The sequence below is a fragment of the Orcinus orca genome, chromosome 2, assembly GCF_937001465.1.
Source record: "Orcinus orca chromosome 2, mOrcOrc1.1, whole genome shotgun sequence".
In the NCBI taxonomy this organism is placed as follows: domain Eukaryota; kingdom Metazoa; phylum Chordata; class Mammalia; order Artiodactyla; family Delphinidae; genus Orcinus; species Orcinus orca.
The window spans coordinates 148,004,947-148,077,035 of NC_064560.1; the positions used below are offsets into that span (position 1 = coordinate 148,004,947).

Genomic DNA, 72,089 nt, shown 5'->3' on the forward strand with positions numbered 1-72,089 from the left:
TCTGGATATGTGCCCAGGAGTGGGATTGCTGGATCATATGGTAGCTCTATTTTTAGTTTTCTGAGGAACCTCCATACTGTTTTCCACAGTGGCTGCAACAACTTACATTCCCACTAACAGTGTAGGAGGGTTCCCTTTTCTCCACACCCTCTCCAGCATTTGTTATTTGTAGAATTTTTCATGATGGCCATTCTAACCAGTATGAGGTGGTACCTCATTGTAGTTTTGGTTTGCATTTCTCTAATAATTAGTGATGGTGAGCATCTTTTCATGTGTCTATTGGCCATCTATATGTCTTCTTTGGAGAAATGTCTATTTAGGTCTTCTGCCCATTTTTGGATTGGGTAGTTTGTTTTTTTGTTTTTGAGTTGTATAAGCTGTTTGTAAATATATTTTGGAAATTAAGCCCTTGTTGGTCACATCATTTGCAAATATTTTCTCCCATTCTGTAGGCTGCCTTTTTGTTTTGTTTATGGTTTCCTTTGCTGTTCAAAAGCTTGTAAGTTTGATTAGGTCCCATTTGCTTATTTTTGTTTTTATTTCTATTGCCTTGGGAGACTGACCTAAGAAAACATTGGTATGATTTATGTCAGAGAATGTTTTGCCTGTGATGTCTTCTAGGAGTTTTATGGTGTCATGTCTTATGTTTAAATGTTTAAGCCATTTTGAGTTTATTTTTGTGTATGGTGTGAGAATGTGTTCTAACTTCATTGATTCACATGCAGCTGTCCAACTTTCCCAACACCACTGTTGAAGAGACTGTCTATTTCCCATTGTATGTCCTTGCCTCCTCTGCCAAAGATTAATTGTTTGGGTTTATATTTGGGCTGCCTATTCTGTTCCATTAATCCATATATCTGTTTTTGTGCCAGTACCACACTGTTATGATTACTGTAGCTTTGTAGTATTGTCTGACATCTGGGAGTTATGCCTCTGCTTTGTTCTTTTTCTTCAGGATTGCTTTGGAAATTCTGGGTATTTTTTGGTTCCATATAAATTTTAGGATTGTTTGTTCTAGTTCTGTGAAAAATGTCATGGGTAATTTGATGGGAATCACATTAAATCTGCAGATTGCTTTGGGTAGTATGGCCATGTTAACAATATTAATTCTTCTAATCCAAGAACGTGAGATATCTTTCCATTTCTTTGAATCACCTTCAGTTTTGTTTATTAGTGTTTTATAGTTCTCAGCATATAAGTCTTTCACCTTGTTGGTCAGGTTTATTTCTAAGTATTTTAATTTTGGGGGTGCAATTTTGAAAGTTATTTTTTTTTTTTTACATTCCCTTTCTGATATTTCATTGTTAGTGTAAAGAAATACAACTGATTTCTCTATGTTAATCTTTTTTCCTGCTACCTTGCTGAATTCATTTATCAGTTCTAGTAGTTTATGTGTAGAGTCTTTAAGGTTTTCTGTATATAGTATCATGTCACCTGCATGTAAAGACAATTTTACCTCTTCCCTTCCAATTTGGATACGTTTTATTTCTTTTTCTTGTCTGATTGCTGTGGCTAGGACTTCCAATACTATGTTGAATAGAAGAGGTGAGAGTGGACATCCTTGTCTTGTTCCAGATTTTAGCAGGAAAAGCTTAGAGCTTTTCACTGTTGAGTATTATATTGGCTGTGGGTTTGTTATAAATAGCTTTTATTATGTTGAGATGTGTGCCTTCCATACCCACTTTGGTAAGAGTTTTTATCATGAATGGATAATGAATTTTGTCAAATGCTTTTATTGCATCTATTTAGATGATCATGTGGTTATTGTCTTTTCTTTCATTTATGTGGTGTATCACATTGATTGATTTGCATATGTTGAACCATCCATGTGAAATTGAGATGAATCCCACTTGGTCATGGTGTATGATCTTTGTTATGTGTTGTCGGATTCGGTTTGCTAATTTTTTTTAAATTTTTATTTATTTATTTTTTGCGGTATGCGGGCCTCTCACTGTTGTGGCCTCTCCCGTTGCAGAGCACAGGCTCCAGATGCGCAGGCTCAGCAGCCATGGCTCACGGGCCCAGCCACTCCGTGGCATGTGCGATCCTCCTGGACTGGGGCATGAACCCGCGTCCCCTACATCAGCAGGTGGACTCTCAACCACTGCACCACCAGGGAAGACCAGTTTGCTAATATTTTGTTGAGAATTTTTAAATCTTTATTCATCAAAGATATTGGCCAGGGGCTTCCCTGGTGGTGCAGTGGTTGAGCGTCCACCTGCCGATGCAGGAGATGCGGGTTCGTGCCCCAGTCTGGGAGGATCCCACGTGCTGTGGAGCGGCTGGGCCCGTGAACCATGGCCACTGAGCCTGCAAGTTGGAGCCTGTGCTCCGCGACGGGAGAGGCCACCGCAGTGAGAGGCCCGCGTACCGCAAAAAAAAAAGAAAAAAGATATTGGCCTGTAATTCTCCTTTTAGGTGGTGTCTTTACCTGGTTTTGGTAACAGGGTGATGGTGGATGTATAGAATGTCTGGGAGTGTTCCTGCCTCTTCAGTCTTTTGGAAGAGTTTGAGAAGGATCAGTATAAATTCTTTGTATGTTTGGTAGAATTCTCCTGTGAGGCCATCTGGTCCTGGTCCTGGGCTTTTGTTTGTAGGGAGTTTTTGGTTTTTTTTTTTGGTTTTGTTTGTTTGCTTTATTATGGATTATATTTAATTCTAATGATTGGTTAATTTAGCTTATCTATTTCTTCTTGATTCAGTTTTGGTGGGCTGCATGTTTCTAGAAACTTGTTTATATCTTCTAGGTTGTCAAATTCATTGGCATATAATTGTTTGTAGTGTTCCCTTGTGGTTTTTTGTATTTCTGCAGTATTGGCTGTCATGTCCCCTTTTTCATTTCTTATTTTGCTTATTTGGGTTCTCTCACCTTTATTCTTGGTGAGCCTGGCCAGAGGATGGTCAATTTTGTTTACCCTTTCAAAGAACGAGCTCCTGGTTTCATTGATTTTTTTCTATTGTTTTTTAATCTCTATTTTATTTATTTCCTCTCTGATCTTTATTATTTCCTTCCTTCTGCTGACTTTAGGTTTGATTTGTTCTTTTTCTAATTCTTTTAAGTGGTAGGTTATGTTGTTTATTTGAAATTTTTCTTATTTTTTTGAGGAAGGCCTATATCACTATGAACTTCCCTCTAAGAACTGCTTTTGCAGCATGCCATAGATTTTTGTATGGTTGTGTTTTCATTGTCATTTGTCTCAAGGTACTTTTAATTTCTTCTTTGATTTCATCATTGACCCATTGATTTTTTAGTAGCATGTTGTTTAGTCTCAATGTAATCATTTTTTTTCTCATTTCTTTTTCTGTGGTTGATTTTTAGTTTTATGTTGTGATCAGAAAAGATGCTTGAGATTATTTCTATACTCTTAAATTTGTTCAGGCTTGGTTTGTGCCCTACTATGTGGTCAATCCTAGAAAATGTTCTATGTGCACTTGAGAAGAATGTGTATTCTGGTTTTTTTGGATGTTATGTCTGAAAATTTCAGTTAAGTCTAGCTGTTCTGTTGTATCATTTAGTATCTCTGTTGCCTTATTGATTTTCTGTCTAGAAGATCTGTCCGTTGATGTGAGTACGTTGTAAAAGGAATACTATTACTGTATTCCTGTCAATTTCTCCCTTTATATCTGGTAGTATTTGTTTTATGTAATTGGGTGCTCCTATATTAGGTGCATATATGTTGATGAGTGTAAAATCCTCTCCTTGATTGATCCTTTTATCATTATACAATGTCCTTCTTTATTTTTCTTTATGGTCTTTGCTTTAAAGTCTATTTTCTCTGTTATGAGTATTGTGACCCCCACTTTCTTATCATTTCCATTTACATGGAATATCTTTTTCCATCCCCTCACTTTTCATCTATGTGTGTCCTTTGCTCTAAAGTGGGTCTCTTATAGGCAGCATATTGTAGGCTCTTGTTTTTTTATCCAATCTGCCACTCTATATCTTTTGATTGGAGCATTTAGTCCATTGTCATTTAAGGTAATTATTGGTAGGTATGTATTTATTGCCATTTTAAACCTTGTTTTCCAGTTGATTCTGTTTCTTCTTTGTTTCTTTTTGTTTTTATTTTTGTGGTTTGATGATTACTTTTTATCTTATGCTTGTGTTTTCTTTTTTGGTTTTTATGAATCTGTTGTATGTTTTTGAATTGTGCTTATCCTGTTTTTCAAGTATGTTAACCCCTTCCTATACCTAATTGCTTTATACTGATAGTCATATAGGCTCAAACACATTCTAAAAAAACCAGAATCTACGTTTTCTTACTCTCCTCCCCCACATTTTATGATTTTGATGTCCTCTTTTACATCTTCATGTTTATCTTTTTGCTGTTCATTGTAGTTATCATTGTTTTCACAAAAATGTTTCATATGTTTTTTTAAAATCTGTATACTTATTTAAGTGATTTACTTCCCAATTGTGTTTTTCTCTTTCCTGTAGATTCTTGCTTCTTTTCTGTTTAAAGAAAACTTTTCAATATTTCTTTTAGGACAGGTTTAGTATTGATGTATTCTTTTAGTTTTTGCTTGTCTGAGAAATTATTTTTCTCCTTCTATTCTACATGATAATCTTGCTAGGTAGAGTATTATAGGTTGTGTATTTTTCCCTTTTAGGATTTTGAATATATCTTGCCACTCCCTTCTGGCCTGCAATATTTCTGTAGAAAAAAAAGCTGATAGCCTTATGGGGGTTCCCTTATAATTAACTTTGTTTTTCTCTTGCTGCCTTTAGAATACTCTCTTTAACTTTTGCAATTTTTATTATAATATGTCTTAGTGTAGGTCTGTTTGGGTTTATCTTGTCTGGGAGCCTCTGTGCTTCCTGTACCTCAATTTCTGTTTCCTTCTTTAGTTTTGGGAAGTTTTCAGCCATAATTTCTTCAAATACATTTTCAATCCCCTTTTCTCCTTCTTCCCCTTCTGGGAGCCCTAATATGTGAAAACTGGCACATTTATATTATCCCATAGGTTTCTTTATATTATCCCATAGGTCTCTTATATTGCTTTCATTTTTTTCCATTTGACTTTCTATCTGATGTTCTAATTGGGTGATTTCCTTTATTCTGTCTTCCATATCACTTATTTGTTCTTCTGCAATATTCATTCCATTATTCTTTGCCTTTAGCTCAGCTTTTGTCTCAGCAAATGAGTTTTCTAATTTTTCTTGGCTCAGCTTGGTAGTTTCTAGTTTCTTTTTATAGTACTCTGCATTTCTGTTGATAGCCTTTCTTAATTCTTTCAGTATTTTCATTATCTCCTTTTTGAAATCGGTGTCTTTCATTATTTGTTCTTTCAGGGGAATTCTCTTGGCCATTTAACTGGGAGCAGTTCCTCTGCTTCTTCATTTTACTTGTATTTTTCTTACTCTGTGAGTTTAGGAGAAACAGTTGTCTACTGTGGTCTTAGAGGGCTGTATGCATTTTGGAGCTTCCCTGTGTAGCTTGTGTGGGTTTAATATTTTTGGTGTAAGGGCTGTTTTTTAGGAAGGATGCCTGCCATCTCTTTCCTCAGTGTGTGCTAGCTGTTATCCCTTTGATAGGGTGTGTGCAGACTTGGCAGGTGTTCCCTGTTCCTGGGGCTCTAGGTTGTGGTGGCAGCTCTTGTGCCCCCGGAAACTGTGATGGCAGTGGAGGTGGCTTGCAACTGCTCCTGGAACCTGGGAGGGTGGTGGTGGCTGCTTGCATGTGCTCCCACAGCCCACAACAATGACAGCTCGCGACAGCTCCTGGAGCTCCTGTAGGTCATGTCCTGTTGCCTGAGAGCATGTGCAGGGAAAAAAGCTGCAATGGCGGGTCCCTCCTCTTGTCCACCCCCCAAAACAATGATGTCTGACCTCTAAGCTGGGCCAGGGCTTCCTCCACATACAACCTCAGTTGTGGTCACACCAGACTCCAACCAACTTCGGGCTGTTTCCATGCAGCCAACCCCAGTTCTCTCCCCAGGTCTGATCTCTGAAGCCCAAGCTCAGCACCCAGCCCCTGCCCACACCAGTGAACGTGCCTCTCATGCTGGGGAGTGCAGGGCAGTGGCACTGACTGTCTGTGCAGGTTTCTCTCTGTTCTGGCTGCCACAAACCGGTTGCTGTGCTCTCCTCCGAGGCTCCAAATCTCCTCCTCTGTCGTGGCTGATCTCCCTGCTGGTGAGGGCACTTCCCCAAGTGCGGGAACCTTTCCTCTTTCACAGCTCCCTTTCAGTGATGCAGGTTCCATCTCAATTCTTTTCTCTTTCTTTTTTTCATTATTCTTTTGTCCTACCCAATTATGTGGAATTTTTCTTACCCTTTTAGAAATCTGAGGTCTTCTGCCAGCGTTCGGTAGGTATTCTGTGAGAATCATTCCACATGTAGATGTATTTTTGATGTATTTGTGGGAAGATGTAAACTGCACGTCCTACTACTTCACCATCTTCATCTCTTCCCCTCAGTGTTGTATTTAAAAATTATCTCCTAACCCAAGGTCATAAAGCTTTTTTATCATAGTTTTTTCTAGATGGTTGATAATTTTATGGTTTACATTTAAGGACACAACACATTGTAAGTTAATTTTTGCATAAAGTGTAAGATATGAATTGAGGTACATGATTATGTATATGGATGTCAAAATTTTCAAGCAGCATTTCTTGAAAAAGACCATTCTTTATCCATTGACTTCCCTTTATTCTTAAAAAAAAAAATCATTTGACAGTATGGGTCTGTTCTGGGCTCTCCACTGATTGATGTGTTTATCGTTTGCATAATGCCGTACTGCCTTGGGTTCTGATCTTATCTTTACTATCTGATCTTATTGCTTGATTTTAGTTTAGTTTGCTCTTGTTTATCTAATTTCTTACTGTGGAAGCATAAATTACTATTTGACTCTTTATTGTTTTTTCTAATATAGGCATGCAGTGCCAAACATTTTCCTATAAGTGTTACTTTGGCTGCACCCCAGAAAATTTGATATGTTGTATTTTCATTTTCACTCAATTCAAAATTGAGTGTATATTAATATTTCATCTTTGATGCATGGGTTATTTAGAAGGGTGCTGTTTAACTTCCAAGTATTCATGGGATTTTTCCAAATAGGTTTTTGTAATTGATAATTAGTCTAATTATATTATTGAAAACACATTTTGTATTCTTTCTATTCTCTTAAACTTGTGTAAATTTGTCTTATGGTCCCGAATATAATCTACTTTGGTAACTGTTTCATGTGTATTTGAAAGAATATGTATTTGCTGTTGTTGGGTAAAATGTTCTTTCAGTGTCAATTAGGTCAACTTAGTAGATAAAAAAAGTTTAGTGGTTGCCCCATGGTCTACAATATACATCTTTAATTAATCATTCTACCCTCAAATAATATACCACTTCACATATAGTGTAAGGAATTTATAACAGTAAATTCCGAATTCCTTCCTCCCATCCTTTGTATTATGATTGGTATACATTTTATTCTTTTTTGAAATATTTATTTATTTATTTATTTATTTATTTATTTATTTATTTATGGCTGTGTGGGGTCTTCGTTGCGTGCGGGCTTTCTCTAGTTGTGGCGAGCAGGGGCTACTCTTCATTGCGGTGTGTGGGCTTCTCGTTGCGGTGGCTTCTCTTGTTGTAGAGCATGGGCTCTAGGCACGCAGACTTCAATAGTTGTGGTGTGCGGGCTCAGTAGTTGTGGCTCACGGGATCTAGAGTGCAGGCTCAGTACTTGTAGCGTGCAGGCTTAGTTGCTCTGCGGCATGTGGGATCTTCCCAGACTAGGGCTCAAACCAGTGTCCCCTGCATTGGCAGGTGGATTCTTAACCACTGCACCACCAGAGAAGTCTGACATTTTATTCTTACACATACTATAGACATACAACTCTTTCATACTATTTTTAATCACACAGTTATGTTTTAGAGCAATTAAGAATAAGAAAAAATAAAGTAAAATTTATTTTATTTTCATTTATTCCAGTGTTTTTTCTTCTACTGTGCAGATGCATATCTTGCTGTCTGGTGTCATAGTCCTTCGGCCTAAAGAGCCTCCTTTAACATTTCTTTTAGTGTAGATGTGATGGAAATGCATCCTTTCCAGTTTTGTTTATCTGCAAAAGTCTTTATTTGTCCTTTGCTTTTTTGAAAGACATTTTTACTAATTACAGTGAGGTGGGTATAACTTTCCTTTTGCTCGGCTTTTAGTGTAGGTGTTTGAATTAATGTAGTCAGGGCTTGGGCAGGGTTTGAGATTTGTTGTTGCTGTAGTTACCCACAGTGCACCACAGGCTTCAGATTCCTCCAGCAGTACCTTTAGGGTGGGGGGCCCAGTTTGCTTGAGGGTTGTTTAGGGTGGAGACCCATTTATCATTTCTCAGTGTCAGCTGCACCTTCAGCTTTCAGTGTGAATTTTGCCTGTTTGAAATTTGCCTCTTGCTTTTGTCCCAGGAGGCCCAACCATTACTTGTAATTTGCACTTGTTATCCTAGTCGCACATGGCATGGTGGCGAGTGTTTTCTGATAGTCTGATTATGTCTTAATCCTGGCCATCCCAGTACCTGAATAATGGAATTATGGCCTTTACAGTTGCTCTTGACCCGCTTTAACTGTAGTTTTAGGCACAGGATAATTTCCTGCACCTTAAGTGTCACTGGTTTTCTGTTTCTTTCTCCCTTTTGCAGTTGTTTTTTCCCAGTACTTTAAAGTTGACAGTTTTTGTTGTCTTTCCTCCTACAAATGAAAGATTTTGTTCCTCTTTGGAACAAAATCTGTTTATAATATTCTAAAGCTAATGATATCCTGTTATGGTTTCCCAGTCTGCAGCTTTTGTTCACTCCCCAGGGTCTTCAAGGAGCTGCCTTTTGCATTATGTGCAGGATTTATAGCTGTTTCTTTGGGGGCTGGGGGAGCCCCCATTACAATCTTATTCCTACATTGCCCCCTCGCATATATTTTTCTACATGTTTTTGCTGCTCTTGTCAATCTGATCACATGTCTCTCAGGAATTATTTATAATTTCTAGAGCCACAATTTCAGCATTTTTTATTTACCTTAAATATGGATATAAATACAAACACAGAAACAAATACAAACACAAATGTGTAATTATAACTGAATATATTACAACAAATTTAAAAATAATAGCTCATTAAATATAAGTACCTATTTCCTGTAGGAGCTGAAGTATCACTCTATTTAATATACCTTGATCCAGTCTTTCTCAATCCTTTTCCTAAACAAGTTCCTCATTTAAAATTGAAAATGACCTTACATCTTGTTCTATAATCTAGGAAGATGTTTACAATTTATTGCCCATTTCCCCAAAGCCTTGTAATCTCTCCAAACAGCTTTTAATTTCCAGGAAAGATTCCTAGATGTAAAATGCCATTTTATGAATAATTCCTCTATTCCCCTTTTGGGCAAGCTGCTACTTATCTGGCAAGATTTAAAAGCTATTTTCAGAAAGACTTCCAAGGGACTGGTAATTAGCTTCTTTTAACTTTCAAAAACATTCTATTTGGATTTTGTTCCATATTAAGAATATTTTATAAGATATTTCAGAGGACATTTATTCCTCTTTTTAAATGGACTAAAGGGAATATGATACAATATCTATGAATGAGTGTAATTAAACTCTTTGCACTCAGATTGTATATTCAGAAACCTTTAAGATAACCATGACACATGACTATATTTAATAATCATGCTAATTATTATAAATTAAATTCTCTAGGATGTTAATATTGAAGGTACGATGTTAGATGTTTCTAAACAACCAGCTATTCACTTTTAAACAAAGTTTATTTTTATTCTGTCTTAATACTAACATATCCTTGTTTACATATCTTAAATATTTTAATAATTCATTTTACTAGTACTATAAAAATTAGTGATATTAATCCTCAGAGTCCACTTGAAGCTATACCATCCTTGTATGCCATTCATATAGCCCTGCTCCTGTTATAATGCCTTATCTGTACATGAAATAGTGAATGATCAATTGCTGGTAGGGTGTAGCAATACATCATAAAGTTGCACTGGCTCCATACTCAGAAAAAAAGCAAAAAAAAAATGAAGAATCATTCAGACTTACCTCACCTTATGTAGAGCAGATTATCTATTATGTGTCTCCTCAAACACAGATAAATGCTCTGCTTATTGGTGATCCAAACCCAATGGATGAATTTTTACTAATTAATTCCAATGATACCTTGAAGATATCTCTCTGGATGAATTATGATGGGAAGTATTATAAATGGTAATACATTTTAACATATTTAAGCTTAACATTATCTGGCTTCTGTTAGAGATAATGTTTAAAGGACTTATGGTTCTTGCATAAATTTTCTGCTGATGCTTCACATGGTTTTCAAATATTTGGAAGAAACCAGTTAGACTTAAGGTTATTAGGTAGTCTTTAATATCTACTGTATTATTGACAGGTATTGAACTGGATTGCATAGATAATAAAACCACACTTCTATTATAATGACATAAAAATGAAAAGAACCAAACAATTGACTCAAGTAGCCATGGGGTAGACAGCACTGTATGACAGTCCTTTGTGTGCTCATTGATATGATCTACCTTATCTTAAAATTTAAAAATAATGTAGTTAAATTGTATGTATTTAAACATACCTTTGAATAAAATAACATTTTCTATGTAAAAGTACTTAAAAAAAGTAAAGATAATGGCACTGCATTTTGAAACTAATACAATGCAGCCCAAATATTATTCATAGGAAGTTTCTTGCTTTTAAAATTGTTTTAATAAAAGATGAGATTATTAAAATAACTATTCAAAGCTTTAAAAAAGATTAAACCTTATAAAAACTTAAGGAATTGGATAAAATTTAAAGTTACACATTGATTAGAAAAGAAAAAGCAGAATAGAGGAATGACTAATAACTGGTCTATTGAGTGAATAATTAAAAGAATAAAAAGAATAAAGCCAGCACATCTCTGGAAAATTTGACCATAGGAGATAAAACACACAAAAAGGAAAAGAAAAAGAACAACCAAGATTGGAAATGAGGAAAAATCCTGCCAAAATTTTTAAAGGAAATTGTAAGTTTTTATAAAAATAGGATATAAAGTTATATGTACACATATATTGAAACATTCAGCTATTCTCACCTCTAATAAACTTATATAGCTTGGAGCTTGATAGTCTATGGTTTATGCGCTAGAGATATACCAGTGAAGTTTACCTCCTGCTGACCTCTCCAGGTGCCAATGGAAATACACTACTTGCATAGTGCTCTGATGGCTTTGGCAGGTGAGAGAGAGAATAATTGCATCCATCTTCTGCCTTTTGTTAGAGATACTGTTTAGGGGTCTAAGGTATTACAGAATTTAAGTAATTCAGCTTCTTAAATTTATACATATGCCTCTTTTTTGCCCCAGTGTACATCACACCACCAAATGGTTAGAAAAGGATACTTCAGTACAGCCTCAATATTGCACCTCAGACCACCATTCCCTCCCTCACCTCTGGCATGTGGTGTTTTTTTGCCAGTCGGCTTCCTCATAATGATTTTTTTTCTTAATCTGCTCATTAATCCCCCATGAGATCTAACTCCTCCACATCAACATACACATTCCTTAATGTGCCATAAGCCCAATTAATGATAAAAATAGTTTGTTTCCTTGTTTGTTGATTGGTTGGTTGGTTATTATTATTTCTAAAATTAAAGCATCTCTTGGAAGGATAAAATGAAATTGTCGTTGTTGTCCTGTTGATATCCATATGTTGAAGTCTTGATATTCCACAAAAGAAATAGAAGTGATAGATACACAGTAATATAGCAGTTGCTGTGGCACCGCAGTTTCTTACACAATATAGTTCATGAAACAATATATATAGGGGAACTTGGGCATGTTGTTCTGTATAAAATATATATGGAAGTCTAACTTCCCCATTAACAGACCCCAATTCTTTTGGCTGGCAATAATTTTAGGATCTCAGTTGATCATGGGTCTCTCTAAAACCAGAAGTTATTTTCTTTTTTTTTTTTTTTTTTTTTTTTTTTGCGGTACGCGGGCCTCTCACTGTTGTGGCCTCTCCCGTTGTAGAGCACAGGCTCCGGACACGCAAGCTCAGAGGCCATGGCTCGCGCGCCTAGCCGCTCCGCAGCATGTGGGATCCTCCCTGACCAGGGCACAAACCCGCGTCCCCTGCATCAGCAGGCGGACTCTCAACCACTGTGCCACCAGGGAAGCCCAGAAGTTATTTTCATTGCATGTTCTGCTAGTGTAGATTTGGCCTATTTTTCACTTCTGAGTGATTGATTCTGGTGACAATGAGTTGCCTTTTCATTGCAGCAAAAGAGAACGATTTCAAATCATTGTGTGTAATCAGTCCAAGGGAGAGAAGCCAACCAAGCCTCTAACTTGAAGATATTTCCTGTTTCAGTTTTCATTTTATCTCTCTGATTCATCTTTTAATCACAGCAATGCTATTGTCTGATGGAAATGCAATGTTGGAAATTTAAACATGGCATAATTTAGTATATGTCGCTGAACCTCAGAAGAGAAAAATCTCTTTCCTTTCTCAGGCACCCAGCTACTTTTTAAAAAAATGACTACTTATGAGTTGAAATATCATTACTACAAAAAAAGAATGTGTAAGGTCATTCCAAAATGCACAGATATTCTTACCAGCTTTTCAAAGTAATTTCAAATGTGGTACATTTTCAGTTCTGTACTGATATTTGTTTTCCAAAGATGATTATTTGGATACAAATATAAACATGTTTGTATGTATCTTCATAATATTTAACGATATGTCTGCATGAAATAGATACATATAGAGACATACAGCAATATTAAAGCAAATTAAAGATGTACAGTAATATAAGCTTCCTTAGAATGGTTTATCTAGTATTTTTTTTTACTTAAATAATTGCTTAATGAACAGAAAAAAAAAGGAAAAGATCCATTTGAAAGCAAAAAACTGACAAATCTAAACTTTAATCTTCATAAATATCAATAAAAAATTCCCTGAGCTCATTGTTTCTGAAGCTTGTCTACACATTAGAATCAACTGGGGATCTTTTAAAACTTCAAAGCCCAGGACACATCCCATCCAAATTAGATCATAAAGACATTCTTATAGAGTATCTTCTAAAAGGATTAGAGCTTTGCCTTTCACATTTAGGTTTTTAATTTCCCTAAGAAAAGTTGGAGTTCTAATTAACTTTTGGGACAACATCAGCACTCATTGAACCCATTTCTTGTTTTTGAGTTTCATTTCTTGAGTGCTTCTAACTATATATAAGGATTGATACTTTAGGAACTTTATTCTTTATTAAAAGTCTGTCAGAGGAAAAAAGGAGTATTTTTAATAAACAAAACATTCTATCTGCAGTTACCATATGATACGTGGAACCCTTTTATAAAGTAAAGTTACATCACAGGATCTCAGTGATCTTATTTTTCTGTATTTTGAAACACCTGGCTATTTTATCATAGTGGGGATTGTCATTACTCATCAATTATTATCAATGATGCTTTAAAAAAGACTGAAATAATAAGAAAGTAGAAGATTAATGGATTTTTTTCTACAAGGCTCATGCTGAAATGAAAACAAACAAACCTTTGTCATTGAATCACTCTTATTTTTCTTATTGCCTTATCCAAAATATTGTAGCCATTTCTCAAAAAGTAAAGAAGATGATTCGAAACATCATCTCTGTAGTATTGTCTTACCTTTCTTGAACACAGTTGAGAATTTTCTGCTTATAATGGTGAAGAGAAGAAAATTTATGAAAGAAGAGTTTTCACAAATATGATATGAATCAGGAGATAAATCAGGTGGTGAGACAGCACCACAGTGAACCCTAGACTCTTAATAATGATGATGAAATAGATTTTATAAGCACAGTCTCAGCTATGAGTCTTCAGATTATGATGTCTGAGATGAACTTTCTCAAATTCAAGAATCAACAAGTGAACAATATATTTCTAAGGATAAATGGAAAATATGATATTCTCATTCAGTTAGTCATTCAGCTGGAATGACATCGTCGCACAAAATTTTGCAACAAGAATCCGGACATTTTTAGGATGGACCTAGAGGATATTATGCTAAGTGAAATAAGTCAGACAAGGAAAGGCAAATACTGTATGATTTCACTTACATGTAGAATTTATAAAACAAAACAAATGAACAAACAAAACAGAAACAGACTCATAGATACAGAAAACAAACTGTTGGTTGCCAGAGGAAAGGGAGATGGGAGGGTTAGGCAAACAGGTGAAGGGGATTAAGAGGTACAAACTTCCAGTTATAAAGTAAGTCATAAGGATGTAATTATTACAGCATAGGGAATATAGACAGTAATATTACAACAACTTTGTATAGTGACAGGTAGTTACTAGACTTATTGTGGTGATCAATTCATAATGTATATATATGTCAAATCACTCTGTTGTACACCTAAAATCAATATAATGTATTCAACTATATTTCAATTAAAAAAGAATCTGAAATTTTTTTTGAAAGGATGTGTGACAGTATTCTTTCATCTTTTATTATGTTTATTTACCAAAATGTTCTTGATATGCTCATAAGTGGACAAATGCTAAGAGTAAGATTGAAAAAAGACATTGGAAGGAAATAGATGGTGTAGACATGAAACAAAATCCACTGGTTTCATCAATCTAGTTCGTATTTATAAACCTAAAACTGAGACTACTTTCCAATTTTGGAGCAGAAGAAAAGCACCGTGAGCTGTCAAAGTTTCAAAAAACTTTTTCATTGTGTATTGATTATATAAGTGCTAAAAGAAGAACAAGAAGTAATGACGAATTTGAAATTATTAGAGATGTATTTGCAATCTGGAACCAATATTTATAAGCTGGATATGTTCATCATTCATACATTGCAATAATGAAAAGTTGGTTTTATTCAGAAGATATTGTCCATTTTAGGTATATATCTTCAAAAATAGGAAAATATAGAATAAAATTTGGACTAGCCATGTTTAAATTCTTATTTAAATTTCTAATAAAATAGCCTCTAAATATCCCTTTATTCTTAGTTCTAAAATTATCCATGACATAAAAATCTAAAAAATTAAGATCTCTTTGGAACAAGATATTATATGGTGATGACTGTTTTTTTGTTTTGTTGGGTTTTTTTTGGCATACTGAATTTTTTTCCACAGTTGACACACTATTTTCCTAACACAACTGATTAAAAAAAACATGCTTCCCACTGTCCTTCAGCGTCACCACTGCCATATATCTGCATTGTGGACATTATGTCTGTTTCTGGGACCTCTATTCTATTTATTTATTATAAATTTATTTATTTATTTTTGGCTGTGTTGGGTCTTTGTTGCTGCGCATGGGCTTTCTCTAGTTGCGGCGAGGGGGGGCTACTCTTTGTTGCAGTGCGCAGGCTTCTCATTCTGGTGGCTTCTCTTGTTGCGGAGCACAGGCTCTAGGCGCACGGGCTTCAGTAGTTGTGGCCCACGGGCTCAGTAGTTGTGACTCACAGGCTCTAGAGTGCAGGCTCAGTAGTTGTGGCACATGGGGTTAGTTGTTCCACAGCATGTGGGATCTTCCCGGACCAGGGCTTGAACCCGTGTCCCCTGAGTTGGCAGGTAGATTCTTAACCACTGCGCCACCAGGGAAGTCCCTCTATTCTATTTAATTGGTCTGACTTCTATGCTGCCATAAAATCTCACTGTCTTAATAACTTTGCTTTATAGGAAATCTTGATATTTGGAAAACCAGTCCTCCCTCCACCTTCTTCCTCAGCAGTAACTTATTTATTTTTAGTCCTTTGAGAAATTAAATACATTTTAGAATCTGCTTATATTTCATCAAACATAGAATTTTAATGATAACTGCATTGAATTAATAAATCACTTTGGGTAGCTTGACATCTTTATACTATTGAGTCTTTAAATCTACATACCTATTATTCTATCTGACCAGTCGTATTACTTTTCTGGAACTACCTTCCATCCATCCTTGTAATCACTCTGAAAAAACTATAACCTATTTAGCAAAAGTTAGTAGTCCAGAGATAGGTTTTTGATAAAAGGTAAGAAAAGAGATCTATCCTCTAAGAATTTTGGAATTGGGATAGAGACAGATATCTTAAACTCAGTTGTTTTCTGAAGAGTAGAGGGATTTGCCTAAAAAGCAGAGGAACTGGTCTGCAGCATGAGAAAAAAACTGAAGGAAGTTACAGAAGGAAAGAATGTGAAAACAAAGAGAGACTGAGGACAGTCAACCCGCACATTTCAATTTGTTCATGAGATACAGCTGCATTTTTGTCCTTCTATTCTGTGAAATACATATGCTTATTAATAAAATTTTCTCTTTTCTGAAGCCAAATTAAGTTCAGCTTTTGTTTGCTGTTGAAACATTCATAATTATCACAGTTCTTTCTTATAGGCTATTTATCAATAATGATTATTTTTTAGGCATTACTTTTCCTTCAGATTCATAATTCATAGTCAATTTAGAAATTATAGATTTAAGGACAATTTCATCATACTTCATAGAAAAGTTCTTAAGTGTGCTTATGAATGATTGGTAATAAAGTCATACAACATGACTTAGGAATTCTGGTAAAAATGATGGGAAGGGTTTGAAATTGTTAATTTGAAATAGCCTTGATTTTTGGAAAATATTTGTCTTTGAAAAGGACATCAAAAAATCTATGTCAAAAACTGATAATAGATTTTCCATTTATTGATGTTTCTTACTTTTTAAGAATAAAGGCCTAATCTAATAACTTCTGACTGGTAATCATATACTGCTACTTTGGGTTAATAATACTTTTACAAAATGAAATCTAGGTTTTAGTGTCTAATTATTATACCAACATTCATGGACAAAGTTGAAATAAATTTTGGTTAGAACACTGAAAACTTTTTTTTTTTTGACACTGTTTTATTTTATTCAATAGCAGTCTGCTCACACATGGTCCAAGAACTCCCAAATAATAAGGCAAAGATTGGTCTTCAAACATCATAGCCAGTGATGCCATGCTTGCCTATGATCTCGTCAACATAAAGCCACATCCACACCTCAGTGGCCACCAAACCATTCAGTAGAGCTTCCTTAACTGTGAGCTGTTTGAAGCTACCAGTTTGAGCACTATTGATAATGTTTTTCAAGCTCTGAATAGCTGAAGGAACTCAGCAGGGGTTGGAGGAACCACTTAACCTTAGCACAGTGCCAAAATGTGGCCAGTCGAGGCTTCGAGTAAGTCACGGCAGCGTTGACCAGCACCGGGGCCTTCTCCATGAGGTTACAGACAAACTGGGCCATGGTTCTAGGACGGAAAGCCTGTCACCCCAAGTGGCCGACTTGAAAACTTTTAATTCTGAGCCAACATATGGATTTTTTAAGGAATATAAATGAGCTCTGTACAAATACATAAATTATGCTTATCTTCTGTTTACAGGAATAATAAATACAAATGCACTTAAAGCTGCCTTATAGTGAAATTCACAGCTTATAATATGGAATTAAGTATTGGTGAAACTTTAAACAGTGTTTGGAAAGCTGAGCGTTATTGAAGTAGACTTCTGGAAATGTTAGCTTTTTTTTTTTTAAACAAAATTCACATTTTATTTAGGTGGAAATAAACTATACAAAATTGATTTTCTTCACCAAAAATAACAGCATTATTTTCTGTATTATTCCTTATAAGTGTTTCATAAAGGCAAACGTATAAATAATCCTATATGCAAATATCCCAGCTCAAAATACCCCCCTAACTGAAATGATCACTTGAGTATGAAAGACTTTGAACAATGTTAGAAAAGCTACTTAGCAGGATATTGCAATAGACCAATGAGAGTTAATGGATCCTTGTGTTACTTATATATCTATTGGAGCAACAGAAATAATGAGTGGATGGATAAAGAATATATATTTGAGGTAGAACTACATAGGACTTGCTGATGAATTTGATGTCAAGGTTTAGAGAGGAAATAATGATTACTCCTAGGTTTTTGGCTGAGCATTTGGTGTGTACAGTGGTAGCATTTCCTGACACAGAGAACATTGGAATAGAAATAGGCTTTCATGGGAGTGAAACCGTGCAACTCAGATTGGACTTGAACCCACGTGCCAGTACTCGAACCCAGCCTAAACCCAGATTGGGACTTGAACCACTTTTAATTAAGATCACACACCTTGTCTCAGGACTTAATGAAACTCAGGTTCTTTATGTCTCATCACAGAAAGAATTCACTGAGAGACAAAATGATAGCTAAGTGGATTTATTTAGAGAAATACACATTCCATAGACAAGAATGCAGTCCATCTCAAAAGTCAAGAACAGCCTTGGGAGAAACACAGTCCACAGACAGAGTGTGGGCCATCTCAGAAGGCAAGAGGCCCTGAAATATGGCATGGTTAGTTTTTATGGGCTGGGTAATTTCATAGGCTAATGAGTGGGAGGATTATTCCAACTATTTCAGGGAAGAGGTGGGAATTTCCAGGAATTGGGCCACCGCCCACTTTTTGGTCTTTTATGGTTGGCCTTGGAACTGTCATGGCACTGGTGGGTGTGTCATTTAGCATGCTAATGTATTACAATGAGAATATAATGAGGTTCAAGGTCTACAGGAAGTTAGATCTTCTGCCATCTTGGACCTAATACCAGTTTTTGTCATGTCCTGTGGCTATGTCATTCTTTAAAGGTTTTGCCCTACACCCTTCCCTCCTGCTTCAGGAGTAGTACTGTTGGGGAAGCGACTTACTACTAGACTGTTAAATATTAATATGTGTGTGTGTGTGTGTGTGTGTGTGTGTGTGAGAGAGAGACAGAGACAGAGAGAGAGAAGGAGTTTGGTTGACTGATTCAGGGGAGAATCAAAGTTAGAAAGGATAAATGGGAGGCAGTTGACCAAGATGGCCTTAAAATTTCTCTCAGGTTGACTAAACTTTAGTCAGCCTTCTGACTCTTAAGCTCCTGATCTCCCTTTTCCTAGAGCATTTACTTTAGAACACTTGTAAATTCCCCTTAAGATATAAATCTTTTTAAAAGCCTTTTGCCAGTTTTATAACCCATGAATGACTTTCTCAAGGACCTGAGGGCCATCCCTTTGAAATGTAATCATCAAGGAAGGTAAAGTCCTTATCTCTTAGTTTCTAGAGGAAAGCAGGAACCTAACTTCAAATGGGCTCTAAATAGCAAACACAAATAGCCTAATAAGAGTTACACATTTGCAAACTCAGACATAACTCACTATACTCAACATCTCCCATTGATTAACCTTCCCTGTAACTTCTCTTAAATTAATGGAACATGACATTTGGGCCCTTGCTACTGTTATCTGAGGACCAGCAACAGCAGCCTTCCTGGGTGCTGGTTGGAAATGAAGAGTTCAAATCCCATCCCAGGTCTACTAAATCATAATCTGCGTTTTTAGTTAGATCCTCAGGGGATTCATATACACACTAAAGTTTGAGAAACACTGCATTAGGTTACCTAGGGAGGGAAACTAGACTTCAAAGGCAGTGGGGGTGGGTAATGAAGAATGAAACAGTGGACTGGTTGTGTAGTTAAAGTTGAAATATTATTAGAGTGTGGGCTGCAGAATAAATTAGATGGAAGGATGGGCTAGCCTGGCCAAAGAGAGGGATGTGAATATAAGGTGAGTTAGTGAGGTTGTTGATAATAGCATGGTCAAATGTACAATCACAGTAGGGTTGGCTGGCAGTAATCTGGGGGCTAGATTTGTCTGTGAGAGGTCTTTAAAGGTTATGGCTGTCTAAGTAAGTATGTTGGGCAATGGCATGAGTATCAAATATTTTGTGTTTTTAAAAGTCAAGAGAAGGAAGCATGGTTTAGAAGTATCAATAACACCCTTGTGTTATCTTCCAGTTGTGAGGTACATATGAAAGGGAAATAAAAAAGTAGCCTTGTCTTGAGTGGGCTAGGTGGAGGCTGTGATCTCAGGAAAGAGCCAGGATTTAGATGAGACAGGAGTTGGCAAACTTTCTGTACAGGTCCACCTAGCAAATATTTTAGGCTTTGTAGGCCACCTGGTCTCTGCCACAACTACTCAGCTCTGCTCTTATAGTGGGAAAGCAGCCATAGACCTTATGTAAGTGAATGAGTGATTCATTAAAACTTTATTTACAAAAAATAGGCATCAGGCAGAATTTGACCTGGCTGTAATTTGCAGAGTCCCGAGTTAAGGTATCAAGGTAAAGAAAGTGATGATGATGATAGTATGGGGATATTTAATCCTGGATTTCAGAGGAATCTAGAAAACACTGGGATGCTGAAGAGCTGTGGTAGATTTGTGTCAGGTTAGGAGATATATACAGCAGTGTGGCACAAAGTGTGAGTGAGCTGGGATTTCTGCTGGTAATGTAAATAAAAAGCAACATGAGGCATGGAAAACTAGTCCTGATATTCTTTAAAAATTTTAAATTAACCACATATTTCACAATATTTTATACATACACAATAATATATTATAAACTATATAGAAGCTATATAAAACAAGATGAAACTCATGTGTCCAGGTTAAGGGACAGGATGTTAGGAATATTTTGAAGCCCCTGTGCGTCCCCTCATATTCTTATTCATCTCCTCTTTCCAAAGGCGAGCTCTGCTCTAAATTTTGTGTTTATCCTTTCCCAGTTTTTCTGTACCTGGAACTCAGTTAAAGGACAAATCTAGAATTTAGAAGACTGAATAGAGACCTCTGGAGAGATTGAGAAATTTCTCTCCCAGAGGTGTGTATTTACATTACAAAGGCAGATAAAATCTGATGTCAGTCATTCATTTACATTCCAAAGGGTTAAAAATTGGGAAACTTCCTCTTCACTTCCCAGAGAAGATTTGTTTATCCCAGGAAGATAAAGTTTATTTCTCTCTCTCTGGAGGAGAGGGAGGCAGCTGGGCAGTGTGTAATCCCTATTTGCTCCCAGAATTATAATTTTGGGGTTTTTCTCCTTTGGGGCAAGAAACCTCCTTTGTGCACTTGCAGGCCCAACCATATGGCTCGCATTGCATCACCTGGAAGGGGGAAAATGCGGTATGGGGAACAGATGTGCTTACTGTCGTATTAATAATCTTCCCTGATCCAGAAACCTCGTGTTTGTTTTCAGGACAAAGTAAATGAATATAGATATCAAACACCTGCCATCATCAACAGCAAATACATATTCTTGTCAAGTGTGCCCTGGGTTCTGAGGGTTTAGAAGTCCTATTTCTCCAAGGTATACAACAGGTTCACCATGGACACAGCAAGAGCTTTATTGAATTATAAGCTGTGTCATCTGCCTGGAACTTTGGGCTTCCCCTGTTCAGGGGCTAGCAGATGAGAAGATTCATCACAGGGGCAATCGACTTGCTTTATCAGAAGGTAGGGCTGCTGTTACACAATAGGGACAGGGAAGAATATGTTCGTGTACTTGGGCACTGCTTGATAATTCCTTATACAATTTTAATGGTCAGTGGACAGGTGTAACAGCCACAACCTGAGAACATAATGTCCAAGGCTCAGACCCCTCAAGGACGAGGGACTATGTCACACTACCCAGTAAGAAGTGCTAGTCTAGGAGAGAAGAATCTACAATGGGTGGTAGAAGACAGAGATGATGTCAGTTATAATCCTGACAGCAGCTGCAGTGGTGATGACTGTCATTTGTCCCAGTGACCATCCTTTTATAAGTTTCCACTAGGAAAAGAAGCCTGTAATCCTCTATGAGCCACTCCCAGAATTTATAAGGATATTCAAGAAGCACAAGGAGTAGACTTTAGTGGACTCTATGCTGCACTGCCAAGATCCTTCTTTAAGATTGAAGGACTTATTCGCTCAGCCTCTGGGGGCACTCCTGTCAGACAGCCCTCAGTTGTCATCTCGCCCAAAGTCATATTCCCATCTTGGGGCAGCCCACATCCAGTGACTGTTCAGTGCAGGAGTATAAAGGCCTGCTCCTACTGGCCACCTTCTCCCTCTGCCCCTCCTCCTTTCTTCCGTTTCCACAGCTGTTGATTCCAAGAGTAGCCTCTTATCACTCCCCACATGCTAATTTCAGTCACTTGGTCTGCTTTGTTGGGAACCCCAGCAATAACACATAGCAGTTAATGAATTATTTTTAAAATATGTGTCTGAATGATGTGTTACTTTGAGGGATAAATATTGAAAGGGTCAGTTTATAGAAGTTAAAAAGAAATATTCTTAAAGTTAGAGTTAAGGGGAAAATACAAAACCTGCTGGCAACATTGACTGGAGCTTAAGCACCTGATACAGCACCTTCCCTCCAGGAGGAATGAAAATTCACAGAGTATGGGACTTTTGCTTCTCAACTGTGTGGCAATAACGGTAGCAGTGACTTTACCCAGGAGCATGTTAGGCTATCAGGTTCCACCCCAGAGCTACTGAATCAGAGTTTGCATTTTACAAGATCCCAAGGTAATTCCTATCCAGTGATTTAGACCAATGATTCTCAACCCTGACTGCAAAATAGAATCACCTATGAGCTTTGAAACAAATGCTTATGCCTATGCCTCATTCTAAATAAGTTCCATTAGAATCTCTGGGATATGGTGTCCAAGCATTAGTATATTATAAAAGTTCCCAAGGCCTTTTATAATGCATAGCCAGATTTAGTACTCATTGATACAAAGGGTCTTTAAGATTTCTTTTCCCCTTTAATGTCTTAGGTTAGTTACAAATGCCTATGAAATCCCTTTGGATTCCCATCACTAAGTCTCCATTTTTCTCTTAGAATTTTTAAGCTGTTTATCTCATTTCCATTCTTCCAACCTCAGAAAATCAAAATCTGAAACTGTATACTGATCAGTTTGTTTATTGTCTGATTCTAGCCTCTAGAAATTGCAGCTTTCTATCCTTTCTTCTCAATGGACTATGGATAAGGTGAAACTAATAAATGGCCATAAAGCTTAGCTTCCAGGTACAAAATCAGTGCTCATACTCACTCCTTTCACAATGCTGTTTCAGTTTGGTTAGAAGGATTTTTAATTTCAATGTATTTTTTGGGTCAGTCAATGAAGTTTGGCCCCAAGACAAATCATTCAATCTTTTGTTCCTTCCCGGTGCTTTGAGACATAGGACCAAAGAAAGGGATGAAAGTAGATAAATAGCGACAATGGTATGCAATTCCCAGACCACTGATTCTTGCTAAAGCAAACAAGTACAGAAGACAAGTGGAAAAAAAAAGCCCATCACTTCATTCTACATAAAATAGGAGATAATTCAAATAGATTGAATTATGTAGACCTGAATAAAATAACATTATTTTAATAATAAAACACACGTATTACATAGCAATTTTAAATATGCTTGGTGTGTAGGTCTTTTTCCACATGTTCTAGAAACCTTTCATTGACTAAAATAAACCAGTGAAATATAGGAAAAGGACATAATAGTTTAATATTTCGAAGTTATTTAATGATAAATGAAGAAAGTATATCAGTATGTCTAAATAGAAGTTTATTTGCATGAATATTCCTTGTACACTAAAGCCCATGTGAAAACAAATATATATTTAAAACATACGTTAGATCTAGGAATATTTTATCGCTGTCAAGGTGAGAGAACAGAAGAAGAAAATTTTGCTTATGTAAGTGGAAAATTTATCAAACTGCTATTAAAATTTGGAATTTGGCAGTTTTGTCATTATTATTATTATTTTTTGAATTATTTTAAAAATAAATTTATTTATTTATTTTTGGCTGTGTTGGGTGTTGGTTGCTGCACACGGGGCTTTCTCTAGTTGCGGTGAGCGGGGGCTACTCTTCGTTGCGGTGCATGGGCTTCTCACTGCGGTGGCTTCTCTCGTTGTGGAGCACAGGCTCTAGGCACGCGGGCTCAGTAGTTGTGGTGCACGGTCTTAGTTGCTCCACGGCATGTGGGATCTTCCCGGACCAGGGCTCGAACCCGTGTCCCCTGCACTGGCAGGCGGATTCTCAACCACTGCACCACCAGGGAAGCCCCTGTCATTATTATTTTTTACTTAGGAAATAATTTTTTTTTTTTTTTCTGAAGAGAGAATACATTAAGATTCTCATATGGGAGAGAATCAACCAAAGGTCAAGAAAAGAAACTTCTTCACAAATTATAACGTGTGGTAACTTACTTAAACATTTAGTGACTTCAGGTAACTATGCATATGCAACCAGATGTTAACACTGGACCTGATGTTACTGTCGGTTGCCTTTATACATGAGTGATCAAATCCTACGCTTGAGATGGTGAAAGGGAAACCTGCAGGAATGGCCACTGCACATTCACATGGAATTCTGCATTCTTTGGCTTTTTATACAAACTCTTTTAAAGATCATGATATCTCAACATGTATTCAGGACTATTTCCACTTTTAAGGAGTGGTAGATTATCACTCATCTTTTTAGACCTTCAATTGGCTAAAAAATACTGACTGGCTTTATTATATATTTTCTTTCTTTCATTTCCCTCTCCTCCCCAATTTAGATAATTCCTTCCATTGGCCTTAGCCGTCTAAAATTTCTCATAATTTTACATTCATATACAGGTATCCTGCAGGCAGTTATTTCCTTAGTGTGTTTGTGTTTTCCCCTATCTTACAGTTGCCTTGACCAAAAGAAATGAGAGACCTAGAGATAATTTTTTTGAAATAGTTTGAAAATAATTTTGAACTGGAATACTTTATATCTTGTTTTCAAATTCTAGCAAAATGATACTGTCATTTTTCTGACTATATACATGCCTAAGGAGGAAAATTCAGAGCTTATTGTAAGTGTCACACTGGTCTTGTAGCAGCATAGACATATTAACTTTGAAGACTTGAAATTATATCACTATAAGTTAACTACCAAGATGAAAACTTGTTAATTTGATTTTACAGGTAATGGAAGATTGAATACATTTTATGAATACTTGTGAAAATTCAACATGTAGAAAAAAATTCATTTATAGTCCTCTAAAAACTCACGAATGGAGTTGTTTCACCTTGCGAATAACGTCAGGCCCAACTCTTTTCAGAGTAAGAAGTAATATTTACCATTTAGCTCAAAGGAAGGAGAAGGAATCTCATTTGTGTTTATGATTGAGAAATTAAGTATTTGTTAGCTTGTTGAATAAACTTTTGTCATTAGGTAACCTTTTAAAATGTGTTTCCTTCAGAAAATTGAAATCACTAAATATCTGAAATATAAAAGGGATTTATAAGAAGGGAGGCTTTATATCAACAGGGTATGAAACTTCAAGTATTTTGATAATATGCACAATTTAATTATTACAGCCTTTTAAAGACCATGTCAAAACTTCAGTTATTTCTAGCTGTGGCTTCTGCCCTCAAGTAGCATGTTAATTAATTAAACATTTTGCCTACGTGGGTTTTTGCCCATAGATATTAAAGAGTATTGTTTGGGCAGTTTTCAAGGCTACTGTTAAAAATTATAGAATCACAGCATCATTGGCAGAGTCCAGTCGTGTCATGATGTGATGACAGGTTCTCTGACAGCAGAGCTTAGGGAAAATACTTCTGTAAACAGCTTTCCCAGATTAAGAGAAAAAATCCTGTTACTCCTTTCCCCCTCTGCTCTTGCTCTTCTTATCTGTTAATTTTTCTTTCCACTATACCAACAGCAGCCTGGTAGCTTTAGAAACTAAGTGCTTTGGCCTCATGAGACAAGAAGCTTATCAGACTTTTCAAACTTGAAAACCCATTCAGTTATCAGCAACCCAGTGACTGTCACAAACAGTATGTGCTGTGAATCACCACAAAGAAATGAAAAAGGTCCAAGTAACAAGTGCTCCAAAAATGTTTTCTGCTTCATGCTTAATTAACTCAGATGATAAGTCTTTGATGCATAAACATGTGAACGTCTTCACCAGAACATATTGTCAACAACTCAGGAAAACATTATGGTGCAATAAGCTTTAGAGATAATTCTTTGCCTTTTGTTAATGTGTTTTGAATCGCAAACATTAGAATTCAGCCCTTTCAAATATGATGAAAAGGCCATGATTCCTAGAGCAAAATTAAAATCAGTATTATTTTTATGATTGCTTTCATAATTAGGAGTTAGTTTTTGGGAGAAATCCAAAAATATTGATATGCTTCAAAATCTCTAAATCCTGTTCTGCTTCCATAAACCATATATTTTCTTTTATCATGTACTACTTCTCATAGAAAGTACTGGCAGAGATTCTGTCACTTTAGACATTATAGTTAAAAGTAGATAGATTCTCTCTGTAAAACAGCCATCTATCAGCACAATCCTACCTATGTGGGAACATTTTAGAGTTACTCGATGAAAATATAGTGTCACTAATGTTTCCTTGTTTGTGTATCCCAGTTTTATATTCCTTAGCATATAGTAAAAAATTCCAAAAAACAAGGCTAAAACAAAAGGCAGTAATGAAAACAAGCATAACTGAGAATTCAAAAAGCTCTATGCAAATGGAAAAGCATATTGAAAGCAGTAAAAATGAGTAGGGGTTTACTCTCGGCCATATTTTCTTTTAATATTATGTTTTACAGGTTTCTAAAAAATATAAATACATATAGGGCTTCACATTTTTCCAATGTGTTTTAAGTTGCAAATGGCATAAGGAAATAGTGGTTTTTGTAAATCCAGAACATGTCAGCACCTATTAAAATGTGTAGATGTGCAGCACAGATACAAATATTAATTGCTGATATTCATTTTTAAATAACCAATTTAAAACTAACCTATAAGTTATGGAGACTTGACCAAAATTCAGATTCTTTCTTATATGTTTCTTCATAAGAAAGATGATTATTTCTCTGATTCTATACAAATCAGACCTTAAGAATAAAACTAGGTCTTCCAAAATTTGTAAAACTATATGTGAAAAATTATTTATCTAAGCTTATATAAGTGTTGTCTACCATTGCCAACAATTCTGATCATGAAGTGGACTGATGTATACTGAGCATCTATAGTATAAATCTATTAAATACCTGCTTCTGTAGATATTGAGAAGGTTCTGTCTGCAAACTTTTTCTCTCTCTCTCTTTTTTAAATATTTTATTGAAGTATAGTTGATTTACAATGTTGTAATTTCTGCTGTACAGCAAAGTGATTCAGTTATACATATATTCTTTTCCATTATGGTTTATCACAGGACATTGAATATAGTTCCCTGTACTATACGATAGGACCTTGTTGTTTATCCATCCTATAAATACTAGTTTTCATCTGCTAGTCCCAAACTCCCAGTTCTTCCCTCCCCCCTTGGCAACCACAGGTCTGTTCTCTATGTCTGTGAGTCTGTTTCTGTTTCGTAGATATGTTCATTTCTATCGTATTTTAGATTCCACATACAAGTGATATCACGTGGTATTTGTCTTTCTCTTTCTGACTTACTCTGCTTAGTATGATAATCTCTAGGTCTATCCATGTTGCTGCAAATGGCATTATTTCATTCCTTTTTATGGCTGATTAATATTCCATTGTGTGTGTATATATGTAAACACACCACATCTTCTTTATCCATTCATCTGCTGATGGACATTTAGGTCATTTCCATGTCTTGGCTATTGTAAGTAGCACTGCCACAAACATAGAGGTTCATGTATCTTTTTGAATTATAGTTTTGTCTGGGTATATGCCCAGGAGTGGGATTACTGGACCATATATCAATAATAATTCTATTTTTAGTTTTCTGAGGAACCTCCATACTGCTTTCCATAGTGGCTGCACCAGGTTACATTCCCACCAACAGTGTAGGAGGGTTCCCTTTTCTCCACACCCTTTCCAGCATTTGTTATTTGTAGACTTTTTGATGGTGGCCATTCTGACCAGTGTGAAGTGGTACCTCATTGTAGTTTTGATTTTCATTTCTCTAATAATTAGCGATGATGAGCGTCTTTTCATGTGCCTGTTGCCCATTTGTATGTCTTCTTTGGAAAAATGTCTATTTAGGTCTTCTGTTTGGATTGGGTGTTTTTTGCTTGTTATTGAGTTGTATGAACTGTTTGTATATTTTGGAAATTAAGCCCTTGTCAGTCACATCATTTGCAAATATTTTCTCCTAGTCTGTAGGTTCTCTTTTCATTTTGTTTATGGTTTCCTTTGCTGTGCAAAAGCTTGTAAGTTTGATTAGGTTCCATTTGTTTATTTTTGCTTTTATTTCTATTGCCTTGGGAGACTGACCTAAGAAAACATTGGTACGATTTATGTCAGAGAATGTTTTGCCTATGATCTCTTCTAGGAGTTTTATGGTGTCATGCCTCATGTTCAAGTCTTTAAGCCATTTTGAGTTTATTTTTGTGTATGGTGTGAGGGTGTGCTCTAACTTCACTGATTTACATGCAGCTGTCCAACTTTTCCAACACCACTTGTTGAAAAGACTGTCTTTTCCCCATTGTATATCCTTGCCTACTTTGTTGAAGATTATTTGTCCGTAGGTGTGTGGGATTATTTCTGGGCTCTCTATTCTGTTTCATTGATCCATATGTCTGTTTTTGTGCCAGTACCACACTGTTTTGATTACTGTAGTCTGAAGCCTGGGAGGGTTATTCCTCCTGCTTTGTTCTTTTTCCTGAGGATTGCTTTGGCAATTCTGGGTCTTCTATGTGCAAACCTCTTCTCTTCTCTAGCTACACTGTATAGGTGAGGATTCTGGTTTTATTGATAATGTCAAATATCTTTCCAAAGAGGTTGTACCAGTTCATACTCCTGTCAGAAATATGTAAAAGTTCCTATTGATGAACATACTCACCTATATTTAGCATAATAAGACTTTTTAATTTTTTGTCAGTGTAACATGATATTTGATCATTTCCCTGCTAAAGATTAGTGTATTTTTATATGTTTCTTGCCCAATCATGTTTCCTTTCTGTAAATGCATCTTTATGAATTTGGCCATTTTTTATTTCAATTTCTTTCATCTATCCTATATTTACTGTGGGAGAACTTTTCATGTTATATTGCCAGTCCCCAGTTTTATGTTTTGAAATATCTTTCCCCACTGTCTTTGTGGTAATTTTTAATAAACAGAAGTTCTTAATTTTAATAGAGCCCAATTCGTCAAAATTTTCTTTGTGATTTTGTGCTTTTTTGTTTTAAAAACTCCTCTTTAGACTTGTAAAGTGAGTCTCTTAAATTTTCTTCTAAGAGTTAAACATTTTTGTCTTTCATACTTTTGTCTCTCATACTTAAGTCCGTAATCTATCTGAAATTGATACGAGTGTATGAATTGGCATACTCTTTTCTTAATGGAAAACAATACACACCTTTGTCATATATCAATTTTTTTGTGTGTAGTTTATTTCCAGTCTCTCTCTTCTTTCATCAGTCAGTATTATACCATTGTGTTAATAATACAATATTTTAGTGATATCATATGTTAAGACCTATTATAAATCTAGATCATCCTCGTTCTTATTTTTCAGGAGTCTTGATTATTTTTGGCAGTTTTCTCTTTCATCTATTAAAGGTTTTGACTAGGATAACAGATCAATTTTTGGAGATGTTTTATTTTCTAGTATAAAGCTTTTCCTGATTATAAACATGGACTAGATCTAGGTCTTTCAAAATTTACTCAGCTCCTCTTTTATTGTTTTTATAACCTGTAACTTTCTATAGGTTTTATAATATTTTTACATCATTTGTAAGATGTATTCCTTGAAACCTTACTTTTTTTCATGATAATGTAGGTGGACGTGGATGGACCTTGATGTCATTAAGCGAAGTGAGATAAGTCAGACAGACCAAGAAAAATACTGTAAGATATAATTTATATGTGGAATCTAAAAAAAAAAAAAGAGAACCCATAAAAAGAGAGAGTAGAATGGTAGTTACCAGGGGTTTGGGGTGGGACTGTGGAGGAATTGGGGAGATTTGTTTAAGGATACAAACTTTCAACTAAGGGACAAATAAGTCCTGGAGTTCCAGTCACCAGCATAGTGATTATAGTCAACAATAGTCAACAATATAGTTTACAATACAATATTGTATTATAAATTTCAGAGTTTCTAAGAGACTAGATCTTAATTGTTCTCACTACAAAAAAGAAATAATAATTATGTGACATGATGGAGGTGTTAATTAACACTACAGTGGTAATCATATTGCAATATATAAATGTATCAAGTCAACATGTTGTACAGCTTAAACTTACACAGTGGTATATGTCAATTATATCTCAAAAGATTAAAAATAATGTAAACGGCCTGTTACTTTCAGTGAATTGAGAAGATACTATCAGAGTTCAAGCAGAGGAGTGATATGGTATGAATTATATTTGAAAGAGATTATTCTGGCTGCTTTATGAATAGACGAAGATAGGAGTCGGGCAAAGCTGGAGTAAGGAGAACCATTCAGGAGGTTATTACTATAATCCAGGAAAAGATGATGATGACTTGACTGGGATTATAGAAATAGATATAGAGAAAAGTAGTGAGATTCTGGATATATTTTGAAGTTAGCAACAACAGGTAACAGTGATTAATTAGATATGAACTGTAAAGAAAGAGAAAAGTCATGGTGGACTGCAAGGTTTTTAGTTTGAGAAATGGAAAAGGTGAGGTTGCCATTTTAGGAAATGGGGGAGACTGCAACAGGAATAGGCTTGGGTGGTAGGAATAAAGGGAACTCAATTCTGGAAATGTAAGTCTGAGATCCCTCTTGGACATTCAAGTTGACATGTTGGGTAGGCGGTTGGATGTAAGAGTCTGGAGTTTAGGGGAGAAAACTGGGTTGGAGATAAATTTGGAGGTCATCCAGTTAATAGGATTTTCCCAAGTCCTGAGACTGGATGATATGACAAAAGAACTTAGTATAAGTTTAAAAAAGGTAAGAGCTCTAAGGACTAAAGCCTGTTGAACAGTATTTAGAGATGTGGTCATAAGGAGCAACCAGCAAAGGAGACTTATAGGGATCACCCAAAGATATATTAGAAAAAGTCCTTTTTTTTTTTTTTTTTTCCCTCCCACTACGCGGGTCTCTCACTGTTGTGGCCTCTCCCGTTGCGGAACCGGGAGAGTTGGGCCCGTGAGCGCAGGCTCAGCGGCCATGGCTCACGGGCCCAGCTGCTCCGCGGCATGTGAGATTTCCCAGACTGGGGCACGAACCCATATCCCCTGCATTGGCAGGCGGACTCTCAACCAGTGCGCCACCGGGGAAGCCCAAAAGATAGAATTTTGATATAGAATCTGAATACCTCAACTACCAGTTTCTCTGAATACACAAGAGCCTAAAATGTACACCTGTTGCTCAACTTGAACCTTACAATCTGTCACAGAACTCCTCGTGTTCACTTGAATTACATCTCTTATAAGGTCCAAGTTTGTGTCTCATTGTTGCAAACAGGTATTTCAAATTTGGAAAAGAATGGCAGTGAGGATGGGGAGGAAGAGAGAGTATAACTTTAGACAGGATAGGTGTGATAATTCAAAGAAAACAGTCCATCTAATTTTCTGGAATCTCCAGAGCATATGATTCCTTAGGTCTGAAACAGAACCAGGGTCCCTTGCTCTTTCCCTGTGTGTTACATATGTAACACTCACAGGCTGGGAATAAAAACTGGCTACTCTGCCACCAATGCCATTTTTCAGAGAGATCCTCGCTTCCTTGAATGTTCATGCACATGAAGCATGCCTGCTCCTTTGAACTCATGTATAGTTCCTTTAAACTATCACCTGTGACACAGGCATCCTAATTTTGCTGCTTTAACTACATATCAGGGGCAGTTCCTAACCTGCACAGAGCATCTGGGCGAAGTACCATTTACCACTTCTTTCAGGAGATAATCTATTTTCCTTGTCTTGGTGGAGGGGGATGAATTTCCTTGCATTTACCTTCTGGATGAGCCACCAATCAGCCGTTATGAAACTTAAGACAGTTTTAAAGCTGCCATGGACAACAACGAATTAGAGAGGAAGGAAGGGGGAAGTGGCGATGGCAAGAAACATTGATCTGAGAAACGCATGTAAATCATCAGTGGAACTGTAAGTTCTCTTAAATGCATTAAAAATAGTTTTGTTTTCTGTAACCAAGTTTATGTTTCCATACTTTAAAAAGAAAGGATTAATAAGTATTTACCATCAATTTGCTTAGTTCATCTAGCTTCACGTTCGACAGAGAGGGAAACTGGGGCTCTGAAAGAATAAACTTGGATGGGATCTCTGCCAGAGTCAGACACCTGGTTTGACAAGGTCTTTTCCTTGGGCCACGACCTGCTGGGGTTGTGATGTCACAGTGGCAGGGCATGGACAGCCCACCCTCCCTCCTGTCTCCCGCCCTCATCCTGTCCCCTGGCCTTTCCCTGAGATCTGGCCTGACACCTACTTCAGAATAAAGAGCTGTAAAGGGTGCTGGCCCAGGACAGGGGTTCTGGAGTTGAAACTTCCACTTTCTGCCAGGAGCTAAAATGCTATTTTCCATCTTTATCTGAATTTCTCCCACGGGCTTTAAAGAAACCCTGAAACCCAAACCCATACCAAGCTTTTCCTCTCTTCCGCATCCCATACTCTTTGGTTGTGTTCAGGCAGTTTCTCCGTGGAGTAAAGTGTTTTCATGGATTTGCCTGAGAAAAAACCTCAAAGGAGGCCAAGTTTGTCCAGTGAAGATCCTTCTGAGTTCTCATGGTGGCTCTAACCCCAGAAGCTTCTCTATTTGTCTTACCGAAAACTGCTGTCAGGAAGGAATTCACACTGAAGCTTAAAGGGCCAGTTGAAACTAATGCCAATAATAGCTGGCATTTATTGAGTGAGACAATATGCTCAATACTTTACATGGATTATCTCATTTAATCCTCACCGGCAACTGTTATTATCCCCAATTTATAGATGAAGTGGAGAGCTAGGTAGCATGCCCAAGGTCACACAGGTGACCTCTCTAAAGCTGGAAGCTATGTTTTTTAACTATAAAGGTTCTGAGCAGGAGTGTGTGTGTGTGTGTATGCTTGTGATAAAATTCACCACTGTAATTTTAGAGTGTATAATTCAGTGGCATTCAGTACATTCACAATAATGTGTAACCATCACCACTAGTTCCAGAATTTTTCATCACCACAAAAGGAAATCCTGTACTCCCCATTCTCTGCTCCCACCAGCCCTAGGCAACCACTAATCTAATATCTGTCTCTATGGATTTGCCTCTTCTGGCTATTTCCTGTAAATAGAATCATACAATATGTGGCTTCTTTCACTGAGTATAATGTTTTCAAAGTTCACCCATGTTGTGACATATATCAGTACTTCATTCCTTTTTATGGCCGAACAATATTCCACTGTTTGGAGAGACCACATTTTGCTTATCCAGTCATCTGTTGAGGGACAGGTGTGTGTACTTTAACAGAAAGATAGCCTTTATCCTCAAGGAATGAATCTCTATGGTGGGATTTCAAGCATAACATCAAACTGGAGATAAGAGAGTTGGCAGCAAGGGCCTTTCTCAGAACTTTCAAGTCACAATTTAGAAATCACTTGTTCTGTGACTAGCTCTGTGGGAGTGGCAGTGAGGCCGGATGTCTAATGGTACATGCTCCCCACAGGCGTCAAGGCTTCCAAACCACTTCTGCCTGGTAGGGAGGTTACTACAGGATGGCATCTGGCAGGCTCTTGGAATCAAAGCTTACATCTCAGGCTACTCACCCCCCATTTCACTGGGGGAGGACATGTCATAAGAATAACTAGGTTTCCACACACAGGCTGTTTGCACAAGCATAAAGGAAGGGAGGATCTGAGTGATCCCCTGGATAATTTAATCCTCACGTCAGCCCAACTGCTGTCTTGGGTTCTCTCCATAACATGTATACACACATAAACTTAATTATACAACTTCTAATAATGCACCAAATAGGTCTTCTTAAAGGTAGTTAGATCAGTCCAGTTTGAAAACATTTGGCTGGGCCAAGCTTTCTTTGTGAGGCTAAGTACTGTAGTGGTTCAGAACACAGGCTTTAGAATCAGGTAGACCTACATTCAAATAGTGCCTCTGCTACCATTAGCTCTGGGAATTTAAACAGGAGATACAACCTCAATTTCTTCACCTATAAACTGGGAACAGTAGTTAACAGTACCAAACTCAGTGCATTCTTACCACCATATGTGAAGAATGCAGCATGGTGCCTAGGAGAAGCAATTTTTAATGTGATTATTAAAAATCACCGTCGTCAACGTTTACTGAGATTTTATGAAAGGACAGACTAAGGATCGCAACTGCCAACTCTATGTTATTCGATACAATTAAACCATGAGCTTAAATGGTTCAAATTTATCCCATCATCTTACATTCCTATAGATTTCATCCAGTAGCTGAATTTGGGGGAGGAAAAGAAAAAGGACCCACACAAAACTTTCCCAGTTGAAGACATTTTTATTTCGGTATGCACCTGGGTCCCTGGCAGGATGGGCCTGTCCTCCGCGGGAGGACATGTTCTCCCCCTCCTTTGGGAGAGGATGGGGGCCCTGCCCTGAGGGGGCAGCTGGGGGATGAGGCAAAGGGCTATGTGACAGTGATAGGTCACAATGAGGCAAAGGGCTATGCGACAGTGATAGGTCACAAAGGGCCCTGAGGATAAATAGGCTGTGCCAGGGGGTTAGGCTGAGAAAGTGGTTACTTCTCTCACTAGGACTGAAGTTCACCACAGCCTCTTGCGGAGATAAAAACCCAGAAGCAGAAGTGAGGGGAGGCAGAGGGGGAGCCTACCATACCTCTCTACACACTTGAAGAGATTCAGCCTGGGGTCCAGGCGCCCTACAGCGTCCCCGCTGTGATCATCTGTACCCCTACCCACGCCCCTGCCTCTGGGAGACCCTGAGGCAAAGGTGGGGCCTGTGGGGCGGGCTTGGAAGACCTGCCGTAGGGCCGCCTGTGTGTGACTTACGAGCACCGCAGCTCGCTCTTCTGCCAGTGAGGCCGAGGGAGGGAAGAGCCAGGGGCCCACCTTAACCGCGCTGCCTGTCGTGATCAAAGACAGCCATGAGTGGGGACACTCTGCTCCCATATCACACGGCCCAGAGCAGCACCAGCGTGGGCCTGCTCAACACCACCACGGGGAAGCTGCAGCAGCAACTGCGCAATGGCGAATATGACATCTTCAAGTACGCACCGATATTCGAGAGCGACTTTATCCAGATCACGAAGAGGGGAGACCTGATTGACGTGCACAACTGTGTCTGCATGGTGACCGTGGGCATCACATCCAGCAGCCCCGTCCTCCCACTCCCAGACACCATGCTGCTGGCCCGATGGGCCACCGGCTGTGAAGAGCATGCTGAGCACAGCCAGGCCGCCAAGGGCAAGAGCCACGAGCCTGCAAAGACCTTAGAGCTCACCAGGCTCCTTCCCTTGACGTTCGTGAGCATCTCCACTCACAATCGCGAGAAACAACAGCTGCGCGTGCAGTTTGCCACTGGCCGCTCCTGGTACCTGCAGCTGTGTGCCCCTCCGGACGCACAGGAAGACCTCTTCACCTCTTGGGAAGAGCTGATTTACCTCCTGCGACCACCAGTGGAGAGTCTCAGCGGCACCTATGCCGTTCCAGCCTGGGACATGATCGGCCTGCCTGTGTTCGAGGAGGAGGAGGAGGACGGCAGGAGCCCGGCAGTGGAGGATCTCCAAGAAATGTGGGATCAGGACCAGGTGAGCATCTGCAGCCTCCACACGTGCTCTGAGCTGTCCGGGGCCACATCTGCAGCTTTTGCTGGTGGGGAGGGGATCCAACTGGACTCCCACAAGTCCGATACCATGCCCGATGTGGCCACCGCAAAAGCAAAATCTACAGTGCTTGACAAAGCGTCAGCGTCGTGGGCAATGACAAAGGTGGAGACAGCAGGGGTGGCAGGAGGCACCGCAGCGGGTGCTTTGAGCGTGGCAGTGATCAAGTCTCCTGCCCCTGAAGAGCAGAGCACGGCCACAGCAGCCACAGCCAGCAACGGTCCAGGAGGAAGGAAAACCCACATAGCCACTGGGGGCACTGCCAGAACATCCCCGAGGAGCAGGAAAACGGTGCTGCGAACAATTCAGGGTATGCTTGGCAGGTGCCGCGAACTGTTCAGGGTATGCTTCCAGCACGTCCACCAGTCTCTCCCCAGAGGCTGGCGTGACTGTGGTCGGAGCAGAACCCACCAGCAAGACTGCTGAAGGAAGAGCCGACGAGGAGGACGAGGGGACCCTCATCTCAACCTTGCCACAGGAAGGCAAAGTGAGTGAACAGGATGGCAGCTCACAGAGGGTGTCCCAGGCCCGCAAGGGAAGAAGGGAGAGAAGGGAGCACTGGGGAGAGGACAGAGCTCTTATGAGCCCCTCGCTCTGCAGTTCAGTGGAAAGCCACCACAAGGCAGCGGGGAACAAGACCATCCAGAAAGCAGCTGGCCCGTGCTCAGGCGGCGGCAGAGCCACTAGCGATGACCAAAAGGACAAAGGCCACGGCAGCCCGGGGGGCAGCGAGCAGGGCACTGCTCACAAAGGCATCAGCCGTGCTCCCATCACCAACGAGTCCAGGACCTCGCACAAATCGGGCAGGAGCTTATCTACAGCGAGTTCAGGTCCCACCACCGAGAGACTCAGCAGGATCAGCTCTTTCTTCAGGAACGTCAGAGCCAGTCTTACTACAAAGACAGTGGCCTCCTCATGCGATAAATATGTGAGCATCCTGGCGAAGCCAGTGGAAGGGACCCGAATGGAGGCCGTCGTAGAGACAGCAGAGAGTGGCCAGGGGCTGGAGATCACTGGAGGTGTGACATCTGACACCATGGAGCCAGTGACCGCTGAAGCCCATCAATAGGACCTAGAGCTGGGAGCTGCAGAGGGGACCAGGGCTCAGGGAAATACCCCTGGAGAGCCCATTTCAGCTTCCTTACTGCAATTTAAATAAAAAAACAAACAATCTGAGAATGCATGCAGTGTTTTGTCTGAATTTCTAGGTCCCGAAGCCCAGCTGTAGCCTCACAGTGGATTCTGTGATGTCAGCTGTGCCACAGTCTGAGACCCAGTGTCCAGTCAAGGGCAGCCCCACCTCACACACATGCTCAGCGCCAACAGCAGTGCTGCATCTGGCCTCCACTCCTTTCTGGCTTTGCCCCCCAGGGCCATGGCTCAAAGTCAGACTATGGTCTGGGAAGCTCTCCTTCACTATCCCCCTATTCTTTTTATAAACACTTATTCCCCCTGAAGGTCTGTAAACAAAGCAAGTACAGGACTCATGTCCCCTCGGGCTATTCAGTGGATAGAAATAAGTATTAGCTAGCAATCAGAACCGCAAGCACTCTCATCTAGACTTAGCTGTTCCCTGCCCAGGTATTAGCTCGCAATCAGAACAGCAAGTATTAGCTAGTGTGCCATCGTAAGCATACCACTCGATGACATTTCACAAGATAAGCAACCCCACGAAACTAGCACCTGGCGAAGAATCAGAACATCACTGCAAGTCTGGAAGTGCCCCCTTGCAGTCACTCAAGGGTAACCACTACCCTAGCTTTCAACACCATAGATGAATGTTGTTTGCTTTTTCAACTTTACATACTGGAATCACATAGTATGTACTCTTTGACTCTGGTTTCTTTCCCTTAACATTATATTTATGAGGTTTGTGCATGACTTCCCTGGCGATCGTCCATTTATTTTCACTGCTATACAGTATTCCATTGTGTGATGATACTACAACTTATTTTGTTATTGATTTAAGTTATCAGTTTTGGGCTATTAAAATAGTGCTATTATGAACATTTATATACAGATCTGTTGGTAAAAATATACATAAACTTCTGTTTGGCATATACATAGGAATGGAATTGAATATATGCGTATGTTCAGCTTCTGATATACTGCCAAGCTATTTTCCTTCCAAAATGACTGTGGAAATAATAATTCCCACCAGGAATGTATTAAAGTCCTGGTTGTTCCACATCCTTGCCAACATTTGATACTGTTTAGCTCTTTCCATTTAGCCATTCAGGTGGGATATAGTGACTTTTCTCCCTTTTTCATGATAAAAATATACTGAAAAATATATAATTGGGCTTCCCTGGTGGCGCAGTAGTTGAGAGTCCGCCAGCCGACACAGTGGATGCAGGTTCGTGGCCCGGTCCGGGAAGATCCCACATGCCGCGGAGCGGCTGGGTCCGTGAGCCGTGGCCGCTGAGCCTGCGCATCCGGAGCCTGTGCTCCGCAACTGGAGAGGCCACAACAGTGAGAGGCCTGCGTACCGCAAAAAAAAAAAAAAAAAAAAAAATCAAGTAATCAGCTCAATAGATGCAGAAAAAGCATTTGAAAAAACATCAATAATCCTTCACGATAAAAATGCCCAGAAAACTAAGAATAGAAGTGAACTTCTTAAACTTGACAGAGGGAAATTCTGAAATAAAGCGACAGCTAACAACATACTTTATGGTGAAAGATTGAATGATTTCCCAAGACAGGGAACAATGAAAAGATAACTGCTCTTAACCCATCTATTAAATGAGCAGGAGTGTGTGTGTGAGTGAAAAAGCCAAGACCAATTAGACCTGCCAAACTGATCCCGATGCAAACCTCCACTCTTCTGCATTAAAAAAACTAAGAAAAAGAAGATACAACAACAAACCCAGAATGATATGAAAGAAGGAACACTCAGGAAACAAGACTTCTTAGATATTAAAACTAATACAGTAGAAATGTATTCAGAGAAGGGCTAGAACACAAAATTGAGGAAATCACTCAGTAAGTGGTGAAAAAAAGACAATGATAAAAACATTTGAAATGAGAAAGTTAAAGGACTAAACTAAGAATTTCAATTCAGATGTGAACATAAATTTCAGAAAAAACAGAAAACTGAAGGTAGCAGCTTATTAAAGACATTTTAAAAATCCCCAAAATGAAGGGCCTGTGTTTCCATATTAAAAGGGAAGTCAGAACAAAAGAAATTAAAAGCATATCATGATCTAATTTTAGAACACTGAAGAGAAAGAGAAGGTCCTGTATTTGTTTTCCAGGGCTTCTGTAAGAAAGTACCCCAAACTGAGTGACTTAAAAAAAAAATTGTCGTCTCACAGTTTGGGAAGCTAGAAGCACAAGATCAAGGTGCTGGCAGAGCTTGTTTCTTTCGAGGGCTGTGCAGGAAGGACCTATTCCAGGCCTTTCTGCTTGGCTTGTAGATGACCGTATTATTTCTGTGTCTCTTCCTGTTGTCTTCCCCCTATGTGTGTTTACTCTTTGTCCAAATTTTCCCTTTTTATAAGAACATCAGTCAGATTGGATTAGAACCAACCCTATTGACTTCATCTTAAGTAATTGTATCTATAACGACACTACTTCCAAATAAGGTCATATTCTGAGGTAGTGGGGAAAAGGACTTCACACATGATTTTTAAGAGGACACAATTTAACCTATAACAAGTCCTAAAATCATCCAAAAGAAAATATATATAAAACAGATCACATAGAGGGAACTGGATTTAGAATGACATTGGACTTCTTAGTATACCCTCAAAGTTCTTTAGGAAAATGATTTTCAACCTAGAATTCTATTCATAACCAACTAATAATTAAATGTAAAGGTGGGCTAAAGACGTCTTTAGACACGCAAGGACCCAAGTGTTAACTTTCCCTATCCCCTTCTCAGGAAGCCACTGCTGCATATGCTTAATAAAAATGGCAGGGGGTGGGGGATTGGTGGATTTACTCTAAAGTTAATGAATCTTCAATTTTAGAATCCCTCACTTGCACAGTTCCCCCTTTCAATGAATGGAAAGGGCCCTAGCAATGTGGTGACATAATCAAATGATTTTGAAAAAATTTTAAAGAAAGATAACCACTATTGGTTAAGACAGTCACATTTCCTTGTATAGGTGTGCTAGGTATTTTTGGGATCCAGCTAAGAAGAAGCTGTGTTGGAGACATTATATTGTGTTTAGTAGGATATATTTATGAGGCTTATGTCATTTCCATGTATAATTAAAGTTTTGCCAGTTGGAAGTGTAAGAATAGGTTCTAGTAATCTCCTCTTACCATTATGGTAACTGCCTTAGTGGCATCAAAGTTCAGAGCCAGAGATTTATCACAATAAGAATGTGTCTTTTTGCAGCTGACACCAGAAAGATCTAGGTAGGGAAGGAGATGGAGGATGTGAAATTTACAGAGGCGGAAAAATCTACCAACCATCATGCATGCAAACTGTAAGCAGAGCATTCAGTTCTCATCAAAGCCCAGAAAAAAATGGACATTCTCTTCAGTCGGGAAAGTACTGGATAATATAGAATTCGCGATTATAAATGCACCACAGTTTTTTTGATGAAAATTGTACAAAAATATGATTTATCTGAATTCCTGTGTGTTAAGGGCGTATACTTGTATATGCAGTGTCACAAACATAGTATATTTGAATGTAAAGTTGTATGATTTATAACTTAGCATCTTGTCCTGACAAATTTTGGCAGTTCCCGATGAAAACTTCCCCTGAGTGAAACAATCTCTGAGTGGAACCTGAGGAAATAAGTCTCAAGTGACAAAAACACTACATGTCATCCTGTGTATGTCAATGTATGTGTATAATACACATTTATGTAGCTCAAAACAGGCTAGCAGCAATTTGTAAATGCATTTGAATTTGTGGGACAGGAAATGAAAAGTTTTAAAGCCATTATTATCTTCAGGAGAAACAAGAAGTTGTAAAAGAGTTGCAGTCGTAGTGAGGTGGGAGGTAGATGGGCACCCCCAGGGTAAGCAGTTAGAGATTCGTTCCCAGTGGACTGATACTCCAAGATGAGAATAGCAGGACAATTGAGAGAGGAGGCTGGGCCCTTCCCAGATAGAAGATAAAAGACCACGTATTTCTCATTCTCAAAGTCAAGGAGACCTTCCCGACTAAAAAGCTCCTTGGAGGTCAAAAAGGGAGGGGGCACCACCCCATAGTAAGAGATGTCAAGTACCCATAGACCTCTGCTAGACTCCATCTTGGCTAAGAGATGCGCACGCACACATGGGAGGATCCTGAGATAAACCAAATATGGGCTTAGAACCAGGCAAAACAAAATGATTGGCTAAAGGAAGCCTGGAAGAAATGCCCCATATAAGTGATTTAAACTACTACGAGTGTGCGACTCTCTCTGAGTCCGCCTGTGTGTCTCTCTATACGTACTGTACTCTTTTCCTCCTAATAAGCACTGATTTCACTACCTTCCGTCTTTGTGGGAATTCTTTTCTGCAAAGCCGAAGGGCCAGGGCCTTGTCACTGACCCCTGGTCTAGTGTCTCGGAATCGGTGTCTCACTTCCGCGACCCAACCTCAATCTCTGACCGGGAACCAAAACCCTGCTTCAAGCCACTGCAGGCCGAGGCCACCTGAGATCAGTAGTATACCACTTAGTCTCACTGTGAGCACTATTAACCTCATCAGAATCCATGTAAGCACTGCACATTGATTTAGTTAATATTATGATGTAACTACATTAGGAAGCTATAGGGACTATGTATGGGAGTCTGTATGCTTGTGTGTCTGTTGTGTGCGAGTTATTTGTAAGAGAGGTAAATTCTCGTCTTCCATTTAAAACAAAATAACTGCCTAAAATTGAAAACTGAAGAAATACCATATAGGAATGTTAAATGCCTGAGGAAACAGCTAAAGGTGTATTAGGGGATGCTGTTGGAGAATAAGATTTATGGGTCAGGAAGAGAGGAATAGGAAATAGCTACATTTTGTTATAAACTTTGTAGTGCTATTTGCCTTTTAAAAGCATGTTTATATATTTTTAATAAAAATAAAATGTAACTGAAAAATGGAATCAGTTCTGACACACTTTCATAAAATGAGTCCTGTAAGCTTATTACACTTTTCTAGATTATTGCTAAAATTGATTCACATTTTATTTTTGCATTATATAATGCTAGTAGGAGTACTCTTTCAAGGTGAAGAAATGATTAAATGAAACTAATTATTTCTTTGAAGAAAACCTAAATCCTTGATAAACCAAATGAGAATTGAGATAGAGCAGCCTGTTTGAATATCATTGTGCAGAGCCAATACTTTTTTAAAGGAAAGTAGGATTTAAATATTTATGAAATTGAGTTTTCTTTACTATTTTGAAAAAGAAATTATTAAAATTTTACGACCTTTGTAGAATTTATTTTTCTTTCCTTTCTGTACTATGTAGGAAATAAATTAGTTTTACATTAATAAATCAGAATACGTGAAAAACTAATTGCTCACAAAATGCAACTGTATCAGATAGAAATAAAACAGCATTGTTGCTTAGCTTCCTAAGTTTGAATTTATTATATTTAATAAAATAAAGATTAAAAATGTATGCATTGGGGTTTCTAAATGTAGGCACCATGCATTCATTAAGGTTTTGTTATAGAAGAAGCATTGATTTTACTCTTGCATCTACATTTCACAAAGAGAGTATCAGCGGAAAAAAGCTTGCCTCACAGGCAAGGTTGAAAGCTCAGTTTCATTTTATTTCTTATCTTAATAGCAGGAACCTGCTACACAATGAAAAATATATGCTTCAGGAAGATTGAACGTGCTACGTTTTGCAGAGTTGTTCATCTTTTCTAAAGGACAGTTATCAACTAAGCAAAAAATGAAGCTATTCTGTTTGGCTTGTGATATTATAGATCTATGACTGTGTAGTTAGAAAAATCCAAGCAGGAGAGGTTAGAGTTTAAAAATTAAGAGAAAGGTGATAGAGTGTTTTTGTTGAGAATATAGCTTCAGAGGAATACATATTATGGTGGGCATCCTGTAAAATGGCCCCCAAGAGTCCTTACCTCCTAGTATTCAGGCTTTTGTGAAATCCCCTCTCATTGAGTGTGCACTGGACTTGCTTCTAAACAATAGAATATGGAAGAAGTGATGGGATGTTGCTTCCAAGATTAAGTTATAAAAAAGAGTTTGGCTTCTGTCTTGGTGCTTTCTCTCACTCTCTCTTGGCTTGCCGAGCCTGAAAGACCTTGCCAGTTTTTGAGGCAGCTCTAGGGAGAGTTTCATGTGTGTGAGCTTGGAAGGAGATCTTCTGAGACCTGTCAGTAGCCACATGTGTGAGCGTTTAAGAGATCCTTCTCTAGTCAAGCCCTGGGAAAACTGCAGTCCCAGCCGATACCTTTACTGTAGGCTCTTAAAGGACTCTAATCAGAAACACCCAGCTAAGCCACTACCTAACCTACTGAAAGTGTAAGATAATTTGTTTTTCAGCTACTGAATTTTGGGATAGTTAATTATGGAGCAATAAGTAACTAATTCACAGGCCATAATTTAAACCCTGGCCCCACTTAATTTCTCTAAGTCTCAGATTCTACATTATTAAAATAGGATAACAACTGTATGTAATTTTTGTATCATTGTTTGGGGATTTAATGGGTTAACTTATACTAATAACTCAGCATCTGTAACTGCACATATGGTTTACCCAAAAAAGGGAACTATTATTTTTATTATCCATATAATTTGGGGCAAAATGTATAGAATCAGCCTGTTCTTCTGTACTTAGACTGGAATATATCTTCTCAAAAGATCCGTAAACCATCATCCAACATATAATTTGCCTTTAATATTTATTCTAGACCAGTGTCAATCTTTGCTGCCTTTCCATAGCCATCACCTGCTATCCTTGGCTTTAGACTCAGTCGTATCCAACCACTGAACCAATTCTGATCAACACACACCATACCTATATTAGCAATCTCACAGTCTCCAACCAGCTGGGTTTAGAATTAATACTAAAGTCCTAATCCCAGGACAAGATTAAGGTTGGGGTTTGAGAAGTAATAACTTTTTAAACTACAGAATTGTCCCTATCTCTTGTTGGCTTTTTCCCTAGGCCATGACTTCCTGATTTGTACAACATCCTGAGATACCATGCCTGGTGGCTCTACATCTAAGTTTGACCCCCTAGACCAGCCATGCTTTCTCCCTTATTCCTGACACCACCATGATTCCTGAATTTCTGTTCTTCCTCAAAGGCAAAATGCACTCTCAGTTGGTTTATGTGGATTACGCAGCTATATTTGTTAGACAGAATTTGGATAACTCCATGATGGGGATGAGATCTGTTATCATTTCCTCAGAATAATAAATATTCGGCTGGCCAAAAAGTTCATTTGGGTTTTTCTGTAAGATGTTATGGAACTAACTTTTTGGCCAACCCGATAATTTCAGCTCTATTGATGCCTCTTCCTCTTCTTCCTCCTTTTATCCTATTTATCCACACTGTTCTAACTAAATCTTAATTCTGTGTTTATCACAAGATTGAAAACACTGCACTTTTACAAAAGCAGTAATTTATTAAAATTTTATATGTGAGACAGCATGCAAAGAAAATACTGTTTAGCAATTGGGATAAAGTATAGATACCTTCCCAGTAAAAGTAAGTTTACATCTCCAAAGATTGATTTCATTAAAGCACCTTTTATCCCATAGAAAAAAAAATGAACTCAGTACAACCCTAACTCAAACTTGTGCACTAAAGAAAGTACACTTCTAAAAAGGATGATAACTATGTGTATCTATATGTAATGCTGTGGAATTGATATAAACTCTTCTTTATAAAGAACATCTTGACGTTTAGAAAATGAAGGATTTTTCTCTCCTAATTTAGCTAAGACTAAAAAGTTGATTTTATAATTCTTCAAGAATTGTAGATTTAAGACTATAAATCCAGCAGATTGGAAGACATGGTAGTGGTGATGGATTGTTGCCAATATCAAGTAAAATATCAGGACAATTTCATGATAAAAAAATATTATAGAAAATCACAATCATTCTGCTCACACTTTCAAGGAAGTTAATCATCCCTAAGCTAAATGATCAATTTGTATAGTATTAGATTATTTAGATAAATATCTTCACTCAAGAGAGTTAGCACATTTTAGGAATGATGTGTCAAAGTATGATAAAATTGTCAATCTGTACTATAGATTCTACCCTCATCTCATTTGTTTTTCAATAAGAATGGTGTTATAAATTACACATAGTGACAATGAAGTACGATAAATTCTAATGTGTAAATCCGGGTGTAAATATCTGTGTTATAATGCCATGCTAGCAGATTTCACTCCCAAACCCAATTTATAAGGTCTCTGATTAATACTATGGTGAACCCTTACTCAAAAGTAAACTTGAAAGTCATCGTAACTGCTAATATTTAAGCTGTTTATGAGTTATATGAAAGATCACTTTGATCTTAGCAGTTAATGGATGTGTGTTTTTTCTTAGTTATTTCCTTTTTATTTTTCATGCTATAATTGCCACCTTTGTTGTTTCTTCAAAAAGCATCATCCAGGAATTAATTGACAAAGCTATGGCTGGATATTAGGTCTACTGAGTGAACAACTGGGCGTTCCTTTTTATACTCTTGTGTGCTTCATATAAAATGATTTCTAAGTGGTAGCATTTAAAAAGTGTTTCGTTGCATTTGGCATGTCTACGCTGCTTAATGTTCCTGATATTTTGACACAGGCACAGAAAGATGATATGAATTGCAGTGGTTCTTGGCCAGGACCTTTTGAGCAGGACTAGTGCAGTTTTTGGCCATTTGGCAAGTGACGTTTCCTTCATCTGTGAACTTATAGAAATCCAAACTAGTATGTGCAGGACCATATCTATTATCTCTTGAGAATGGATGCAAAAAATGAACAAATAGGAAGGACAGTCTTTAGTTTTATAAAGAATACTCCTTTATATTTATCATAAAAAGCAGGACATGCTAGCTGAGAGGAGAGAAAACCTCCTAGTACCCCCAAATGAGAAAAAAAGTTATAATTGGATGTCATCACTGTCAATCATTTTGTCTGTAAAAAGGAAGCTTTTCATCTCTAAGTGGAAAAACAGTGATCAGATTCTGTCTGTAGATGAGCATCTTTTGTCTTCCCTTACTGAGACTGAGGTAGGGTCAAATTGAACGTCTTCTGGATGTTGTAGAAACATCCAAGAAAAAAATTTTATGGCTAAGAATCCATGCAGGCAATATACAATTATTACTTCTGATTAGAGAATAAAGAAGGTTTGCTGAAAATTGTTTTCTGATTTATATGTTTCTTAGAGTTCATACATTCCTTCACCTCAGAAGTATTTATTGAGACCTCATTATGTTCCACACACTCTTCCAGCCTCTAAGAACACACCAGAACAAAATAGAAATTCTTTCCCTCCAGGGTTCACATTCTACTAAATATTTCATTCTTTGATTTGCCAAAAGAACCAATTCATTAATTTGTGAATGATTAAGTATACGAATTTCCTCTGACCTTTTATTTAAAAGTTCTCCTAAAACAATGGCTTTGTGTAAACGTTTGGTGTAACACTGTTGCACTCCTCTCTAAATCTGAATTATAACCTGTGATTGTGGCAGAACCACTAAAACTTTTAGTAACATATATAGAGATTGTGTATCCTTAGAGACACAGTAGTTAAATGCTAAGAAGTAATTCAGATGCAGATTTGTGTCTATACCCATTTATATATCTACATCTCTATATTTATATCTAGATAGGTAGATACTAGATATAGGTAAAATTATGGGTATAGAGATAGAGATAGCAGTTATCTTGCTAGAAAGGGTAATAAAACTACTGACAATTTATTGTATTCAGTAGACCTTTATCTGTCCTCCAATATATACAAGGCATTAGTCAAAGCACTGTGATGGTTTAGGCAGATAAGACTTCACTGACCTTAGATCAGGCTTATGTACTAAGTAAAGTGTATAATACAATACACTTTAAGGTATAATAGGTATATAGGTATACCTATAGGTATATAATAGGTATAAAAGGTATAATACAATAAATGATATATAAATTCTGGAGTTGAGATGAACCCGGGGATGAGGGATTATTGATTATAGTTTAAGGGACTGAGAAAGGCTTAATAATTGAACAGGCTATTTGTTGAGCTTAAAATATCCAAACATTTCAGTCTAACACTATTTTATTAGATCTTTACCAGAAGGATCTAAAGTCCTTGAAAGAACTTAGCTCTAATTAAATATTTCCAAATCCATTTTCAAAGTCTTTCACTGGGCCTTGATGTTGAAAGTGAATGTTCAGTTGAAGGTAACTTTCAGTTCACCTTCTGAAGTTAGTACAAAAAGAAATGAGTTTTTCTCTGATGATTAGTGACTTCTCTGTCTGCCGCTAAGACATTTAAAGGTTTCAGAGAATCAGTAGTAGTCCCACAGTTTTTGTTCTGTCTTTTTAATGAGCCTGAGTAATCTTGGATAAAAAAGAAGTAGGATAATTTTTTTAAAATAAATTTATTTATTTATTTGGCTGTGTTGGGTCTTTGTTGCTGCACGTGGGCTTTCTCTAATTGCGGCGAGCAGGAGCTACTCTTCGTTGCGGTGCGCGGGCTTTTCTAGTTGCGGAGCATGGGCCCTAGGCATGCGGGCTTCAGTAGTTGTGGCTCAGGAGTTTTGTCTCGTGGGCTCTAGAGCACAGGTTCAGTAGTTGTGGTGCACGGGCTTAGTTGCTCTGTGGCATGTGGGATCTTCCTAGACCAGGGCTAGAACCCATGTCCCTGGTATTGGCAGGCAGATTCTTAACCACTGCACCACCACGGAAGTCCCAGAAGTAGGATAATTTTAAAAAGGATGAGGAGAAAGAAAAGCACAGATGTACACCTGAAAAAATAATTTTTTATGTATTTTTTCCCATTGTATTGTAAAGGGAGAGTGGAGAAGAGAGCTTATCTTCATCCCCTGCTGAGTGGAGGGCTGACCAGCTCAGCTCAGTGATCCATTCAAATGCACAGGGTCATCAAGCTGGTTGTCCGTGGTTTCAGTTTTCTGGGTACAAATAAAAATAACACACTAAGTCATTACAACTCTCCACCATTTCATTGTTTCTCTGGAGGAGGTGTCCCTTTTTAGGCTTATTTTGCCTGATGTTTTCACATGATTAGATTGAGGTTATATAAATATTTTTGGTAAGAATATCACAGAAGAGGTGTGTTCTTCTCTGTATATCATATCAGTGGGCACAAAATGTTAGATGTCATAACTGGTGATATTAACTTTGATCACTTGTTTGATGTAGTATATGACAGGTTTATATGCTCTGGAATTACTGTTTCTACATTCTGTATTGATTAAGTACCTGGGGGAAGATATTTTGACACTATACAAATATCCTAGATCTTAATTTCTACTCAAAAGTTTGCATAATAATTTTAGCATTTAATCACGCCATCAATAATTATTGTTATGGAGTCCCAGTGGAAATTTTAAAAGTTTTCTTCAGTTTTTATACATTTATTAATTAGATTTATTTTATAAGGAAGAGCTATCTCTTCTCTCACTTTTATATATTTATCTAATTATTCACTTATATTAGTTGGCTGCATGAATATCTACATTATTCTATGGGTTATAATATAATACTATCATTATTTATCTTTTTGCTAAGATTTATCCAGGTTGGTTATTGGAGCTCTTTCACATAGTCTTCTGTGTTCGCATCTTTTTATGAGCATTTTCTTACTTTTGAAACCATAAGATGCTCCACTAATTTTGTATTTTTCCTTCCCTAGACCTGGAATCAAATACTTCTCCAGGAATCTCAAGTTGTTTTTATTGGAAAGATCTAATGTTTAAACACTAAGGTCTGAATGCTTGGTGTGCTCTTTGATGCTAGGGTGTCATTGATTCCAGGACCTCTCACAGACTAAGCTTAGATTAAGCACACATACATAAAAACATATTTGGATTTCTCTCTGTATCTAAATATTTGTATATAATATATTAAAAACCATAAGTTCATCATATTTCTACTTATAGTTCAACCCCATAGGTCTTATTCTAGCCTTTCCCTTTCAGTATTTGCAATTGTCTTTCTTTGACACTGAGAAAGCTGTCTCGCATTATCTGCAATTAACTTATTTTTTCAGCCCTATTATATACATAAATTAACTTCAGATCTCCTAACCCATATGCATTTGAGAAACAGATTTACTAACTGTAGTATGTTATTTGTCTACTGTTCTTTTTGTCTTTAGCCTTATAATACCCAGTCAAAATACTGTTTTCCAAAGTTAACTAAAGTCAGTTTTTTTCTTTTCCATTCTCTACATCGTGGCCACGTTACTTATTTGTAATACATTTAGGCTCCTATATCGCTGTATTTGACTTTGTGTTCATCTCACATCCTTTTTAAAATTTATTTTAAATTTACAAACAGTAAAATTCATTCTTTGTGGTGTACAGCTTGAAAAATGCATGGAGTAATATATCCACCAACATAGCCTTGGCACAGAACAGCCCCATTGAAGTCTCCCTGCAAATTCCCTTGTAGTTAACCACTTTGTTTTTCCCCAGTGTCTGGCAAGTTCTGACCTGTTTTGTCTTTATAGTTTTGCTTTTTCCAGGAATGTCATATAAATAGAAACATACAGTATGTCAACCAGTGGTTCTCAATGAGATAAAATTTTGTTTCCAAAGAATATTTAGCAACGTCTGGAGATGTTTTTGTTGACTGTAGTGGAGGGGATGTTACTGGCCTCTAGCGCATGAAAGTCAGGGATGCTGCTAAATATTCTACAGTGCACAAACAATTACCTAGCCTAACAAGTCAGTAGTGCACAAATTGGGGAACCCTGATACAGGTTTTTGGATCTGGCTTCTTTCACTTAGCAAAGTGTGTTTAAGATTCATTCGTGTTGTGTGAATCAATAGTTCGTTCCTTTTTTGTTTTCTGATTAGTATTAAGTTGTGAGCAGTATCTCACATAGGTTGTTTATCCATTCACATGGGAAGGACGTCCTTGTTAACCAGTTTTTGGCAATTATGGATAAAGCTGTTAGAAACATTTGTATGCAGGTTTTGTGTGGACATAAGTTTCATTTCTCTTTGTTAGAGTAGGATTGTTATTGTTTCTTTCAGTCTGTGTCTTCATTATTATAACATTTTCTTTAGTAGATTAAAATATTTTAATTTTTATAGAGTCCAGTTATTATGGATCATGCTTTTGTTGTTGTATCTAAATATTCTTGACCTAAACGAAGCTTACACAGATTTTCCCTGGATTTTCATCGATCCGTTTGTTAGTTTTATTTTTTACATTAGTCTGTGATTCATTCTGAGTTAACTTTGTAAGATTCGAGGCACGGGTTGAAATTTATTTTTCTGCGTATGGACATCCAATTTTTCAAGTTTCAGTTGTTGAAAAGACTATCTTTATTGAAATGTCTTTCTCAAAAAATCTGTTGGTGTCAATTATGTAGTGGTTAAAAAATCAGTTGATTATATTTGGTGAGTCAGTTTCTAGGTTTTCTATTCTGTTCCATTGATCTATATGTCTATCCTTTAGGGAATAGCATGCTGTCTTTAATTAATGCAGCTTTATAGTAAGGCTTGACATCTGGTAGTGTGAGTCATCTAACTTTTTAATTCTTTTTAAAAGTTATTTTGGTTATTCTAATTTGTTAGTCTTTCCATGTAAATTTTAGAATCAGCTTGTTGATATACATTTAAAAGACAAACTCCCATTGGCATTTTGATTGATATTACATTTAATTTCTAGTTTAACTTGCAGAGAATTGAGTTCTTGACAATATTGAGTCTTCCAATCTATGAATACAGTATAGCTTTTGATTTATTTTGGTCTTTGATTTATTTCAGTAAATACGTAATTGTAAGCATACAGAAACCTACATGTGTTTTCGTTAAATATATAACTATTTCATTTTTTTGGTTCTATTGAAAATGGTAGAGTTTTTGTTTTTCAAGTAACTATTACTTATTTCTAGTATATGGAAATACAATGGATTGTATGTATAGTAACCTTTTATCTTGAGACTTTTAAAAATTCACTTATTGGTTCTAGAATCTTTTTAAAGATCCTCTGGGATTTTATATGGAGGTAACCACATTTGTGAAGAGAGACATTATTATTTCTTTCTTTTCAATCTGTATCCCTTTAATTTTAACTCACTAAGACTTCCAGTATTATATTTTCTTGTTTGCAATCTTGGGTGAGAGCATTCAGTCTTTCACCATTAAATATGATGTGTTTAATATGTTTGTATATGTCCTTTAATAAGTTAAGGAAGTTTCCTTTTATTCCTGATGTGTGGCTTTATTTTCATGAATAGATACTGAATTTTTGTCAGGTGCTTTTCCACGTCTATTGAATTGATTGTATGATTTTTTAAAATATGGTGTTAATATTAATTTTATTGATCAATTCTTGAATCCTGAACCAGCCTTGTATTCTTGGGATTAAGCCTTACCCTTTTGTTATAATGTGTTATTCTTTTTGTATTGTCTTTTGGAATTGATTTGCTAAAATATTTTGTGAGGATTTTTATATCCATATTCATGAGGGATCTTGATCTGTAGTTTTCTTATAATATCTTGGTCTAGTTTTGGTATTATAATAGTGTTGGCCTTATAAAATTTGTGGGTAGAGTGTTTTATTCTCTTTAATTTTCTGAAAGGTATTGTGTAGAATTGGTATTATTTTTCCTTAAATGTTTGGTAAGGTTCACCACTAAATCCCTCCAGTTTTAGAAAGATTTTTTAAAATAAATTTTTCACTACAAATTCAATTTCTTTAACAAAATGGTACCATTTAGGTTGTGTATTCTTTCTTGAGTGAGGCTAGGTAGTTTGCATCTTTCCTAAAATTGGTCCATTTTATCAAAATTTTCAAGTTACAGAAAAGAGTTGTTAATATTCTCTTACTATCCTTTTAATGTGTATGGGGTCTGAAGTGAGGCTTTATTTTTCATTCCTGGTGTTGGTAATTTTGTCTTCCCTTTCTTTTTAATTTTTTAAAAAATTTCATCAATCTTACTAGAGTTTCATAAATTTTATTGATCTTTTCAAATAACTGGCTTTTTGTCTAATTGATCTCTATTATTTTTCTTTTTTAAATTTCATTACATTCTACTTTTATCTTTATGATCTGCTTCTTTCTGATTGCTTTGAATATAAGCGTTTGTCTTTTTCTAGTTCCTAAGGTAGAAGCTTGGAATACTCAGCATTTGCAAGGAATCAGTGTCAAAATCACTGATCTAAATACTTTTCAAAATAGACCTTTTGAAAATAGGAAGAGAGGTTGCTGGAGAACTAGGGCTCTGAGGTCAAGTAGCCTGGGCTTGAATCTCTATTATGTGAATCCCATTCACATAATAAGCGTTATGTGAATTTGAATGATTTAAGCCATTTCGTGCTAGTTTTCTTCCTCTATTGAGAGGATATAATGAAAAAATATATGGAAAATATCAATTAATGTTGGCTGTCATTTTATTCCTCTCCAATCTCATGCTCTCTCTCTCTATTCATATACATATCATGTATATGTGTGTGTGTGTGTGTGTGTGTTTATATGTGTACAGTTGACCCTCGATCAAAGCTGGTGTTAGTAGTGCTGACTGCACATCAAAGCTGGTGTTAGTGGTGCTGACCCTCTGCACACTCGAAAATCTGCATATAACTTTACAGTCAGCCCTCCTTATCCATGGCTCTGAATCTGTGATTTCAACCAACCGCAGATTGTGTAGTACTGTAGTACAAACTTACTGAAAAAAATCCTCGTGTAAGTGGACCTGTGCTGTTCAAAGGTCAACTGTATACATACGTACTTATATAACATTTTATATATAATTATATCTATATCTATATACATATATATCATTAACATCACTAAGATCAGTTCCATGACCTCACTTAAACAGATACTCTTAACACCCCCACATAAGATGTTTGAGCTAATTTATAACAAGTAGGAGATACCTTAGCATGTCATCATCAAGCTTCAGCTTCAGTTTTTACTCAGCAGTGTTTGTCTACCTTTCCAGGTTGACCATCATTCTTTTTGATAGAAAAACTGATACAAAATATCTGAAGAATTTTTACATTTACTCTTTTGTCTATTTTATATCACTGACACCAACCTGCTTTTTCCTTCTCCAAACACTGTTTATTATGATAGAGTTTTCCACTCTGTTTTGGCCAGGCTTCCAGTGAAGATGATAAGAAAAATATACACAGACAATGTAAAATACATATCACGTATTTCAGCCTGATTTAATAAAAGAAGCATTAGAACAGGAGCAAGGCTTCAGATTTATTATCTATATCTGGATCTATCTTTTACTCCTTATGTGGCCTTTGGGAAATCACCTGACTTAACACCTGTCATACAAACAGAAGGGGTTGGTGTTTGAGATAAATGAGAATTTTCTCAACATATGCATAGGCATTAATTTTTTGAGGAGTGAAATATTATATTTTTATTTTGAATTGTATAAAAATACTGAAATATTCAGATAATAACAAAAGAAACATGCGTAGACTTTCTCCAAAAATTAATAAATATTAGTATTTGTGTTTTTGCTTCAAATAAAGTAAAAATATTACAGAAAAAATTAAATAGCTTTTTTCCCTTCTCAATGTCATTTTCCCTTAAAAATCAGTTTTAAGCTTTTTAACTTATGTACTTCTGTAGAGGCATCTAAAAAAAATAGTTTCACTTTTTAATGTTTTTTTAAAAATATACATACCATACCTATCATTTTATAATGTGCTTTTCACTCAACATGAAAATTTTGAAATATATATTGACGTATACACTAATTAGCTTTCACTAACAAATAATATTCTATGAATATGGCATAATTTATATATTACTTCTCAATTGATGAAAAGTTTTTACTTCTTTATAATTACACAGATTTCTTCAATAAAGTCTTGTTCAAATGCCCAACCTTACTTCTATTTAGCAGTGCTATTAAAAGAAATGAAAGTAAAATGATTTTTTTTAATTTATTTATTTTTGGCTGCATTGTGTCTTCGTTGCTGCACGCAGGCTTTCTCTAGTTGTGGCAAATGGGGGTTACTCTTCTTTGCGGTGGGTGGGCTTCTCATTGTAGTGGCTTCTCTTGTGGAGCACAGACTCTAGGCACTCAGGCTTCAGTAGTTGTGGCACACAGGCTCAGTAGTTGCGGCTTGCGGACTCTAGAGCACAGGCTCAGTAGTTGTGGAGCACGGGCTTAGTTGCTCCGCGGCACGTGGGATCTTCCCGGACCAGGGATTAAACCCATGTCCCCTGCATCGGCAGGCATTCTTAACCACTGCGCCACCAGGGAAGTCCTAAAATGATTTCTTAATGAAGATTTCTGTATCATCTCCAGAAATCATCTCTGTATTGAATACAGCAAATTAAATTGCTCCACATTGTGGGTAGAAAAGTGTCACTTTCTTTCTTTTGCCAAATCTTCAGAAATATATCAAAAGGTTTCATATGGATTGGCCAAAACATTTGTTCGGGTTTTTCTGTACAATGTTACAGAAAAACCCAAACGAACGTTTTGGCCAACCCAATACGTTATACATCTACTTTGAGCAATTGAAAACATCTCTACCAGATCACCTGCAGATAATAATCTCTTATTATCACATTTTCGTTGTACTTCTACATGAGTTATTTAACTCATTAACATTTATTGAATATCTATTGTGTGCTTTTACTGATAACAAAAATGAATATAGCACAGATGTCCTTAAGAAGCATGGATTTTTCAGCTTAGAATATGTGTTACCTGATATCAGAAGGCAGAGGAAGAAGAGAGAACTTTGGATGAAATTGTTATAGAAATGTTATTGAGGAAGTGATTTTAGTCATACCTTGATATGTGGCTGAGAGATGCAGAGAAGAATAGAGTTCCCCAGTATATATGGGGACATTGAAAACCCAAATCTATAGATTGAAAGGTGGACTGTGAATAGAGTTCAGAGCAGAATTTTTAAGTGGTGGAGCAGAGGAAGACATCCAGGCTATAACTTCATCAAAAGCTAAAAATCCTGGGCTTTAATTTTTAGTGACAGGGAATGTCTGGGAGAAAAGAGTATTTGAAGAAGAAAATGGTATGGTGCAATTAGTATTATAAGGGTGTATTTGATAGATTATAATGGTGTTTGATCACAAATATGTTTCTCTACAAGATTTTGTGCTTTTTGTACTCTATTAGGCTTGAATTCAGTTGAGGTTAACTATATAATAAACACGCATATTTGTATTTTGAATCAACTAATGTGTCTAGAACTTGGGAATACTGAAGTTTGATGGTTTATTTAATCTTAATAAGTAATTTGGGATGTGAATTTCTAAAATTTTGCATTTTTTTATGATATCAGTACTGCATTCCAAATATGGTTTTCAGCTAGGAACAGAATCATAATAGTGAGCAACACTGGAGAGTCTAAGTATATGAATTGATAAATTTGGTACAGATGAAGTTTTTTGGCTGATATTTACACTTTTAAACCTGTCAGGAAGATCTTAATTAAAATTCATTTTGAAAATCCCATGAGTTTTCTAATGTCAGAGTTTTGATAAAGTACATTTAGATGTAATGAACACAAATTATTCATTAAAAAAATCTTTCCCTTGCATATTGATGGCTTTTAACACTTTAAAGAAATAAACCCTGGCATATGCTTTACAACACAACGTGAGATTTTTAAAAAATCCTTTAAGAAATCCATTGCTCTTGCTTATTCCATAAGATAAGACTGCAAAACAAAAGAGATGTTGATTTGTCTCCACCCTTCACGTCTGTGACTAGTATTAGCTAGATGAACTTGATGTAAGTTCCAATGCCTACAAGAGTTAGGAGCTTCTAACTTTTCTCCATAATATTCCTATGAAAGAAAAATACCTGTTAATAAGATTTAGAAATTTGTAGTGTACTTTGAAAAGAAGCATGATTCTTAGATGAATTAAAAAGTAAAACATAAAGGCAGCAAAGTCATGTTACCAGCATTCGGTATCTCTACCACTTAACCAGAATATATAGAAATAGCACTATAAGGTAGTCCAGTCTCATAGGGTAACCAACTCAGTTTTAAAACGAAAAGTCTCATGTCTCAGAAATTTCCTTATTCCTGGCAAAGTGGGATAATTAGTCATCCTAGAACTGCTGACAAAAATTTTTAAAATGTTACATGTGAGGCAAAGTTTAGATATAAAAAGAAAATATAGTGACTTCCCTGGTGGTCCAGTGGTTAAGACTACATGTTTCCCCTCCAGGAGGCGTGGGTTCGATCCCTGTTTGGGGAACTAAAATCCCAGATGCTATGTGGCATGGCCAAAAAAAAAAAGAATATGAAGCAGTTATGTTATTTTTTTTCTTGTGAAATGCTTAGAAATCTCTATCAATATTATTCAGTTGTAAAGGTGAATGTTTCCATCAATTAAGAGAATGCTTATCAGAATGGGCACTTACGGTGATTTTCAGGTCCCACCGTAATGAAAGGATATAGTGGTTGAATAGGTTGAATATTTAATAGGTTCTCAAAGTTAGGCTTGTAACTTTTATTTCTTTATATCCATGTAATGCCTAGCAATAAATGATTGTAAAACATTGTGGGTTGATAGAAAGGAGAGATATTATGAGAATAGGCCTAACTTTAAAGTGGACATCAAGGCTACTGGCAAACATGCATGATTTTCCATAAAATATCATTGGGAAACAAGATTTTCAGAGACAGACTATGTTGCTGGACAGTTTTTCTCATGTTTTAATGAACAATATTTAGAAAGTAGGAAGGAGGCAAATATTTAGCAAATTTCTTAGTTCCCTCACTTTTTACAAGACAATAAACAAGAAAATGTTTTTGTCCAAAAGACATCCTGAGAAAAGACTTACAAACTTAAAAAAGACTTGTGAAGATTTCCTAAAAAATTTTTCTGACTTAATTTAGGTGAAGGAATTGTCTAAAAATGCTTTCGTACCAATATATGAGATATATCCTGCCTGTTTCTAATCATCTAAGTCAATTTGCATTAGAATTTTTTTTTTAAACCTAGAAAGGATGTTGATGAGAGTTAGCCCACTACTCCAATTAAATACAAATTTTACTCAGTGGTTTCAGCCACATTACAACTACCATAAAACAATTTGAAAATGTTATTGCTTAAGTCAAAATTAGAAGGACATTGAATTAAAAGAAAAAAAAAAGCAATATCCTTCCACACTACAACATAACAAATACATCATTTATTTCCTAAAACTACATCCTTTTTAAATTAACACTCTTCTCAATACACAGTATATAGATTAAAGCATGATGTCAGGCTTTCGCCTTTGACTCATTCCCAAATCATTTTAAATGACCTAGGACTTTTATCATCTTCCCCCATTTCTACCATCATTGATTTACATGAGATATTTGCCAGCTAAGGCACATGTTATGTATGTAACAACAGATTTTCCTTCTTCTAGCTCCCCCTCCAGTATATATCACATTAAATGATAAACCTAATCTCAAATTTATCATGCAATGTCTGAGAAAAATATGTGGATCTTTCCTTCCTTCCATATAACTTAAAACTCTTCCTAGCTCCATCTTTATTCATATTACAAAATCACAGTCCAGGAAGGTGTTTCCATATTCACCCTAATTCATTTTTTTTAAATTTCCTTTATTTCCAAACTTTTATTTTATTCCTATCTACAGAATAGAAATAAGTTAATTTACTGCTCAAGCTCTAAGATATTCTCCTCATCCAAATTTACCTCATAGATAAATCCCTTCACTTAAAATTTATAATTGGACTCTGAGACACAAGATTATTACTCTCTAGTTGTTTTAATGTATGTAATCTGCTCTGCTACCCCAAACTAGCAGTTATATACCTTAAATACATAAAAGCTAGGTCTTATATTTTTTTGTCACCATTTGCATACTTAGGACACTGCCAGGCATAGACTATGTAAGTCAGTAGTATACTTACTGATTTATCGACTGAAATATGAAGTTGTTTCTAGACCATAGATAAGAGTATGGAGTTCAGAGCAAACATAACTTTTCTGTTAGAGCCACTAGAATAAACTAAAGCACAATATTTAGAGCTAAGACAAGAAACTAAATGCTCACACTTATTAGTCTCCACCGAAGAACTTTAGGATAAATTTTGTATGTTTCCTGGATTTTCATATGTTGGGTTTCTTTCTCTGACTTCAGAAAGAGTCACTCTGTTGATCTCTCTTCTAAGTTTAGAAATGGCAGATAATAGTTTTAAAAAAAAAGCTATATGGAGTTTAGAAATCAAACAGTGCAAATATAACATGGTATTTGGAATTTTCAAATTAAAAAAAGAGAGAAAATGTGTACATAATCATTTTTAAGACTATGTAAACAAAAGTTGTTTTAATACGAAAATTCAAAAGATAAAAATTTGAAAAAAACCCCACATTCACTACACACATAAAATATGTGAAATACTCATAATTAAGAAGTTAAATAACTGAATGGAAAATTGGGAAAAGGAATTATAATGACATTTCATAAAAAAAAATATTACAGGTAAATACTTAAATTATGGGAATAAGTCATGAAAAGAATATAATAAATCTATTTGTGACACTATGGAAAACATGCCTCCATTTATTTAAAAAATATATATAAGTGTGTGTTTGTGTGCACACACGCATGCAAACAGAAACTTTCTGAGAAGTCACATAAACTGTTATCCCTGTTCTACTCTGGGAATTTGAACCAGGTGACAGAGATAGGAGGAAGATTAACTTTTTAGTATATATTTATTTGTAATCTTTGTAACATTTGTCATGCAAATATATTATTTTATAAGTATAAACTAATTGACCTATTATGTATCTATAAACTATATATCTATAAATTAGTATATAAATTATGTATCTATAAACTAATTGCACATACTATATCTATTATGTACCTTCTGTTATATATTGAATGTTATATATGTGTGAATGTGTTTTTGTATGACTACCTATATGTGTATGTGTGCAAGTGTGTGTATATATATATGTATATATATATACACACACACTATACAAATATACATATACATGTATGCTTGCTTTATTACAAAGATTACAAATGGATATTTATTTACAGTATATACATATACAATATATAATATATATAGTACATATACATATGTATATTTATACACAGAGAAAGAACAAAACACAGAAAAATCTATAAAATGGAAAAAATATTTGGTGTTTGTAATTCTAATTCTAACTTAACCAGTAAAAGAGAATTGAAGAGGTTTCAATTTGCTCGAGTTCATTTTGATAGTGTATTAAAACTAGAACTGAGACTAGAATCTATATGTTATAAATGAGTCTAGGGTTACTTCCACATTTTTCTCTATAAATAAATTCATATTTTTATCTATATAGTGTGACTTTATAAAATTTTCATTCTTATATTCCCTTTTGTAACCTTTATTGTTTCAACAAAAATTTTCTGTTTGATATTTTTCTTAAATATTTCAAACTTATTACATTTCATCTCTAATTAAATTTAATTTTTAAATTCTTATTTCTCATCAATTATTCATGTCCATTACCTTCCACAAAAGCGAAGTTTTAAGGCAGTTTTTTCTTTGGCCTTATTCTGCTTTGATAAAGTTCTAAAGTCAGCGAGATAACTTTGTGCATTTTTATCACTTTTATCAATTTTCTTCCCAAGTGTATTGCCACTGTGGCTGGTTTTTATTGGCACCAGTGTGGATTATTACATTGAAAATCTTCATGGAAAATATTAGAGATGCTGTTTTCTAGGATTCCCTCTGGAAAAATGTTAAAGGTAGCACAGCCATTTCTATAACATCAATTTACTTATATGGAAATTGCATCAGAGGTTTCAGTTGACTTATATAGTCTAAGAATTTATTGCGGGAGCCAAGGATAGGTATTATGGAAATAAATGAGTAAATGTTATAAATATTTGTAAGAAGGTGTTGGCATGCCATACCTAAATCATAAACATTTTAATACTGCTGAAGTAATTATTTTCCCAAGTTTCAGGAATGTACATATGGGTGTGGTAAAATAAAGATGGCTACACATTTTTTGCCTTTCATCTCATTAAGAGGTGAGGACTAATTCCCTGATACTAATTCTTGTATATCTAGAATGATCTTATCACTTGTTTGGCCAATAGAAGGCTGTGGGCTTCCAGGGTTCTGGGACTTCCAGGGTTACATCTTAGAGTCTTGCAGTATTCACCCTGGCCTCTTGGGATGTTTGCCTGAGGTGACAGGGAGGAAACCACCACCCATCTGGTAAGAAGCCTGACTACCCTGAGACCACTATACTATGAAGAAGCCCATGCTGTAAAGAGGCTCAAGCTAGATATGTGAAGATGTCACATGGGGACAGAGTGTGTGGCTAGTCCCAGATGTTTCAGAAAACCAATTTAGGCATCAGACATGTGAGTGTCGAAATGATACTCAACATTACATCCCTAGAATATGTGAAGTTGGGAGGGAACAAGAAAGCCAACCATTAACCAGAGGCCCTATACAAACATCCATGAAAAGGTAGTCCAGACAAAAACTGGTAATGCCTTTGTTCAGAAAGCATGCAGAAATTTGAGACACCCATGGAGAATTGTCTCTTGACATTGGCACAAATAACTATTATATTGGTGATTATTTCACACAAGTAATTGAAAAGGAAACAGTGAAAATGAGTGAATATCTAATCTTTAGATTTTATTGGACTGGAATCCAATAGTGATTCACTCATAGTGTCAAATATAGTTTCTTCATGAAACTTTGAAAAGCGTTAAAACTCTGTACGTGACTTCTGATAAATCATCTGAGTTTTTTCTAGTTATGAGTGCAAAGTGAAGTTTATCATAGAAAATTATTCAGTTGTCTCCCTAAATATCACTGTACTGTTAGTGTGGGAGAATCACAAAGTTTAAAAAATATATGTAGAGTAATCATGTATTTTAAAAATTCATTCATGTCATGAATAGATACCTGTTCTAGGCTACTTAGGAGCTATTTAAACCAGCAGTTCAGGACCAACATTCTTAGAAAAAAAGTAGGAGTCTGACCATTAGCAAATATTGGATGTCATTGCTGGATGTTTCATAATACTAATGACATTCAATGTGGAAGAAATAATATTAACTGGGGATGGGATGAGAAATTTAACATTTTCTACAGTTAAATTAAGTTACTGTCATGCAGACTGTGACTCAATTTTGCATGTATACATGTATGTGATGGAGAAGTATTGAACACTTTATTGCTGTCTGTATAACTGCAAACCAAGATACAAGATAACTTTTGTTATTTGGTTAAATTATCAATTTATGGTCTATGGTGTAGACTAGAAAAGGCTCATCAGGATCAGAGGGCAGGGGGTCAACACTTGTGGAGCACCCTTAGTTTTAAGTTCTAAAGCCAGATTTTCCTTCTCAAAATGTGCTAGCATCTGTATGCAAGTCTACGTAGGACCTTACTTCCTCGCTGGCAAACAATGTACCTGTGAGTTTTGTTCAGTGTGGATGAAAGCTCTGATAATAGTGAATATTATCAACTCACGGACAATGATTATATGTCCTTTCAGAGTACCGTGTCAAGAAATGTGCAGTGACTAAAGTTTATTGGTTTTGAAGGAGAAAGATTCTCATATAATTTCTAAGCTGAAAATAGGTTTTGAAAAAAACACGACACTATCTTCAGCTGACATACTAGTGGGTCTTACTGATATATTTGGAATCATGAAGAGACTGGATTTACTGGTTCAGAAAAAAATGATTAGAATTTGTCAAATATATCAGGAATTTAAAGATAGTGTTTAAGACTGTATTATAATCCATTCGTATAGTACACTATCTTTTAAAATATGTGTAATAAATTTCTGAAGAGCAGAGAAAATAATTGTGTGATTGAGGTTTAACTCCTATTGCTCAATTGTTTTCTTTGCTCTTCAGAAACTCTGTTTAAATATTATTCCTATTTTAAAGTCACATTTGAATTATATACAACAGAACATGAAAAAATAATTTTTCTAGGCCAAATTCTCGATAATTGTAATATGCTTATCAAATTAGCCTCTGTTTATAGGACAAGTTTTCTTCAATGAGAAATCACTGTGTTGTTTTCAGACTTTTTTTAAAAATCTTAATGCACAGAAATATAATGAAGCCACCAAATGTTTATGCTGAATTGTTGTGAATTAGGATTTTCTGACTTAATAAAAGAAATATAAGAAACAAAACCCATCAGGTGTGGACATTCACTTACAGCTATTTGCCATTAAATTGAATTTAGGAGTCATGATGAACGATCTTATGCAATTTTATCCAACATTTACATGAGACCACTTTTGTTATTGCCATTACTAAGGACTATTATTAATTTTCAATATATTTTTATTCCTTAAAAAATGGAGATTTTGTGCTACTAAATTTGTTGTTTTGTATGTCCATTAAATATCCAATAGATGTTTAAAACTTGAGAAGCACTCTCCTGTAAACCTCCCTGATGACACTATTGTGATGACACTGCAGAATGCCTCTTCTCTGAGCATAGATGCTTTTTGGAGAATTCTCTTTAACAATCAGGTTTCACTCATACACCAAAAGTCCACTCAAATGTCCCTTCACCCTTTTGTTCTTTCTTGACCACGTTTATCAAGAGATTTATGACTGTGTACAACATTAATGTGTATATCAATTTCAGGTTTTTTTAGGTTAGTTTAATAAAACAATGAGTGCTTATTAGGTACAAGGGTTTGTTCAGAGAAGCAGAGCTCCTGGGTGTGATACACAGGATGAGGAGTTTATTATAGGGATTTGACTTTATACAATTATGGTTGTTGGTTAAACACTTTACATGCTTCTGCTTTTGTAACTTGGCCTGAAGTCTATAAGGCAGGCATTTGGAAAGAAAAGATGAATGTGAAGCAGGGGAGGACCAGGACAAACAAGAACCTGTATGTGAAGTGGAATTCATGTTGACCTCTCAATATTACCAAGCCTCCCACCTTAGTGATGAGGTTGACCTGCAGGAAAAACTGGCATTCTTCATTATGTTGCTAAATACACCCCTGGCCTAGGCATCAGAGAAGCTGAAGAAGATCTGATTGGAGCTCAAAGAGCTGCCAGTTGGGTGCTGCTTCAAGCCAACAAGGTGGGCTAAGAGGTCCAAGACAATGTAAATGAGATGCAGCACCACCTGACCCTACATCCTTCTTCAGAGAATTAACATGGCTGGTGCTTTACTTCTTCCTTCCAAAGCTCATGCAAAAATACCATGTGGCCAATCCTAGCCAAGAACCATTGGAAGAAGGGGATTCTGGGGAACACAGTTCCAGCTTAGCTAAGTGGGAGAAGAAAGTCACTACAAGGAGGAAACCACTGTAGAACTGGAGCCAGTAAGGTTTTCTATACTGCTGCTGAGCACATCTCTGGAAAGGGGCATGATGTCTGAGGAGGTGCAACAGTATCCATTTTAATTCTGATTGGTACTTAAATACTGTGGGCAATGGAATAGCAGATATTTTAAAAATTCAGGTGACAATTGAATAGCCAGGGGCCTTGATAGGCTCTTATTAGGATTTCATAAAATGTGTCCTTAAAATCAAGGCCCAGTAAATGTGATGGAACTGCATGGGGCAGTATAGATTCATGGAGCAGAGGCACCTCCAAAAATCAGTGGGTATTGACCTTTGGATAGAGGCTGTTTGGTTTAGAAATTACAAGCGTAGATTTCGGTGTCAGGAGGTTTGAATCATTTCTCTTCCGACCACTAGCCCTATGATCTTGTATTATAGAAGGAGACTAGTTTGCTTAGAAGAGCTTATGGAATGAGTAAACGCAGAGCATGAGAAACTGCAATTAAGTTTTGTAAGATTTCTCTGGGTTTAGCACAAGGGCAGAAGATCACAGGCCTGATGGGAATGAAGGAGACTGCAGAGTGGTGTTTCAGTGTCTGGATCCAAGGTCCAGGGCATGCATTGTCCTCACTATCATCTGTGGTGAGTTTGCAGGCTGCTAACCAGGCTAAGTTCTCAGTTCTGTTTTTTCTTTTTTGTCTATTATTCTTTCCGACCATTGTACAAAGAAGTGCTTGTTATGTTCTATCTATAATTTTTAATAAGAAACAGTGGCAGGCCTCTATATTGAGGTAAAAACATTGGGACTATAGTAAATCATCAATTAAGAAAATTTTAGGTAAGGAAAGAACTGTCAGTGGACTCGGCAGACCCTTGCATCCATGCCAGTACTTCACTTCCTGCTCCTGCCATTCAAACTACGGGTACAAATGGGCTCAGGATGTAGGACAGCCTACTTAATGGTATGACTCACAATACCAACATGGAATCTATTCATTTTGGTCCTTTCTCTTTAGGGACTAGCTCTGAAACTACAGGTTACAGATAGTAGAGGGAGGGAAATGATTTACAGGCAGAAGAGAGAGATGGCAGCACTAGCAAAGGTAGGAGGTAAGAAGTTTCAGTAAAGAGTATATGTAGCTCTTAGCGCTAACACAGATTAGGTAGTGGGTCATGTGGCTGAGTCTTCATAAGCCTCAGAGTTGGAGGGCACAAAGATCTTTTATACCCCCAAGGTAGGCAAGTGTGTGACTAAGAGAAGGATGAGAAATTCAAATAGGCCTTGAGTACAGACGAGTAGGCACAGAGTGCCCACACCAACTTTGTAGACTATTTTGCAGGATTTTGGAGACAGACTGAACATCTTGGCAAATCCAGGTAAGAATAATCATGAGAGGCTGATGTACAAAGCAGTGAATTACAGATAAACAAAGGACCTCCCCCCCATTCCACTTTCCCTACACTGCATAGGCTCCTACAACCTGAGGAAGAATGAGGAAGGTGCTGAGAATCCTGAATTAACAAGGTTTAAACCTCAAATTCCTGGGCTTGTTTAGCATTGACTAAGATTTTATTTTCTGCCTTTTGGCATAACTTAGCTGCTGAGTAGAGATCCAACAAATATTACTTGAGCCGTACATATGCGCCTGGCACTGTTTATTCACTGGGGATATGTCAGTGAACAAAACAAACAAGAATTCTTTTTTCAGTGAAACTAAGATAATATACAGAAATATAAAAAACACATAAAAGAATATAAAGGCGGATTAAGAAATTTTTATATATCTGTTAATATGTTTAGAGAAATATTTAGTGATTGTGGTTTTTGTTAATATATAAATAGAGAAAAATAGTTATATTTATGTACAAAATCTATAGTTATACATTCATTTTATAATATTAAAATATACTAACAAAACACATGTAAGTACCAGCATAGCTTTGAATGCTGTGGAATTACTGAGGAGAAAGAATTTATGAAGAAATGCAACATGGTTAGGGCATGATATCTGACATGGATCCATAGGGCAGGAAGGATTTAGGCAGGCAAAGGGGGAATGAGTGGAGTCTGTTCAGTGAGGCAGATACATAGGGCCAAAAAAAAAAAAAAAAGAATTCAAAGCATGTGATTTCACTGGAGTAGAGGATTCATGAAGGGAATTAGCATGAAACAACAGGTTGGAGGTGATTCCAAAGGATCTGAATGTGAATTGAATGAGACAATTGATTTTCATTGTTTTCCCTAGTTTGAATGTATGTATCTTTCCACCTGTTTCTGGATGACTTTCTGAAAAACTATTCAAATTGATGTACATTTTAATGGACTGATTCATTTTTCAACTCCAACACAATTACCTTAGCAAGCTACACAAATTATTTTTCTACCATTTCTAGATGAATATAAATAAGGTTTGAGTATCACAGTTTTATACAGCCTAATTCTATAGGCAGAAGCCTACTGAAAAATTGTATCAGGTAATTAAATAGTATATTTCCCATGTATCTACCCTATATATGACTTTAGTGTTTAACATGTATAATAAAAACATCTTAAATATAAGCCAAAACGTAAGTGCTATTTAAGGACAGATGAGGATTTAATAGACAAGTATATAATAGGCACAATGGCAGAATTGTGTTTCAGGAAGTACCATAAAACTTTTAGGACTAAATTAACCTGGGCTTCTCAACTTGTGTTTTAGCCATTTGAGTCTGATTTTTCTTATCTATAAAATGGGGATAATGACGTCTGATTTTTTGTATTGTTTGAAATAGTAGACATCAAGATACGTTTTTTTTTTCCCTTAGCTCAGATACTTCTCTCCTTGTGACTTATATGTCATTAAATAATACTTTGATATGATAAACACTCAAGTTCAATATTAAAAATGTTCCTCATGCTTGAAGGCAGGAAGTCAATTTAAGTAACTTCTAGAGCATGTGATTTCACTTTAAAATTGTAAAATGGTTACATTAAAATGTATGACTCCCATTTTACTTTCATCATACTTTTTTTGCCCCAAGGTATCACAGTAGACTATTATTCAAATATGAAGACAATTTTAGGAAACACTGGCAAAATTTACAAAGTTGTTTTTCCATATTTGAAAGATAATAAGCAATTCTTGCTTTTAATAAATTATTTTTTAGAATTCTAGAATTTTACTCTTATGGAAATGACTTTCCTGAAATTGTACTGTCACCTACAGAAATAAAATTTATGTGTCTTTGGTATGTCTACAGAAAATAAAATTAAAATCTAATAATTTTACTTAGAATAATAACCATGAACATTTATTGAGTTACAATGTGCAAACAACTATGTTTCTATTAGGATAGGGAATGGAGCTGAAATAGTCTCTATATTACAAATGGTCATTCAAGTGTCTACATTTGTAGAAAAAATATTAAAACTAGAATTTTCTAACCCAGCAACTATTGGTCTATTTACTTCACACTGTAAAAATAGGTGTGAGTAATCAGCAATTGGTGGATCAAATTATTCGTGTTCTAAAATATAGGAAACCTCATAATTTATAAAAATACATTGTTGAAAGCTTAATTGCCTTTACTTGGACTTATCACAAATATATAGATTTATTGAAGGTGATATTGGCTTTCTCTTGTCAATAATTGGTAATAAAATGATAAATGGTTGATTTTACACACATCTTCAAGTCAAAAAGGCAAAATTGTCTTAATGACCTTAAAATGAATGGCACAATAATTACTTCTATAATTATTACAGATATTCTCTTATGATTGAATTTTATAGCATAATTATAAATGAGACTGATACGGAAATCAGAAGTTATAGTTATGACAGTAATTTTCTTTTCCTCAGTATTACTGTTAAGTCAGTAATATTGTCATTAAACTCTGGCACTAATGAATAAATGTAATCATCTTTACAGGAAGAAACAAAATAGTGTTAATTATACAGTCCTCAGCATTGGACTGTAGAGAGATAGCTGTTGTTGTTGTTTTAGTGGAGATACTATACATTTCTTCCAAATCCAGTCTTCACACAGAGCAGCTAATAAAATCACGTGACTCCCCTGCCTCAAATTCTTTGATGGCTTCTCATTACACTCAGATGAAATCTATAGTTCTTATGACCGCTAAAGCCTCATATGATTTGTCCCTGACTCACTTTATAACGTGCTCTCTCCCTTCTCTGTCTCACTAAGGTCCAGCCATGCTGATATCTCTTTTCTTCTTTGAACATGGCAACCTTTTCTTGTCTTTCAGTGTTGGCACTTGGCATTCCTCCTTCTCAGAATAAACCTCCCCCATATTTTTGTTCGGATGGCTCTGTTGGCATTGTTTAGGTGCAATTCAAATGTCTCCCCCAAACCCAATGCAAAATAGACACCTCACCTTCCAGTCACTAACATGCCGTTCAATTTTATTTTTGCTTTGTACTTAGCCTTTCCAGAAATTATCCAGTTTGTTTGTTTACTTGGTTTCCCAGTAGGATGTAAATTTTATGAGAACAGGTAACATTTCTGTCTTGTCACCACTCTATTCCCAAAACCTAAGAAGGGCAGAAAGCTTCTTAGTTCATAATGTGAATTAGTAAATGGAAATAAATCAATCAAGGTGTATTATTTTTCTTCAGCCCAGAGTTGAAGAAAGTGTTACCGAAAGTGGGGGTCCAGCTGCTCACTACTCTAAAGCCAATAAAAAGGCAAGGTTGGTGGAAACTTAAGTTTGCTTTATTTCAGAGGCTGGCAACCTGGAAGGGAGGCGGTGGGTGGGGATGCGGACCTCTGTCCAGAGGCCAACTCCCCCCACCCCTGACCCCAGACAATTAGTGGGCTACATCTTTTAGAGACAGAGGGAGAGGGCTACATGCAAAAACAGCACAGTCAGCTCTGACAGTCATCTTGAAATCGGTCATGCGGTGGTCTGCTCAGGATTGTCTTGATTGTTTTAAGTACAGTTAGTCTAGTTCCAGGGTTGGTTTGTTCCCATTTCTTTGAGGCCAGTTCTCAGAATTGTGGCAGCTTATATCATGGCTACAGTCTGGTCACCACATAGTGAACTTCTTCCACCTGATGGAGGTTTCAGTATGTATAATACAGCTGAAAGGATAGGGCTCAGAATATTATCTATAGCCCTTGAAGAGGAACTAAATAAAGGTCCTTGACTTTGCTTAATGACTAAACTATTATTATTTGGTCTCGTTGACTGTTTTCCTTTGTTTCTGCATTTTTTCACTTCTCTGATTAAACTCATTCTTTGGCTAAAGTTTTTCTGCAAACAAAAGGCAGGCTGAGGACATGGGGGCAAGAACCATAGGGTCCTGCTCTGTTTCAAAAGGATGTATCAGCAGAGTGACCATTTTGACTCGGGATTGATCAGTTAAGTGAAACCATTTGCTTCATTTACATTTAATGTGATTTTTATTCGCTTCTTTAGTCAAGTCAATTAAAGTAGTCAATTAGTTGCATGTGATTTTTAGGGTACTGTGTTAAAAAAAAAAAAAGAAAATTTAAATAAATTCAGCTCTCTCCAACCTAGGTTTCCAAAGCCACATCAACTTGAGGAAAGAAAGGTGAAGTCTTTCAGGAATGCTGCACATATATATGAACACATTCTTTCAGCTGCCCTGTGGCAGGTGTTATTTTCCTTCTAACTTGCTGGGACTCCCCAGATTGCGTTGTCCTCTAAGTATCTTTGCAACACTTCCTGCCTTTGCTGAAGCTGCCATGTTCTGTCACTGCTGCTGCCAAATCATTTATTGCCAGCCTTGCAGGCACGGACTGGTTCTGCCGAGTCACAGTTGTACATGTCTGATGCATCACTACCATGTCTTCTAGAGCCCTACGTGGGCCAAAGCATGCCACCTTCTCCATGGACAATGAGAGAATACTATCTGCCCCTCCTCGGGGTGTTTCTGTTACCTAAGTTCCCAGGCAGAGTTGCTTGGGCCCTGAGCGTCTTAAGCGTTTTCTTTTCTTTATTGGATTTGTTTTTGATATCATAATCGTTTGCATTTTTTAATTTGTTAGCCTTTTTTGTTTGCTGATACTCAGTCTCTCCGAAGGATTCAGGCATAAATCCCTAAGGACTTTGTCAGATGACACAGTATCTTGAGGGAGGTAGATGTTATACTCAGAATCCTGTCCCCTCTCTGTCTCTGAGAAATTGTTCTAAGCCAAGTTTGTTTGTTGTTTGTTTTCCTTCCTTTGACCCTCATCCAGTTAGACCCTAGGCAGTCTTAACTACCCCAGAGCTCTGATGTCAGCAGTTTTTTAAGTATAACCAGACAATTATGAATCTTGAGATAAAGACTGCTTGGTTTCAAGTTCAGCTTCCTGCTGTGTACAAATGGTTTGCTTTGTAAATACAGTAAGATTCTACTTTTGATTCACTGAAATCCACTTAAATACCTTTGTTATATGTCAAAATTTATAAGTATCACTTATTTAGGTGAGTCTCCTGCCCTCAGGGCTGTTTGGGGACATTCAATCAGTGAACAAATTAGTAAATTAAGACTGCTATTAATACCATAAAGGAAATATGCAGAATACATCATAGTTTCATTTTGCTCTAAATTGAATATTATTTAAGAGGGGAGATAGGGAATTTCTTTTCTAGAGTAAAGGTACATTGGACTTGTTGGTCACAAGAACTTGAACTTCACTCATACCAATATAATAAGACTTTCTTTTTATAAATCACAGGCTCTTTTTGAGACTCAAATAAAAAAGAGTATTCAAATTTTTCCACGTTTAAAGAACAATGCAAATGTTAGTTGTTGTCCATCATTGTCTTTTGGACCAGAAATTACAGGGTTTTCATTTTATAGGGGAACTACAATAAATTCACAGAGATTTCTTAGAGCGCTTTGGTGAGGATTCTGGGGCTATGAAGGAATCAAATGAGAAAAGAATGCCATTGTTAATTAGTGTTACCTGATACTGATATATGAGCAGCAAGGAAGAAAGGTCCTGACAGTACTAATATCAAGATGAGGGTAGTATACATACTATTCACAGACAAAACAGATTTCCTGCCATCAAAGAGTTTACAGTTTAGTATAGCTAATTGGAAGTTTATACAGTTTAGTATAGCTAATATAGTGTGTCATAGATCACTTTGGGAATAGCTGAGTAACTTATAAGGATATAGGATTAGCAAAACAAAAATCATTGAAGGATTTTGTTGTCCCTAAATTAGTAGTTCCTTGACATGTGATTCAGGCCAAGTCATGTCCCAATCCAAATGTAGAGTTTCCCAAAGTTTATTAATTGAAATATCACAACTATCCATCTCAGCAGGATCTTCCCATCTTGTGCCAATCCTCATAGCAAGAAAGTATTAAAAAAGAAAACATTGATACTTTCCTATACAAGGAATTTCCTCGATACTGGTATTCAAATTAGGTCCTAACCAACTCATTAGTGTCCAACTAATGAAAGCCTCAGTGACCTATGTATTGCAAATCATTGGGAAAATAGACACATCTCATTTTTCCTAATGTCTCCCTTTTCTGCTCTAGAGTGACAGATCTCAAGTGCCAGAGGAGGATGATTTTGTACCCCAGGGGCCATTAGACAAAGTCTGGAGATATTTTGGACAACTGGGGACATGCTGTGTGTGTGTGTGTGTGTGTGTGTGTGTGTGTGTTGGGAGGTTTCTAGTATCTAGTGGGTAGAGGCCAGGGATGCTGGTAAACATGCTGACAATGCACGGGACAGCCCCTCAAAACAAAAAATTATTTGGCCTAAAATGCCAACAATGTTAAGGTTGAGAAATCCTTGAGAGGAAAATCTGCTTGATAGCAAAAGTCCAAGACCATTAGTGGAGAATGGAAAAGAATGAAAGGAATGACTGGTCACATATAACCATTCTTGCTTTAACAATACTGGAAGAAAAGTGGTAAACATAAAGTTATCTGTCTGAAATCATCTCCAAATCTACTTTGATATTAAATCTCAGTATGCTGAGTATGAGGCATTTGTAAATAAGAATATGATTCCTTTGATAAATGTAAAGCACCCAGCAAGTACAGTGGTAGGTTATTTTCCTTCCACAATAACTATGAATATTTGTAATTCTTAACTTCAAATAAGTTTAGATGATAGAAAACCCAAGTGTATTTTTTTTCTTTTTTTTCCCCCCAAGCATATTTTTATTTATAAGACTTGACCCTTGCCTTTCCTCAAATTATTCCCTGTGTGATATGGTTATATAGTTATTTACAAGTTCAACCTCAGTGACCATTCATTCCCTCATAGTTAGAAATTAAATGGTACAAGCTTATATGAATATTATTCCGTCCAAATTCCATTGGTAATTAAAATGTCATGAAAAAGATTAATTTTTCCTCAAATCACTGTGACACTTTAGTTCAAGAAAATGATTGTATGACATCTCTAAGTAAGGCTAATAACCTAATATTCTTGTCACTGGGAACCAAAATGAACATGAAAATATTAGCGTTTACAAGTTTTCAATTAATAGAAACAGCTGCATGAAAGTAAAAAAAATAAAAACCTAAAATGAAGTGTTATTTAATTTGTGATTGAGCTTTTTAATTTAGTTTCATTTATCTGAAATAAATGAGTTCAGGATGAGAATTAATTTATTTTCCTCTTTACTTTGTCTATCCCTTTTTATTTTTTCTCACAAAGTTCCAAATCAGTTTTATTGCTTAGGGGTTTTTACATGTTTTTTTCTTTATACACCAAGGTAAAAATAGTAGTAAATTTAATTTCTTTACATCACCTCTGATTATTCTTTCTCCTTTTCGATAAATCATATGCAGACAAATATTGAGTTGTTTTTCTGATAAATCAGAGTTTGGTATATTTTCAGTGGGATATTTGTTTAATATTTAAACACTGACATTTTAAAAGCCTTCCAGTAGGTTTTCTATGCCATCTCCACTACCACTTAAAAAAATAAAATGTGTTGTCAGTAAAGTTTTTTCTGGAGACTGAGGAACCCAGGGAATCCCAAGACTATTTCAGGGGTCCATACATTCATATTTATATAGAGGTAAGAGATCCATAAAAGGACAAGATAGCTCATAGATTTTAGTAGATTGAAAACCACACTAGATCACTTGGTTGATCAGATAGGTTTTCTATCTTTTACG

The 72,089-nt window shown here is 36.5% G+C and overlaps 2 protein-coding genes and 1 long non-coding RNA gene across 3 annotated transcripts; 2 read left to right on the forward strand and 1 right to left on the reverse strand.

The window, feature by feature from the left end:
* Nucleotides 1-16,937: 16,937 nt before the first annotated feature.
* Nucleotides 16,938-17,247, reverse strand: LOC101278807 (ATP synthase subunit g, mitochondrial-like). The gene is given in 3 exon segments (XM_033428485.1): nt 16,938-17,113; nt 17,116-17,139; nt 17,142-17,247. Coding segments are annotated over 3 exon segments (306 nt in total).
* Nucleotides 17,248-18,274: 1,027 nt separating this feature from the next.
* LOC125963683 (uncharacterized) lies at nt 18,275-22,794 on the forward strand. The gene is made up of 4 exons (XR_007476035.1): nt 18,275-18,341; nt 20,585-20,679; nt 21,055-21,311; nt 22,778-22,794. It is a non-coding gene; the product is annotated as an uncharacterized LOC125963683 (long non-coding RNA).
* Nucleotides 22,795-34,852: 12,058 nt separating this feature from the next.
* On the forward strand, nt 34,853-36,766 carry LOC125963681 (Golgi associated RAB2 interactor protein 4-like). Its single transcript, XM_049706898.1, has 2 exons — nt 34,853-35,900; nt 35,932-36,766. The coding sequence occupies exons 1-2, from the start codon at nt 34,853-34,855 to the stop codon at nt 36,657-36,659; spliced, it is 1,776 nt and encodes a 591-aa protein (XP_049562855.1). The 3' UTR covers nt 36,660-36,766.
* The last annotated feature ends 35,323 nt before the right edge of the window (nt 36,767-72,089 follow it).

Bases quoted from the DNA above. Each gene is read 5' to 3' on its own strand.
- LOC125963681 (XM_049706898.1), top strand. From the start codon at position 34,853: ATGAGTGGGGACACTCTGCTCCCATATCACACGGCCCAGAGCAGCACC. The intron at 35,901-35,931 runs GTATGCTTGGCA...CGAACTGTTCAG, and splicing joins GGTGCTGCGAACAATTCAGG to GGTATGCTTCCAGCACGTCC.